This window comes from Eptesicus fuscus, chromosome 17, assembly GCF_027574615.1.
Source record: "Eptesicus fuscus isolate TK198812 chromosome 17, DD_ASM_mEF_20220401, whole genome shotgun sequence".
NCBI classification, from domain to species: domain Eukaryota; kingdom Metazoa; phylum Chordata; class Mammalia; order Chiroptera; family Vespertilionidae; genus Eptesicus; species Eptesicus fuscus.
Window position 1 is genome coordinate 35097739 of NC_072489.1, and position 72089 is coordinate 35169827.

Consider the following 72089-nt stretch of genomic DNA (forward strand, 5'->3'; position numbering starts at 1 on the left):
GACTGTCAGGACTGCATGTCATCACATTCTGTTCCCAGCCTCAGCCCAGTTCATTTTCCCTGTACAATCCTGTCCCCTGCACCTTGCTGTAAGGCAGTTTGGGGATGCTTATAAGCCCCTTGTCTTCTTGGTTGTCTTCTCAATAAACGCCTTATATGATTCAACCCTGCCTTCGTTATTGGACATTGCGACAGGCAGCCCGAGCCAACGGGGCGGGGTGGGGGGCGGGGGGGTGTTTCCGGTAACAAACTGGCTTGCACAGTCTATGTCTGGAAGTGCGACAGCATTAGAGTCCTGAAGATAAGGACACAAACAAGACTGTGTTAGGATCCCTGCCATCTGCACAATCAACCTTGGATTTCAACCTGGGAAATGTGGGTTCCAACTGGAGACCATAAGCTCCTGTCTCCTCCCGCCCTGCCTCTGCCATTTCCCCATCATTTGCTTTGGGGAAAAGGCAGTAAGTTTGTGATAGGCAGTTAGACAGACAGGAGTAGAGCAAGGACGATGGGCCAGGTACAGAAGGTCCCCAGGGTGGAAAGCCCTGGGTGCCTAGCAAAGGACAATCGTAGGGTGGGACTTTATCCCCAGGGTGACCTTTCCTCCCTTAGCATATCGCTGGTCCTGCGGTTTGAACCCCCTGACCTTTCCTCATCTAGGCCTCAGTCATATTTCAGCTCCAGGCCCAGATAAGCAACAAAACCAGTCACAGCTGACCTCGGGACCAGCTGCATTGAATAATGACCCCCGGCCCTGGTGCCAGCCAACCAATCAGTGGAGAGAGACCACACCCCTGAAAGGACACACCTGGAAAGCTGCTAAATATTCTATTAAGATCTTTCCCTGGGACCTCCCCTAAAATCTCCACCCTTAAAACCCTTAGGAAGGAGGACTCAGCGCCCTCTCCCTTCTGGGAGCTGCCAGGAGGCTCTGCCTTGCCTTTTTCCCTCCCCCCAAGTCCCCCTCTTCCTAGGCGCGTTACCATTATCTCCCTCACTCCCAAGCTCCTGGGGCCCTTCCTTTGCCTCCATAACTCACTTCCTCAGCACACCTCGTCTATGAATTACTCCTTCCATCTCTGGAATTTCTAAATAAATGTTCTCTTATAGTTGGAGTCTTGGCTCTGAATTCTGTCCTAGCCAGAACTCAGGTTCAGAGGTTGCTGACCCTCGGTCCAGCCTGACCCCACGGGTCTAACACTCAGTGCCATTCCCACTGCCTACAACAACTTGGTTAAATGAATTAGAAATTTTCTTTATGATTGACAGTGCTACTGTGTTATTGCTGGTAATCTATACCTTATGGGGAGGCTGCAGGGCAGAGGGGATCATTAATGGCTAAAATCCTTCATGTAAAACGGTGCGGCAACTTTGGAAAAGAGTTTGGCACTTCCTCGAACTGTTAAACAATGCATCACCATATGACCCAGCTGCCGGAAACCGAACATTGAGACATTGGAACTTAAATATGAAAAGGGAATCTGAATGCTTTGGTCAACCTTAAGGAATGCTTTGGTCAACCTTAATAGCTCTGAATGGTCTGAGCCATTCACTCATAGTTTAGTTGAGACATTGGTAGTTAAAGAATCTCTCACCTGTTAATCATGTAAATTTTTGCTGATTGTCTTTTGTTGTAATGGGTGTATCTCAGAACCCCAATAAAAGGGATGGCAAAGGCCAGAGCAGTAGAGCAGTCCTCCCACTAGAGGTGGACTCCCGCCTGGCCCCCATTTTCCCAAATTGATTCTTTTCTAGCTTCTCTTCATTTTGATTGCGGCCTTCTCCAGAAACCGGACCTGAACGGGAACCCTGAAACACGCGGGACGTGACAAGGGATTCCCACACCCAGCAATTCCATCCCTAGTTATGTACCCAAGAGAAATGAAAACATATATTCACATAAACCTGTACCTGAATGCTCATAGTAGCATTATTCATAATAGCCAAGAAGTAGATCCATCAACTAAGAAACTGATAGATTAAAAAGGTATATCCTTACAGGGGAATGGTATTTGGCAATAAAAATAAATTAAATACTTACTGATACATGCTACAACATAGATGGACCTTGAAAACATTATGCTAAGTGAAAGAAGCCAGTCACAAAAGGTCACACACTGTATTCTTTTTATTTTTATTTTATTTATTTATTTTTAATCCTCACTCAAGGATATTTTTCCATTGATTTTCAGAGAGAGTGGAAGAGAGCGGGAAAGGCAGAGAGAAACATCTATGTGAGAGAAACACAGTGATTGGTTGCCTCCTGCATGGGCCCTGACCAGGACTTGGGCCAGAGAGGAGTCTGCAATTGAGGTACATGCCCTTGACTGGAACCGAACCCGGGACCCCTTGGTCCACAGGTCCTCTATCCACTGAGCCAAATCGGCTAGGACTGTATAATTCTTTTTTTTTTTTTTTAATATATTTTAATGATTTCAGAGAGGAAGGGAGAGAGAGATAGAAACATCAATGATGAAAAGAAACTCATTGATTGGCTGCCTCCTGCATGCTCCCTACTGGGGATTGAGCCCGGAACCCAGGCATGTGCCCTTTTAGACCACAGGCTGACACTCTATCCACTGAACCAAACTAGCTAGGGCTGTATGAGTCTTTTTATATGAAATGTCCATAGTAAGCAAATAGAGAACCAGGAGGTAGATTAGTGGTTGCTGAGGACTGAGAGAGAGAGTAGGATTGGAGGTAACAACAAATGGGGTGTGGAGTTTCTTTGGGGTTAATGAAAATATTCTAAAACTGACTGTGCCTGGCTGGGTAGCCCAGTTGGTCTGAATGTTGTCTCCATGCGCCAAGGTTTCTCATTCAATCCCAGGTCAGGTCAATAAAAAATCAACCAATGAGTGTATAAGTGGAACAGCAAATCAATGTTTCTCTCTCTGTCTCAAATCAATAAGAAATTTAAAATAATAAAAATTTTAAATGTATTGTGATGATGGTTGCACAGCACTGTGAAATGCTAAAACTATTGAATTCTATACTTTAAATGGATGAGTTGAATAGTACGTGGATTACATGTTAATCAAACTTAAAAACGAGTACTCATTACAAATGTGTATAAAGAAAGCAATCTTTCCTTCAATCACCTTCTATTTTTAAGCTCTGGGTTTGCTTGCACTGTCTTGTTTCTATCTAAATTCTTTTAGGGCAGTGATGGGCAACCTTTTGAGCTTGGTGTGTCAAACTTCGCCAAAAAACTGAGCATAACTCGGGTAGTGTGTCACTTTGAGGAAAAAACATTATTTCGCAAATGTTTCATCCTCAGGAGCAGCAAATGTTTCATCCTCGGCATGCAGCCGCCTCAGCGGCTACGTGTCATCAGAAATGGCTACGTGTGTCAGTGCTGACACGCGTGTCATAGGTTCGCCATCACTGTTTTAGGGAGTTAAGGGAGAGGTCAAAGCTTTTCTTGAGTTTGCTGGGTCTTCATTGTCTTCAGCTTAAAACAGTCCACAGGCCAAAGTGGCACATTTTGGGGAGGTTCATTCTGAACCCCTTCAGAAATTTTATAAAAATAAAAAATATATGTGTCTTAAGGTAGTATTCCTCCTTCAGAGCTCAAAGAATAAATACAGGCATGTAAATTTATCAGCTAACTAGCCAGCCACTACACAATATCATGTGTTACTACTTCCCATTTCACAGCTGGGAAAACTAAACTATTATCTTAGACTACTCAGAGATTTAAACTGCCAAGGTTCTCTCCAGGGCTTGGCTTTTTACATTTAGGCAGAGGCAAAACAGAAGATTAGGGCGCGGTGATGTGATTCATGGCTAACCCAAGTGCTGGTCAACTGAACAAACAGAACTAAATCCAGGTCCCCAAGCGCTAATTGTCTCCCACAGATAAAGTGGATGAAACTACTTTTTAGAAAATATTTCTGGAACAATTTTTCACATCATGTGGTCCCAGAACCCCCTGGAGTCTGAATCTCCTACAGACTATTAAAAATGCAGTTTCCTGGGACCCACCCCAGGGAGTGTGAGTGGAATTTAAACAATGTACTTTGACTGAGTCATAGCAGAACTCATTTTCCTCCTGGTGATGTGAAATCACTTTCACTTTCCAGTTCCTCTTCCCTCTCATAAAGGCAATCTCTTAGAAACGGGGAGCAAGCAATTGCTCAAGCCTTCCCCCCACCCCCACTTCCCCTTTAAATAGCCCATTCAGCATTTATTTGCCACAGATAGGGAAGATTACCCAAGAGCCAGTCAGCTTGGACCCACCTTTTGAGACCTGCAGGGAAGCGGTTTGCAGTCAGTGAGATAACAATGCATAGATACCATTGATCTTGAATGAGAAACAGCATTTCTGGGGTTCAGGCAAAGTCCTGAGTTGTCCTGTTACTTAGGAACTAAACGTACCTTCATCAGCATCGCAGTTTTTATTTTCGGGGCTTTTTCTGGAGTAGGAACTCGGCTCTCTAAACTTCTAGAACTGTTCCCTGGAACAGCTGGTGGAGCTGGGAGCTGGGTGAGGGTGGTTTGGCAGGAGTGGTTAGATCCACTGAGGCACAAAGTTTGCTGATTCAGTGTCAGAGCTAAGGAATTCCTCTTTATAGGGTTTTGTTGTTGTTCTCCTTTGAAGGACCGAAGGCCTTCTTCTTGTCATTTTCTTTTCAGCAGACATTATTAAAGATGGAATTGGTAGTCCAAACCCAACTCACGTTGAGAGGAATTTCGCCCTGAAAGTTTAATCACTTCAAGGTGGGAATTCTTACAGATGGGCATTTTTTTTTTTCCATTTCTTATATGAAAACAAACCAAATGCTTAGAGTTGATTTTTATTGCTGTGAGGAGAGCTGAAAATCATTTCTCTTCAAAACATAATGGCCTAAACCAGTGGTCAGCAAACTGCGGCTCGAGAGCCACACGCAGCTCTTTGGCCTCTTGAGTTTTTAGCAAAGGCCAGCTTAGGAGTAGCCTAATTAAGTTAATAACAATGTACCTACCTATATAGTTTAAGTTTAAAGAATTTGGCTCTCTACTAGCAGTTAACAGCTGTGCGTCACTACAGGTTGCCCAGGACCAAACCAGAGAGGGTCAGACCTGCATTACCACCATTTGTCCACCATCCAGAACTGTAATGTCATGGCTGACATGTACACATAAGGAAGTGTTTGACATTGAAATTGGGTCTCAAAAGAACTGTTGGCCCAGAAAGAAACTCACTATAGACTGATTCATTTGCCTGTCAGCATAACCATTATTGCTTGTCTCATTTTCGGTTCTTATAAGTGTATTTCTAATAGCACATGATCTCACTCATCTAGGGGAAATGATGAACAACATAGACTGATGAACAAGAACAGACCCAGAAACAAGGAAGCATGAATCAGACTGTCGGGCCTCAGAGGGAGGGAAAGGGAGGGTGGGGGTAAAGGGGAGAGATCAACCGAAGGACTTGTGAGCAAGCATATGAGCCTAACCAGCGGTTAAGGACAACAGGGGGGTGGGGCATGTGTGTGTGTTGGGGGGTGGGATGGGAATGGGGGGAATAAGGACAAATATGTGATACCTTAATCAATAAAGAAATTTTAAAAAATTAAATTAAATTTTAAAAAAAAAGAATTTGGCTCTCAAAAGAAATGTCAATCGTTGTACTGTTGATATTTGGCTCTGTTGACTAATGAGTTTGCCGACCACTGGCCTAACCTCTTGTCTAATACTGATCTAATTGCTAGTGGTAGAAAGCAGAGACATGGTTGCCAGGGCGTGGAGGCGGGTGGGGCTGGAATCCACTAGGAAGGCACACGGGAAACTGAAGACCATGCAGATAGTCTACAAGGAGTTACTGCTGGTGGTTACTTGGGTATATACATTGGGCAAAACACATCGAACTGTCCACTTAAAATGGGTGCATTTTATTGTAGGTAAACTATATATAACCTTAGCACACGATTTCAAAAAGTCATACAGACCAGTTGGAGCTCTGCCATCGCACAGAACCTCAGAAGAGAGAGGGCAGAGAAAAAGGAGCCTTTCCCATCAAACAGCTCTGGGAGGGATTGGTTGTCTGGGGAGGAGGGATCCAAGGGACCACTCAGGCAGTGAGGAAAGGAAGACCCAAGGGCTCCCAAATCCTCTGCAGCGGGAGAGGAGGAAGAGGAATTCACTGCCAAGTGCCTCGGGTCACCTTTTCCTATAGAATGGGCTCCTGGCCATGAGTAATATTAACTGTACCTGTGTGAGTAAGGGTGACCAGAAAACCTGGTGCTGCCCAGAGCCTCGGTCTGTCCAAGAGGTTTAGCAGCGACCTGTGCTTGGGGGTGTCCAGAGCACTGACCTGAGGAAGTCTGAGAGGGGCATGCTGGAGTATGCTGGACTAAAGCCTCTGGGAACGTGTCCTGTTCCCTCTGGGCCACCGGAGTTAGGTGCTCCTCCCCAGCAGCGCTACACATTGTCCAAGGGAGAGCCACATGGGGAAACTCCCAGCACCTGTTAGCTGGTTCATGGGTGCCCTCCTCTGTCCCATCCACTGAGAAACTCTGTGGCCCCCTTCACCCCCTCAAAATCCACTTAAAATTGTAGCACTAATTTACCAGTAATCATAGTTGTACCAGTTTCTACATGATCAGTAGTAGGTAATGTCCTGTTAAGTGCTTTATATGCATTATCTCCTATCATCTTTCCCACAGCTCTAGGCAGGAAGAACTGGTTTTTTTTTTTTTTTTTTAGCCTCATTTCCTAGGTGAGTAAGACGGGGTTCAGAGGGCAAATTACTCACCCAAGAGTTTACATACAGTTAGGTCATTAATCCAGTGCCAAGCATTTCCCAGTTCTGGGCACAAAATCCAGTGCCAAGCATTTCCGAGCTCCGGGCACAAAGGCCAACAGGGTGAAATGTCTTAATGCTTTCAGTTATGCTCACGTTAGAGAGAGGGGCAGGGACTGGGAGGACTAGGCCCTCAGGGTTTTTATTTGGAGGGTGAGAACCACCCTTTGATGGCGACTCACTCCTTAGGGCCACACCTTAGATGAAGGTAAGAATGGATCTCCCCATGGCCTAGTTTTCTATAATTTGGATGGAAGGAAAAAGTCAATTCATTCTAGGCCATTTTAAAAAGTAAAGAAATGAGGCTCAAGAAATATCCCAGAGCTGATCCAAGAGATAGCCTAAATCCAGGTGTCCCGTGTTTATTTTCCTCTATTCTGGATTGTCTGATTCACTTACATTATCTCTTGCAAGTAAATAGGAAACTGCTTTTCCAAACCCCTCTAGGACAGTGTTTCTCCATATGTGGTACAGGGACTCCTGCAACAGAACAGAGTCCAATAGCACGGCGCTCGCAGAGCCAAACACCGGACGCCGAGAACTCCAGGGGAGAAATACTGGCTATTTTATGACGAATGGTGCCACCCAGGAGAACAGGAAGCTTTTGAGCAAAAGCCCTACCTCCCAGATGGTGTGTAGGTTACAGATTATACAGGGCAAAAATCACGAGACACTACGGGTTAGGGAGCTCCTCGGTCCGAGGTGAGGTAAGGATAATGAGTCCTTTCTTCAGGCCTTGAGGACAGCTCTGAGGTTCTTGCTGGCATCCCTCTGTCTGGTCTTCTGGGAAAGGAGCCAGAGGGCCATTCCATCTGAGGGCTCAGGAGCTGAAACAGAACTAAGGTCAAGATGCCCGAGGCCCCCACACTGTGATCATTCGTCAGATTTGGGCTCCTGTCTTCTGCTACGTCGGGGGGATTACCTGGGGGACAGGCTCATTTCTGAGGGGTGTATCTATAAAGGGAGAGATGATTTCTAGAATTAGGATTTCAAGTTAAACTTAATCAAAGTCGTAAGTGAAATATGGTAGCAACTATACTTAGGTAAAAACTGCTGTTTAAATTTTAACCCTGCTCTTCTGGCTTCTGCACTCACTTACTTGCTTAAACAATAGGGTAGTTACCTCAGCTCCAGATTGAGACCTGGAAACTCACCAAGGTCATTTTCCTGTGCCTGTGGACCAGGACCAGAGGAGACTGATTCCCACGGACTCAGTGGCTCCAGGAGTTGACTAACCTTTAGCGATTATTAACCCTGCTCAGTCCTGCTTTTGTACAATCTGCTTTCGCAAGATAGATCCACTTTCCAATGTATTTAGAATTTAGAACAAAGGGAAATTCTTGTGGTTTGGACCTTTCAAAGGACTGCCTACACCTAGGACGGCGCGGTCGTGAGGGTGGCCACCTGCGTGTGATGCCCTCGCCTCCGGGGGTCTTATTTTTGACTCCAGGGTTCGACCCCACAACACTAAGGACCCTGGGTTTCACTCCTGCAACAGTAAATCCAGGGGGGCGTGTAAAAATGCAGATTCCCGAGCCCCAGCCCACCCCCAGGTTGGATCAGGTCTCTGGGAGTAGGGCACGGAACCTGCAAGCCAACTCTAGTGCCTTTTCCAATCGCTCACACACAGTTTCAGAACCCGAGTGGAACCATATTCCCGGTCCGCGCTCAGACCTTAGTTTCATTTCTCCTCACCAGGAATCCTGAGGGCATCGCCTCAGTTTCAGTTTCCATTTCCTCTGCATAAAAGCACAGACCGCAGGGCCAGCGCCAGGGCTTGCAAACCTCATCAGCCCTTGCTTGCGATCCACAGGCAGGACGTAACATCAGCCTGGACCCCCCGCACCTCGGAATTCCAGGGACATCGCCATCATGAGGTAAGGATGCCTGGCTTCTCTGCTCGCAAGCGGAGCATTTCTCACGAATCCTGTTCTGGCGTGCACCTCCCAGAACCCTCCTGCTTCGGTGTGTGCTTATAGATGGGAGATGCGTTGCTCTTAACTGGATCGTGGACCTCTCTGACCAGTTAGTCCATGCCTTTTTATTTCTGTGGCTCTGTTTACTGAGTCAGGCAGTCTGAGGACACGGAGGGAGGTGCCCGCAGGAGCGCTGGCGGCTGGCAGCAGGGCGAGGACTGGAGTTTCTTGAGGGAGCCCCGAGGGATAACCTGCTCCGCTCCTTCCAGGCAAAATCTGGGCAATGGGGAGGGGCAACGGAGGTCCTGGTTCCTCTTTCGTGTCTTAGGTTTTGTCAGACCAAACCGGCGGTTTGTGAGCTCCGTGGTGGTGGTGGTGGTGGTGACTTTTAAAGTATGCTTGCTTCTCAGCAAATGTGCTAATGACTAACTCAGCACAGCAAAACTACGATCTAGAATGAGGTCGCTTCTGCCTTCCAATTGGCTCTCTCAGAATTGAGGAATGTGTCTTCTTAGAGACCTGCCAGACCCCCCCCCCCCCCCCCCCCGTGGGCAGGGAGAGAGTGTTGCCGTTTCAAGCTGTGTTGCAGCTGGCGGGTATAATAAAGCAGAGCGCTCTCTTAGGATGCAAATCACGGGGCCCTGCATTCTGAATTCCTAAGCAGACTTAAAGCCTGGGGAGGGAGAGGAGGGATAGAATACCTATTTCAAGAGGACCACAGCAACCTCCCAGACACACTCAATGCTCCCTGCCGAGTACGTGCGTAAACGGGAGTGGAGGGTGTTGCGATAAAGCAAGGGTTTTTTTGTTTGTTTTAAATATATTTTATTGATTTTTTACAGAGAGGGATAGAGAGTTAGAAACATCGATCAGCTGCCTCTTGCACACCCCCTGCTGGGGATGTGCCCGCAACCAAGGTACATGCCCTTGACCGGAATCGAACCTGGGACCCTTGAGTCTGCAGGCCGACGCTCTACCCACTGAGCCAAACCGGTCTCGGCAAGGCTTGCCTGTTTTAAGGGCTCTATTAGGGATGAGAAACCGGTGATTGGAAATCACTTCCAAAAAGTGATTGGGCCCTTGCTACTCACCGTGTGGTCTGAATCCAACACCCCCTGAGAGGTGGTTATAAAGGCAGCATCCGGGACTTGCTGAACTGAGAAGTGCATTTCAGCCAGGTCCTCGGTTGATGTGGCCCATGAGCACGTGAAGGTGTGAGACGCCCTGCTATGGAGAGTTCCTTGGCTCACTTTTTGAAGAGATGGGCTCCTTGGGTTGTGCCTGTTCTGACCAAATAACTGGCCACGAGTTCTGTCTGTCCCTTCTCAGCATCCGTCCCTGTACAAGCTGCCTCGGAGGTTTCTCTGGAAACTCTTACCATTTAAACGGGGCCTCTTTCGGGAAATTTCAAGAGTCTAGCCTAGTAATGGCTTTCACCAGGCCCTGGAAGGAGATAAGGCGTCCTTGCTGGGGTCTGTGGGCAGCTCCCACAGGCCGTCTGTCACCATCCAGATAGGGGTCCAGGAGAAGGAGAAAAGACTGTGACTGTAAATGGGCTGATTCTGGGTGTTTCCCAGTCACTTTTTGGAAGTGATTCCCAATCATCAGTTTCTCATCCCTAAAAGAGCCCTTAGACAGGAAAGGAGTTGCAGTGCTGCTTTTATCCGCTTTGGTCAGCACAACCTCAAGGCTGCCGTTGGAGGCCATGAGAAATCTCTTCCTGGAGAGGGACTCCCCCCTCCCCAATGTTTTCTACTAGATACATAGTCTCCAGGGAGGAAGGGCATTCACCTCCCCATATTTCACCTGAATGGAGACATTCTTTTTGTCAAGTTACTGCAGCCATCATTCCACCTGCTTGCTTGTCCTCCCTTCAAATGTCTGATTTAATTATTGCCCAGTAACTTACTGAATTTTATACGTATACATATAAAGAGTATTTAGAGCAACTTTCAAACACATACGATAGAAATTAATAAGTGAGGAAAGCTTGGCAGATGGAGCATTGGTTTTTAGAAAGGCAATAGTATTTTAATTAAATTAGAATTATCTTCAAATGTTTTATTTGTATCTACTCAGTTAAATATGTTAATGGTATCCTAAATGAGAATTACATAGGAACATGTAAACATGCCAATTAACAAATAACAAATATATAATGAAAATTTGAAGGTGAAAAAAAGCAGAGTATTTCATGTACTTAAGTTCATTCTCTCTGGGATCTGGGCTGTTGGGGAGACTGCTTCAATCAGGCTGAAACCCAGCTGTCGTGGGTCCTGTGTGCCTGGAGGGAAGTGGAGGAGAAGAAGAAGGGAAAAGACTACATCACACAGAATGGTGGCAAACATTCCCTGTGTTTTCATGGCTCCATCTAACCTGACTGTGAGCTCCTAGGGGCAGAGACAGCCGAGATAGAACCTTTATTTTTCTTAGTATTCCCCAAAGCTCACAAAGTGACACAAAAGGTAGCCCTGCAGAAGGTCATTGGATAGCTAAATAAAACTCACCCCTCAGAGTGAGGACTGAGCCCTGACTTGGTGACTGAGCAGCACAAGAGAGAGCCCAGTTCCTCTCACCATAGGTTTCTCGTCTCATCCACCTTAGCCCACCTCCTGCATATCTATTCACGTAGTAGAAGGGATATGCTTTGTGGATTTTCACACAGACCATAGCTACAGAAAGGTGAGTCCAGGAAGCAAGAGGAAAGTACCTGCTCTTCTGTCTGGGAATACTTAGGGGTGTGTAGAGTCAGAGTTCTCCAGAAACACGGAACCCATAAGAGACACATAGATATGCGGCAGGTTGATGTCAAGCCCAACCCACAAAAGCTGGGAAGAGGAAGCAAGTATTTGCTAAAGGTTGTGCCAGGCTCTTCCGTGTTTTGCTGGCCAAGAAGTAAAGTATTTTGAGCACTGCAATAGAGGACGTTCAGTCAGGCAGAACCCAGACTTCACTGAAGGCTTGTCTTTCTACGGCTTGCACTTGAAGGTGAATGGCGGACGGAGAACTCTCGGCTGTTGTACCATCAGCTCTGCCTTGCACTGTGGTCATCAACTTTCCTTAGATCAAAAGCAGGCAGATACAAGTAATGGGCTCGCAGCGTTTGACCTCAAGTTATTTCTAAGTTATTTTGTACACTTTCAGCTGAGAAACCAAACTGGAGCTTCATCTTGATGCCCATTTCTCACAAGGGAAGAGGCTTTATACAATTGGATGTTTAGCTTTTCCTCTTTGAGAATTTTAACCCTCCTTTGTATTCTACCTAATTTGTAAACATTCGTTTTTTTTAATCTGCCTTTTAAAGTACGGCTCTTATTATTTTTTTTTAATAAAGATTCTCACCTATGCTCGTATACATACATACGTATGCATGTATACATACATACGTATGTATATATACATATGTGTGTATACAGAGTGGGGCAAAAGTAGGTTGACAGTGAGTATGCGAAACATGGTTTCTTCTTATATTATTATTTACCAGTTATTGTATTATTTTCCACAGGAACAACTATAAACCTACTTTTGCCCCACCCTGTACATATATATGTAAATAAGCTAGAGATAGAGAGATTCATTAGGAGGAATTGGTTCACGTGATTATGGAGGCTGAGACAGGCCGTGACTCACTGTCTGCAACCTGCAGACACAGAAAAGCCAGTGGGATAAGTCCCAGCCTGAGGGGATGTTCCAGCTCAACCAGAGAGAGAAAATTCACCCTTCCTCTGCCCCACCCCCCAGGCCCACAATAGATTGTATATTGTGGAGGGTAATTTACTGTACTCAGTCCACTGATGCAAATTCTAGGCTCTTCTGGGAACACAGATATGCCCAGAACTGATGTTTAACCAAAAGTCTGGGCATCCATGGCCCAGTCAAGATGACACACACAGTTAACCTGCGATTGCCTCACCCGGCACGATGCTTGGCAGGTGCACCTCAGAGTGACCATGTTTATTTTCTCCACAGTGAGGTCAACAAGAACTCTCTGGAGAAAATCCTCCCACAGCTGAAATGCCATTTCACGTGGAAATTATTCAAGGAAGAACGTGTCTTCTATGACCTAGAAGACAGAGTGTGTAACCAGATTGAATTTTTAAACACGGAGTTCAAAGCTACAATGTACAACTTCTTGGCCTACATAAAACACCTAGGTGGTCAGAACGAGGAGGCGCTGGAATGCTTGCGGCAAGCGGAAGAGTTAATCCAGCAGCAGCACCCTGACCAAGCGGAAATCCGAAGCCTGGTCACCTGGGGCAACTACGCCTGGGTCTACTATCATATGGACAGACTCTCCGAAGCTCAGGTCTACGTGGACAAGGTGAAACAAGTGTGTGAGAAGTTTTCAAATCCTTACAGCATTGAGTGTCCTGAGCTTGACTCTGAGGAAGGGTGGACCCTGCTACAGTGCGGAGCAAAGCGAAATGAAAGGGTGAAGGCGAATTTTGAGAAGGCTCTGGAAGAGAAACCCAACAACCCAGAATTCTCCACCGGGCTGGCAATCGCGATGTACTGCCTGGATGATAAACCACCGAAGCAGTGCTGTGTCAGTGCTCTGAAGCAGGCCATTGAGCTCAACCCCGACAATCAGTATGTCAAAGTTCTCTTGGGCCTGAAATTGCAAAAGATGTATCAAGAAGCTGAAGGGGAGCCGTTGATAGAAGAGGCCCTGGAGAGAGCACCTGGTCAAACAGATGTCCTCCGCAATGCAGCCACATTTTACCAAAGAAAAGGTGATCTAGACAAAGCAATTGAACTGCTTCAAAAGGCGTTGGAATCCTTGCCCAACAGTTCCAACATCTGTCGCCAGATCGCATGCTGCTATCGGGCAAAAGAGAAACAAATTCAGAGCACAGAGGACTCTGAAGCTGGTGGGAATAGAGAGAAGATGGAAGAACTACGGAAATCTGCTATGGACTATGCGAATAAAGCTATTGAGAAGGGACTGGATCCTCTGTATGTATACTCTGATCTCACTGAGCTGGACTCAGAAGAATGTTATCAGACAGCTTTCAATAAGGCGGAGAGAAAGCCACTGCATCAGGGCTATTCCAACTTTCAGGAGCAAAATGGAAAATCGGAAGACACTCCTGTCCAGCATCATTTAAGCACAAAATCTACTGCGAACGGAGCTGAAAGGCAGCTTCCACGGAATTCTTGGCATCTCCAAGGATTAACTCACAAGCTGAATGGAGATCTGCCTCGAGCAGCGGAATGTTTTGAGAAGGAACTGGGCCACCTCCTGAAAAACAGCCCTTCCGGCATAAGCAGCTTTTTCCTGCCAGCTGAGGAGCTTGCAGAAGGCAGAGAAGAAGCGGGCCAGGGCGCAGGCAGCTCCCCTCTCAGCAAGCTCTCGGATCCCTTAGCTGACACAGAGGAGTGAACAGAACTGAGAGGAGGAAGCCAGGAATGGTGGCTGTGAGGGGGAGAAGGGTCGGAAGGCAGGAGTTCCCTAATCTGAGCTTGATGAGCGAGGTGGTCTTGTTTATGGCTTTCAGGTACATTGTTAGAGAGTTGTTTTCTCATGTCTGTCTCCCTTGTTCCATACCAGCCACACCCAGTTGTCTGGCAACGGATGACTCCCAGGAACAGTGCTTCAGCCCTGGGAGATGTGATTATCCCAGTTTGCACTCAGTTCACCAGAAATCCCCTATTTCTGCCCTTCTTGCCAAGGGTCCTAACTGGTAGACTGCCTACCAACAGAATCTCACCTCCTCACCCCATTACTGTTTAACCTTCTGGGCCCCCTAGAAGACTAGCTTTTGACTAACCCTGCAATATTCCTTCCATGTTGCGCGTGACCTTAGCCATGTGTATGTATGTATTTTTGATAGCGATAACTATAGTAAATATGTATTGTTGCTAGTAATGCTACAATAAATGTCAAAATTTCTACTCAGGAAAGAACTGTGTGGTTTGCATGTGTGACTAAGAGTAATATTATTTCTCCGTTTCTCTTGTTAGGGATGGTGGGTACTTACTACAGCTGTGCCACCCTATTCTCAACTTGTCCATTTTAGCTCCTCCATGGAACTCTCACCCCATAGCCGGCCCATCCTAGGCTTCCCCGTCACACTTAGGGGAAGGGGGGAGAGAGAAGGGGGTCCCTGGACCAGGCCCGGGACCATGCTGTGCACACACGAATACCTTGGCAATTGCTTCCCTGCTAAATACCAGTTCACAGTCTCTCCCCCCCCCCCCGCCCCTACCATACACACACACACACACACACACACACACACACACACACACACACACACCATGGTTATGGAGAAACACTGACTCCAATTTGAGATACTAAACAGAAGAACTTTGATGTCCCTGCTCCTTTCCCCCTGCTAAATTATGTGGAAACTTAACCTGCAACTGGGATCCACCAGGAGATAGACTCTTATCCCAGGTATGCCTAAGTATTGATGCTGTGTCCCTAGCCCGTGTTCCCATGGTTTGGGAACCTAAGAGCATGCCATTTGTGAAAGGAGAGTCTTACAGGGGGAATCCTCACAAGAAACTGGGTGGGTTAGAGAGAGATCCACACTTGGCCAGTCTTTGCCTGTCTTTCCTTTGCTCCACCTAATCACTGCAGCATTGTTTTTCCAACAAGAAGTCTGAGAAGTCAGCAACAGAAATCCCCAAGACAGTTCATGGGTCTGGCGGTTTTCACTAGAAGGATTCATAGACCTCCACACAGAGTCATATTCACGGCTAAGATTTATGACAACAAAAAGATACAGAGCAAAACCAGCACAGGGAAAAGGCGCATGGGTCTAAGAATTATGAAAATGAGGCACACGTTTCCCGGAGTCTCTCCCAGTAGGATCATACAGCACCTGCTTGATTGCTCCAACATCAAATTATGACAACTCTTGTGAGCTCGTTAAAGACTCCCTGGCTAATGGTTTCATTGGAGACTAGTTACATAAGGACCCTCTACTTAGCACTAACAAAGCCCAGACTCCCAGAAGCAAAGCAGATGTCAGCGTTAACCACATCATTCGCACAAACAATAACCATGCTTCTCGGTTAGGGAATGGTGAGAACACTCCAGAAATCCAAGTTCCCAGATGCCAGCTAAGGGCCAACCTTGCAAGCAGGTCTTTCTAAGGTCATGGTCTCTGGCTTAATGCTTATCTGCATAGTCCATCCCCTTGGTCCTTAGCCAAGGTGTCTTTGCCCTCCAAGTGTTATCAGTAGGATCCCACAGGACGGGGGAGACCTTACAGTATTGGCCTCAGGATGCCCTTTAGGGATCCTGAATTTAGTCATCCTACTCATTAATAAGGTCTGTTTTTTGTCAGGTCACTTCCTTCTTGAGTTTCTTTTCTATCCCTTTTACCTGGTGGCACAGCACAACCCTGACCAATACACTAACGTGGCTGCCTTCCATGATCATCAGATACACACCTAAGAAGTACAATCTCAGAAGACACACGTGGTGCCCCTGGAAACAGCATCTACAGTTGTTTAGCTATCCCAAGCAGGACATGCCTCAGTCAGGCAGTCCAGGTTACTAGGCTCCCCAGGCGTGGCCTTCCACTGTAGGGCTGCCCGTCCTGGGGTTTCAGTCTAGTCTAAAGATCAGTCGAGCCCTTGGTTTTATTTTATTTATTTATTTAAAATATATTTTATTGATTTCTCACAGAGAGGAATGGAGAGGGAGAGGGATAGAGAGTTAGAGACATCAATGAGAGAGAAACATCGATCAGCTGCCTCCTACACACTTGCAACTGAGAATGTGCCCGCAACCAAGATACATGCCCCTGACCGGATTCGAACCCGGGACCCTTCAGTCCGCAGGCCAATGCTCTATCCACTGAGCCAAACCGGTTAGGGCTCGAGTCCTTGGTTTTAGAGGGACGGCCTGACAGTTCCAAACATTTGCTCATCCCTGATACCAGTTCATTTGCCCCATGAGTAAAGATGACATCTAAGGTTTTCTGGGTGGGATGTTCTAGGAGCTGGCCCCCAGCCGGCCACCCCATTGCTGTCCTCCATGTTCATCGGCTCAGCAGTCTGATTTCAAGCACTAGCATACTAGTAAGTTGGAAAGGTCAGATTTCCTTCAGAAAGCAAGGAAAGCTTCCAGGAATAATTCTGAAAAACAAAGATCATTAATGCCCCTCCCTACCCCAGTCCCTCCCTAAATGCTGAATTTTTATTTTTCTTCATTGTTACAAATCAAAGGGCCTCATTCAACAATCATCACTTTTTTTCAATTATCCCCCACTCTCTTTCACCCAGACCTTTCAACTTTGACGGGCTGTTTGCAAGAGGGACAAAAGTGTTTTCACAGGAAAACATTTTATGCAACTTAACCAGAAAGAGGCATTGTATTTACAAATGAGTCAAAGTCCTGAATTAGAAAAAAAAATTCAAAACGGGTTTACATCACTCCTCACCTCTCCATCCTGATCGTGTATGTGGTGAGCCTACAAAAGAGGGACTGTTATCTGGAGTCACTTGCATTTACAATCAGACTATGCACCTTACGAAGGTGTGCATACTAGGACAAAGGTGAGGGCCATGGAGTCGGGCTATCAATCCATCCTCCCAGACCTCAACTATTGGGAAAAGTTGAAAAGAGCAAGTCAACAACATTGAGAGAGCCTGGAGAGGGGTCAAGAGTTCAATCTGTCAGGAGTGGGAGGAGATGCTTGTTTAGGAGGACACATGACGCTCCCTATCATGTGTCCTCTCCCAACTTGCAGCCTTCAGCAAGAATCACTGGTCAGGCCCTAGCTGGTTTGGCTCAATGGATAGAGCGTCAGCCTGAAAGGTCCCAGGTTCGATTCCGGCCAAGGGCACATGCCTGGGTTGTGGGCTTGATCCCCAGTAGGGGGTGTGCAAGAGGCAGCCGATCAATGATTCTCTCTCATTATTGATGTTTCTATCTCTCTCTACCTCTCCCTTCTCTCTGAAATCAATAAAAATATTTTAAAAAAAGAAAAGAAAGAATCACTGGTCAGCAATGCAACTAAGCTCTGTATCCTGAAGCCTATTTGAAAAAGCAGACACAGGATGAGCTCCCTGCCCATCCCTCAGCCTGAAAGCAGAAGACACATTGCCCATGTAAACATCCCCTGGCACCCCGACCCCGAAATCTGGCTCACCCCTCAGATGAAACACCCACTGGAATGCCAAACAGTCCCTCTCAAAATCTCACTGAGGTCAAGGGAAAATATTTCCTGCTCAGCTGTTGGATCTGGCCAACCATGAGCCTCCATGACCCTCCTTGCCCACACCCAGCTCTTTCTAGCCTTGCTTACTCCACAGAAAACAAAAGCCCTTTTCTGACTAATCCTTGAGACATTTGCAGACCTTATGATCAGAACCATCCTCTTATTGCTCGTCCCCTGTTGCAGTAGTCACCCAACTTTATTGCAACAGTCATTTTTTCCCACATAATAAACCATCTTTAGAGCACCTTTAGGCTTATAAAAAATGCACAGAAAGTACAGTTCTAATATACAACCTGCTCTACACCCTCACCCACTGTACAGTTCCCCCTAAGATAAACATCTTGCATTCTGGTTTTGTAGTTCCTACTGATGAACCAGTATTAATACACTATTACTAAAATCCATTGTTCACACTGGGGTTCATTATTTTGGTGTTTTTGTTTTTTTTTTGTATTGTACAAAATAAAGCCGCTCCAAACATTCTTGTGCCTGTTTTGTGTGAACCTGTTTTCACCCCATTTGGGTAAATACCTGGGGACACGGTTGCTGGATTGATAAGGGGATGTTTGTTTAGTTTTGTAACAAACTGCCACACTGTCTTCCAAAGTGGCTGGACAATTCTGTATTCCCACCTGCATGAATCAAGAGCTCCTGTTGCTCCACATCCTCATTGGTACTTGGTGGTGTCAGTGTTATGGATTTTAGCTATTCTAATAGGTGTGCACTGATATCTCACTGCTGTTTTAATTTGCAACACCCCAAGAACATGTAAAGGACATGCACCTTTTCATATGTTTATTTGCCATTTGTATATCTTTTTTGGTGCAGTGTCAATTAGGATCTTGTGCCCATTTTTAAATTGTTTTTATTTTGTTTTCTTGTTTAGTTTAAACAATTATTTGTGTATTCCGGATACAAGTCCTTTATCAGATATTTGTTGTGCATATATTTTCTCCCACCCTGTGGCTTGTGTTTTTATTCTCTTAACAGTGTCTTTCACAAAGCAGAAGTTTAACTTTAAATAGAATCTAACTCATCAATAACGAAGTCCAACTTATCACCAGCTTTCATCAATGGTGCTTTTGGGTATTGTATCTAAAATCTTACAGCTAAACCCAAGGTCACTTTGATTCTATCCTATGATATCTCCTTTGCGTTTCTATGTAGGTCTATGATCCATTTTGAGTTAATTTTTGTGAAGAGTATAAGGGCTGTGTCTAGATTCTTGTTTTGTTTTTGTAGATAGGTATTTAGTTGTTCCAGCACCAAAGATTATCCTTTCTTCATTGAATTATTTTTGTCCCTTTGTCAAAAAATCAGTTGTCTATATTTGTGTGGGCCTATTTCTGGTCTCTCTATTCTGTTCTCTCGATCCATTTGTTTCTTCTTTGGCCAGTATCACACTGTCTTGATTATTGTAGCTCAATAGTAAGTCTTGAAGTGGGGTAGTGTCAGATCTCCGACTTCGTTCTTCTTTAACATTGTGTTGGCTATTCTAGGTCTTTTACCTTTCAGTAAAAACTTTAGAATCAGTTTCTTGATATCCACACAATAATTTGCTGAGATTTTGATTGGGATTTTTAAAATAATGTAAATCATTTTGGGGAAAACTGGCATCTTAACCATACTGACTCTTCCATTCGATTAATATGGAAATAGCCCTTCTTTGATTTCTTCCATCAGAGTGCCGTACTTTTTCTCATATAAATCTTTTACATATGTTATTAGATTTATCCCTAAGTGGTTCTTGTTTTTTTTTTTTTTTTTTTTTGGGGGGGGGGAGGGGTTTGATGCTACTATAAGTGGTTTTTGTTTTGAATTTCAAATACTAATTGTTCATTGCTGGTATAAACTATAGTCAATGGAGGCAGCCGATCAATGATTTTCTCTTGTCATTGATGTGCCTCTCTCTCTCTCTCTCCATTCCTCTCTGAAATCAGTAAAGAAATATATTTTTAAAAAAGTATAATTGTGACTAAATCTGATGCTAGCTATAGGCTTTTTGTAGGTGTTCTTTATCAAGCTGAGAAAGTTCCAACCCTCTGATCCTAGTTTTCTGAGAGTTTCTATCATGAGTGGGTGTTGGATTTTGCTTTTCTTAAATCACTTGATATGACCTCAGAAGCACAAACTTACATAGCCAAGGCAGAAAGTATTTCAATAAGTTTGCAAGTCTGAGAACCCAGCATGTAGAGATTGCTTGTGAGAAAGCACTGGCAGAATAATAATATGGAGGAAAGTACAATGAAAGGGTTAAGATGTGTTTCAAAAAAGTTCTGGAAGAGAAGCCCAGCAACCCAGGTTGTTGGCATTCCAATGAACTATTGCCCAACCCTAAGAACTGGGCCATGGAGCTGAGTCCTAAAAACTGGTATGCTAAAGTTATCTCTGTCAAGAAACTTCAAAATGTTTATGAAAAAGCTGAAGGAGGGAGGTTCAAGAAGCCATAGGGAATACTATGGACAACAGATCATGTTTTTTCTTAAAATCTATCTTTATTGTTGAAAGTATTACAGATGTTAAAATCTGTCTTTATTGTTGAAAGTATTACAGATGTCCCATTACACACACACACACACACACACACACACACACACACACACCCTCGCCCCATTGACCCCCTCCACTCTGCTCCAGTCCCTTTCCCAGGCCTTCCCCGTACTATTGTCTGTGCTTGGGCTATGCATATATGCATATAAGTTCATTGGTTAATCTCCCCACCAACCCCCGCCCTGAAATACGCCAGTCTATTACAGATCATGCTTTTTAATAAATGGGCTGCCTGCACTCTCTACTGCCATCATCTGTTACTTCTAAGCAAGTTCTACCTGGAGTAATATGAAGTCTTGAGACACAAGAACACAGATCTTTTAAGTGGTTTTTATTGGAAGAAATGGCAGAGAGAATAGCATTACTAGTCTCCGGTTGAGCAGGGATACATATGTGTATTTCCCCATATACAGCCAAAGATCACAGTGCCCAGAAAATGTGGGCAGTTGCTTAATGAACTGCATAGGATGTAAAAGCTGCACTCTCAAGAAATTGATGTCTAAGTCATCTGCTGTTTCCATCAAGGTGGGTGGAGCAAGCCAAGCACCTCACAGTGCAGGCCTTTATCTAAAGCTATGCTGTTCATTCCTAGTGCCACTACATAGGTATTTAAATTAATTAAAATGAAATCTAGAAATGAATTCTTCAGATCCACAGTTTCATTACAGGTACTCAGTAGTAGCCTGGGCTGGTGGCTACCACATTGGACAGCACAGGTTTAGAACATTTCCATCACTGCAGAAAGTTCTTTCAGAACAAATGAGTGTGTCTCGGTCTTGGCACTATTGCCATTTGGGGCCAGATAATTCTTGGTAGTGGGGGCTGTCCTGTGCATTGGCGGATGTTCAGCAGCAGGCCTGGCCTCTGCCCACTAGAATTCCTTAGCATCCCCATCTCCACCTGTGACCATCAAAAATGCCTCCAGACATTGCTAAAGGGTCTCTTGGGGGCAAAAAACACCTCCTGTCGAGAATCACTCTTCTAGAGCAATCACCAGCCCTGACAGAGATTGGCCACTCCCCACCCCCGACCCCCAGGAGATACTCTAGACCCCAATACAGAGAGCCTGGCTGAGCTGGAGGCTAAGGGTGCCAGTGAAAGACCAATCCCTCCTACATGTTACTCCACGGCCAATCAGGATTTCAACACGGCCTCAGCCTATGGTCTGTTACAGATAAGGGATCTTATCTGTAATCATGAAAATTCAGTTAGAACTGGAATACATGGGAGTCAGTTGGAAATGTAAATCACGGCGAGCCAAAGATAGCCACCAAGACCCCTGAGATGGTATGAAAATTACTGGTACTTTCAGAGCACAGTAGCTCTTGGTGGCTGAGCATTTTCTCTAAGGATGATTGGCACATGTTTGCAAGCATGAGTAATTTCAAAAAACAAACACCAGACACTCTGTGTAGAGGTCAAAACACTTTGACTTACATTCCTTTATCATATCGTGTGAATTATTCAGGTGCACACAGAGACACCAGGCACAGAGAAATTAAGTTACTGATTCAGAGCCTCAGAGAAAGATAAGTACGTACAGAATGAGTCCCTGTCCACCCTCCATGGCATTTAAACCTGAAAAGGGCCTAGGAATCATCTAAGAAAGTACCTCTCAAACTTTAATATACCAACAAATCACCTGAACATGGTGAACACTCTAATTTAGTAGGTGCATGGAGGGGCCTGAGATTCTGCATTTCTAATAAGCTTCAGTTGATGCTATTGCTGCTGGTGGATAGACCACACTCTGAGCAGCAGAAATCTAGCTCAGTGACTTTAAGCCATGGCTACACAATAAAATTACCTTGAGGGCTGCTGTTTTTTTGTTTTTGTTTTTTTAATTCCTGATAATTCTGATGCCTGGGCCTCACACCCAGAGACTCTGATTCATTGAACTAGAAGATAGCTCAGGCATATAGAGGGTGTCCCCCCAAAAATGTATACACATTTATTTTTTTTTTTTTTCTGATAGCTCAATTGATGTTTCTTTCTTTTCAGGTTTAAACCATTGGCATTGTGTATACATTTTTTGGAGACACGCTGTATATATTTAAAGATGCACACGGAATTTTCTAGTTTGCAACCGGGATTGCAAACTATTGTCCAAGGTCAACCTATCTACTTAAATGATAAGGCAACTAATAGAGTTTCAATTAAATCAAATTCATCCAGCTTTTCAGCCAAACACAGAGCTGGTCCTTAAATCCTGATATTGAACTCATAGTTTAGTGCTTAAGTTTCATTGCTTCAGGTAGGAACCTTGTCTATTAGGAATTATTTTTCCCTCTCTAGTTTCCATTGCTCTTTTCTATTTGTAAACACACACAGAGACACTTTTACACACTTGTTGGCTGTTTTCTCTCTTCTTAATGCTACTCTGTCCTGTGTGGTTCATGGGTCTGTTTATGCCAGAGACACACTGTGCAGCATAGAATCAACTGATCAGCTGAGCCAGAGTCCCACAGAATCCAGACTGCTGCCAAATCCACACAGGCACACACATGCTTCACTGGGAGATATTTCTTGACCACAGGTAGGTGGTGAAAAGGAAGGTCACTGAATGTCCTCACTTGAGTGGTCAACCACTCAGGTATGACTTCAAGAAAGAACAAACTCCGATCAGGACATCACCTCTGAGGCCTGGGGAAGGTGGCTTGGCAGTATGGGGAGTTTTGAAGTCAAGACTTGGGGAGAAATGAGAGAGTCATACTGAGCTGCCAGCTGTATTTGCAAAGGCAGTAGTATGCCTGAGAATCCTCTGCTCACCTGGATTTATGGCTTTTCTCTCTTCCGTTGTTTTAAAAAGGGAATGTTACATAGTCTGTTTGTGATTAGATTACAGTTATATATTGTGAGTCAGGATGGTAATATTTATATAAAAATTGCTATCCATTGAGATAAAAAAAATTCATAAGGGTTCCCTCTGGGATCTTTCCTTGAGACTAATGGGTTGAAGATACGTTGAGTATGGAATATAAGGTAATTGGTTGAAGACACAGATGTAATATAACTACATAGGATGTGAGGATGACCTTTTCAAGTATTAGAGAGATTTATTTCTCTCCTCGCATGTTCTTGTAAGGGAAATAGAATGTCAGTCTACTTCAGAGGAGGATTGAATGGAAAGAAAACTTCTTGTCCTACTGATTCATTATTATTCTCTCTTTCCCATGGGTAGCTAAACGCACTGTAATTGTTGATATTTTGAGTTCCTGGTAATAACTATGCTGCAAGGTTACCTGAAAGCAGGCTCACTGAATTCCAAAAGTGGAACTTACTACTTCCTTGCATAGGCACATCTGTTCACTCATCCCCCTACTTCTGACCTGTGCATGTGCAGTAAGTTCATCATTGAGAGATGGTTCCACCAATTTTTCAATCTCTCAGGAATTGGTTGAGTAAGTTCACTCAAGCATAGATGTCAGGGTAGTACCACAATTCTTCACCCCAGTTTAAGTATTCATGAAACCATATTTGGTTCTCATACCGTATTTTGCTCAGGACCCTTCCTGGGAAGACAGAAAACCAAGCTATGTTTATATGTAGGGAATATGGAAAAGATGAGTATGGAATCTACCCTTCTGTGAACCCTCTGTCCGCATTTCTTCAGACAGCCTTAGTGATGCACTACAATGTTGAGAAAGGCCAGGAGAGAAGGGCTTTGCAGTATTGAGGGTGGTGCTGAAATTATTCGACATGAGAAGAACTAATCTCTTTGATTGCTTTCTCATAATCTTCATGGCGGAAGCATGACGTGATTAGCATTTTCCCAAGGTTTTTAAGTCAACCTGCTCTCTGTCCTGGTGACACCATCATGGAGCCCTGGGAGGTGCTCTACGATAATGAATCAGGAACACGTGGGGATAACATTTCACTACTCAGAGTTCTGGCTTCATTTCCAAATGCTCCTGAAAAACTACATATAATTACTGTCTCTTTTTACAGTGATGAATTAAATGACAATCTCATTGAGGACAAACTTGTTCAACTGAGATGTCACTTTACCTGGAAGCTGCACATTGAAGACACTGAACTGCAAGATTTAGAAAACAGGGTCTTGGATCAGATTGAGTTCCTAGACCACAACTTCAATGTGGGCATACACAACCTACTGGCCTATGTGAAACACCTGAATGGCCAGAATCAGGAAGCCCTGGAGAGCTTGAAGGAAGCTGAAGACTTAATGCAGGCAGGGCACATCCGCCAGTCAGACGCGATAAAGCTGGTTACCTGGGGCAACTATGCCTGGCTGTATTACCACATGGACAGGCTGGCGGACGCCCAGATTTACCTGGACAAGGTGGAGAGCACTTGCAAAAAGTTTGCCAGCCCCTCCTGCTACACAATGGAGTGCCCTGAGATGGACTGTAAGGAAGGATGGGCCTTGCTGAAATGTGGAGGAAAGAATTACGAACGGGCTAAAGCCTGCTTTGAGAAGGCTCTGGAAGTGGACCCTGAAAACCCTGAATTCAGCACTGGGTATGCAATTGTTGTCTATCGTCTGGATGGCTTTAACAAAACACCACGCTCTCGTAAGACATTTTGTGTGCAGCCCCTAAAACGGGCCATCAGGCTAAATCCAGGAGATGCGTATATTAAGTGTCTCCTCGCCATGAAACTTCAGAATATAGGACAACAAGCTGAGGGAGAAAAGTACATTGAAGAAGCACTGGCCAACATGTCTTCGCAGGCCTATGTCTTTCGATATGCGGCCATGTTTTACCGGAAAAAAGGCTCTTTAGGTAAAGCTCTTCAGCTCTTAAAAATGGCTTTGCAGGCAACACCTTCCTCTGCCCTCGTGCATCACCAGATAGGGCTTTGCTATAGAGCACAAGTCCATAAAATAAACAAAGCTACAAGCTGGCAGCCTAGAGGACCGGATAGAGAAAATATCGACAGAATAACAAAATTAGCCATATCTCATTTTGAATTTGCTGTGGAACAAAAGCCAACATTTGAAGTTGCTTATACACACCTAGCAGATATGTATTCATTTGCAGGCAATAGCAGAAAAGCTGAAGAGACTTATCAAAAAGTGTTCTGCATGAAATCAACTGAAGAAGAAAAAATGCAAGAGATATATTTCCAGCAAGGTCGATTTCAGGAATTTAAAAGGAAATCTGAAGTCGATGCAATTATCTATTATTTAAAAGCAATCAAAATAGAAAAGCCATCATCTGTAAGAGACAGAAGTATCAGTTCTCTGGAGAGAGTGGTTTTAAGGAAACTTCAAAGAAACCCAGTAGACATAGAAAGCTTGAGCATCCTTGGGTTCACCTACAAATTGAAAGGAGAAATGAATAAAGCCCTGGAGTACTATGAGCGGGCCCTGAGGCTGGCTGCTGACTTTGAGAACCCTGTGGGACACGCTCCTTAGGCGCTGAAATATGGACCACTTGGACATTTCATTTCATTTTACGTTTAGGTGTACTAATCATCTTTTCTGCTTGCTGCTTTCAGAAACATGTAACTGTTGAACAATCACTCAAGCCTGATAAAATACTACTTGTATTCCAAAAAGAGTGAAGTAGAATATATATGTCTCTCTGTGTGTAAGAAAGGAAGAGAGACATAAACCATGTCTCTGTGAATGTTATGTAACAGAAATAACAGTTGGTTCAGTAAATTTGTAGCAAATAAAACACTGCACTTACATAAAGTAAAATGACTCATTCATTTGATCAACAAATAGTTTCCAGTGCTAGATACCAAACATACTATGGTGATGTAAGGAAAATTCTTTTCCTCGACCCATCTTAGGGTTCTTGACTGGGGCCCCATAATTTAGACTAAGAAGAATAAGAAGAGAAAAACAAACAAAACTTTATAAACATGTGCATCTTACATACACATGGGAGTGTCCAGTGAGGAGTAACTCAAAGAGGTGGTTAGATCTTGGGCTTGTGTAGCATCTTAACAAAAGAACAATACATTTTCAGAGAAGTGACAAGACAAAGGAAAAGAACTGAGTTTTTAGGGTGTCACATTGTAGGAAGGTAAATATAAGGGGCTAAACTACTGGAAGACAGCTGCTAGCTAGAAAGGTTTGTTATCTAGGCTCGTTTGGTCGTGAGTCTGGGCTGAGAAGATAGTGAGTCTGGACTGAGAAGGACCTGGAGTTGTTTCAGGCGGTCCCTCCTCTCTGGATAGAGGAGGCGGGGGAACAACTTTAGGAAATGATGTCCTGTTTTTTAGGCAGATAGGGAGATGGCGGAAGTGTTCCCTGCCCTCATGGAAGAGTAAAGCATTTATTTCCATGAACTCTTTCATAAGCCAAAAGAGCATAAAGCGAAGAAGCAATCCCCTTGGGAGGCATTTTGCTAATGGATTCGGGATAGAGCACAGATGCTCACAGGCAGCTCAGAGCCACTGCTGAGACGGGGAGATGCTGGGATGCTGAGTGTACCTCCCGGGAAGGAGGTTCGAGGCTGGGGTAGTGCACTGCCTCTATAAAGGCTCCGTGCCAAAGAAACGAAGTACACTATTTTGTTGTTGTTGCCTCTTTTCATAAAAGCGAAAACCCTTTTTGAAACTTTCAATTAGAAAAAAACAGGTGCTAATGTCTGTCTGTCATGAAAGCCGAGTGGCATGAAGTGAACTTTCGAAAAGCAGGACTATCTGTATCTGTGTCTCCTCAGTTGCCTTCTGCTCAAAATAATCCCCATGCCAGCGTGGCATACTTTGGAGTGGCATATGCTGCTTCTCTTCAATGAACAAAGCAGACATTTTCTCCAAACCTCGTGCAACTAACAATCTAGTGAGAGAGATAGACAGTAAGGCAAGTCAGTCATACGCTGCTTAACAGCGGGATAGTTCTGAGAAATAAATGCCTGGTTGAGCGGGTTTCATCACTGAGCAAACATTAGAGTGCACTTACACAAACCTAGCTGGTATAGCCTACCACACCCCTACGCTATATGGTATAGCAATGGATCCTATGGTACAGCATGATTCTGTACTGAATACTGTAGAAGCTGTAACTCAATGGTAAGTATTTGGGTATCAAAACATATCTAAACATGAAAGGGATGCAGTAAAAATACAGGAAAAAAGATTAAAATAATTGTACATCTGTAAAAGGCCCTTGCCATGAATGGAAGTTGTCTGGGTGCATCAGACAGTGAGTAGTGAACAAGTGTAAAGGCTTAGGACATTACTGTATTCTACTGTCGACTTTATAAACACCATACACTTAGAAGGCTCTATTTGAAAAAAAAATTTTTTTTCAATAATAAATTAACTTCGCTTACTGCCACCTTTTTTATTTAACTGTATAAACTTCTACTTTTTTTTAAAACTTTTTAACTCTCGTAATAAGATTTTGCTTAAAACTCAAACACTATACAAAAATATTCATTCTTTATATCCTAATTCTGTCAGCTTTTGCTATTATTATTATTATTACTTTTTAAACTTTATGTTAAAAACTAAGACACACATTCGCTTAGGACAGTGGTCGGCAAACTGTGGCTCGCGAGCCACATGCGGCTCTTTGGCCCCTTGAGTTTTTAGCAAAGGCCAGCTTAGCAGTACCCTAATTAAGTTAATAACAATGTACCTACCTATATAGTTTAAGTTTAAAAAAGTTGGCTCTCAAAAGAAATTTCAATCGTTGTACTGGTGATATTTGGCTCTGTTGACCAATGAGTTTGCCGACCACTGGCCTAGGACTACACAGAGTCATGATCGTGAATATCACTGTCTTCCTCCTCCACGTCTTGTCCCACTGGAAGGTCTTCAGGGACAAGAGCAAGCAAGTAGCTGTCATCTCGTATGACAACAATGCTTTCTTCTGGAAACCTCACCCAAAATACTGCCTGAAGCTCTTCCTGAGGAGATGGCATTCTTTTCAGAAATATGTTCTCATGGAGGTTTGCTTAGTTTGTTTCTTTCCTTTTCACCACAGATTTGCTTGTAAGCTGATAATGCACCATGAACATTCCTCTGTACAATAAAAACCTTTTAGTTTGGGGGGGGGGGTCTATGTTTTCAAACTCTTTTAGGAACTTGTTGAAGTTTGCAAAAGCTTCTGCTCAACCCTCCACTGTAAATTTTTTTTGGGGGGGTTCTTCTTCTCTTTTCCTGCACTTTCCTTTACTCTTGCTTCTTCTTCAGCTCTGTGTTCCTCTTCCAGTTCCAACAACTCCATTGTTCAGGAACCACCTCAATGTCCTTCTCATCCAAGTTGTTTTCCATCTCAACCACAGCCTTGTTGATTTTTGCAAGTTCTTCATTGTAGGCAAATCCATTGAAGTAATAGATGAACTTTTTGAGTATCTTCTTCAGATGGCAATCATACTCCTTGGTGACCTCATCCCAAGCCCAAGCAGAACTCTTGAAGTGGGCATAGGTGTCTTAATTTTTCCAGAATTGTATCAATGTCTTCCTCTGTGGCAGCAATAGCTTGAGCAAAGCTCCTCCTGAAGTAGTGGGCCTTAAAAACTGCTCTAATTCCTTAATTCATTGGTTGGCTCAAAGAAATGGTGTTTGAAGACAGAAATACCACTTTGATACTGGATGTAGGTCACCAGCAAAGGGGGATGTCTAAGAGCATTATCAACAACAAGCAAAATCTCGAAAGGCCTGTTATTCTCCAAACAGTACTTCATACTTAGCCGGCAGAGCAATTCAGGAGGGCATCTTGGAAGAGGAGCTGGGTCATCCATGACTTCTTATTGCTCCTGTAGAACACTGGCAGGTGTGCCGATTGATACCCTGAAGGCCCTGGAGTTCTCAATGTGTCAAATCACAAAGGGTGTCAATATATAACCTGCAACATTGGCCCCCAGCAAGACCATTATCCTGTCCTTAAAAGCCTTGAAAGCTAGCATGGACTTGGCATTGGCTTGACATCCCCAACTTCTCTTTATCTTTATTCAACTTTTCCTCTCCTCCCTGAATTCCATTTGTTATCTCATACTGGCTGTGCTGTGAAAACTAATTTAAAAAAAAAAGGTATATATAGGGTGCCCCCCAAAATGTAAACACTCTTTAATAGTTGATAACCCACTTAATTTTCACTCCTTTTCAGGTTTAACTGATTTGAAGTAATGAGTGAAGCTAGACAAAGCTTTGAACAAAGAAAATTTATCCTAAAGTGCCACTAGATGTTTTTTATGGGGATACATAAAAGATAAAGTTTATGGTACAAAACTGGTAACTGCTGACAAATTGAAGGCCCCCAAATTCCAAATGAATGATTCTTCATGCATAAGATTCCCTTGCTTCATGCAGTATCAGCAGTGCCTGGACCAGAACAGTTATCAGTTTGAAAACAGACACTAACAAAAAAAAATTTCATTTCTGTAGATCCTTTTAAATTTTGAAAATGAACTGTATGTTAATAAACACTGACTTTATAATCATTCAAAGTGTGTATACATTTTGTTGGGATACCCTGTATATGAGAGTATTATTTGTAGCAGTGATTTTTAACTAGGGTCGAGGAGGTAAGAAGGAAGAGGAGGATTCTGCCCCTCAGGGCAAAAACAAGTTGCATTTGGCAACATCTAAAGACACTTTTTAAAAATATATATATATATTTTTTGCCGAAACCGGTTTGGCTCAGTGGATGGAGCATTGGCCTGTGGACTGAAAGGTCCCAGGTTCAATTCCAGTCAAGGGCATGTACCTTGGTTGCGGGCACATCCCCAGTAGGGGGTGTGCAGGAGGCAGCTGATCGATGTTTCTCTCTCATCGATGTTTCTAACTCTCTATCCCTCTCCCTTCCTCTCTGTAAAAAAATCAATTATATATATATATATATTTATAATATATATATATATATTTTAAATTGGTTTCAGAGTTTGAGGAAGGGAAAGAGAAACATCAATGATGAGAAAGAATCATTGATTGATTGCCTCTTGCATGCCCCCTCCTGGGGATCGAGCCCACAACCCAGGCATGTGCGCTGACTAGGAATTGAAACCTGACCTCCTAGTTTATAAGTCAATGCTCAACCACTGAGCCACACTGGCCATTATTTTTTTACTTTTTTCAATATATTTTTATTGATTTCAGAACAGAAGAGAGGGAGAAAGAAAGAAACATCAATGATGAGAGTGAGTCATTGATCGGCTTCCTTCTACACGCCTCTTATTGGGTATTGAGCCTGCAACCCGGGCATGTGCCCTGACCAGGAATGGAACCATGACCTCCTGGTTCATAGGTTGACACTCAACCACTGAGCCATGCTGGCCAGGCCTAAAGACACTTTTGACTGTCATAACTATAGGGTGCTGTTGACATCAAGTGGATATACACAATAATGCTGGTTAAATATTCTACAATACATGGGATAGCTTCCTACAACAGAATTATCCAACCCAAATGCCAATGGTACCAAGGGCAAGGAACTCTGATTTACATCCATCTCCTGGAAGTGTCATTGAAAATAAGTGTTTATTCTGAAACTTGAGGAGTCATACCGATTACTTAAGTTTCAGTTTCCCATGCAGATTTTAATCAGTTGTCATATTTCACTTTTAATTTCCCTTTTTCTCATGTTGACAGGAAGAAATTAAAAAACATCCACTAATGATTTTCCCAAGGATCCAACAGTCTGTAACCAACAGTCTGTAAAAAAAAGTTTGATATTCAAATTTCATCTAGTAATTTCAGCATGTTCAGCACCCACTCAACTGCCAGGTCTTTCTTCTCAATCCTGAAAATGTATTTTCCTTTAAAATTTTTGATGGGGTTTTTGTCTCTTTGAATTTGAATTTCTAAACAATATAAATAGATAGCCAGGAGGGTTTTTTCTTCTAATTTTATCATCGATTGCTTACTTGTTATCCATTTAAACTTTAATAAGCAAAAACTATCTCTTGTACCAGATACAGATGAGAGAAAGGAAGGGAAAGAAGTAGAAACAAGGAAGAAAAAACATAATAAAGGCACTAGAAATTTTTTCAAACATTGGAGCTCTATTAAATTTTTCTACATCCTTGGCGAGGAGAAAATCTGGATTTATTTTTTTCACCTCAAATAAACTGTTCAGTACCTTTCCTAAAATTTCAGGGAATTTCAATCACACAATAGACACCAGGGATCATCACAGCCCTAGTTCCAGCCCTCATGAACTTCAAAATCACCTGAGGATTTATCTTTAATATTGAAGTTGGGGGCCCCTTCCCAGAATCAATTGGTCTGGGATGAGGCCAAGTTAGCATTACTCTTTTTTTAAATATATATATATATATTATTATATATATATATATTATTGATTTCAGAGAGGAAAGGAGAGGGGAGAGAGAGAGATGGAAACATCAATGAGGAGAAAGAATCATTGATTGGCTGCCTCCTGCATATCCCCCATTGGCGATCCAGCCTGCAACCCCAGCATGTACCCCTGACCGGAATCGAACCTGAAACCCTTCAGTCTGCAGGCTGAAGCTCTATCCACTGAGCCAAACCAGCTAGGGCTAGCATTACTCTTAACCCTTTGCACTCGCTTGCTTTTTTCTCGATTCCTTTATTCTACTCGGGATTTAATTTTTTAAATACCCCAGATTTTACAAAGCGCGGCAGTAGAATAAAAAACTGGAGTTTCTTTTCATACAAACTTATTTGGATTTTTTTATATTTCAAATTATTGATACATTCAAAGAGTAATTTTAATCTCGACATCCTAGTGCAAAAGGTTAAAACTTCCCTAGATAATTCTGTGCAGTAGGGGTTTGGGATCCAATAAGCTATTCCAAATCAGTTATTTATCAGATGTGGAAAGTGAGGCTCATAGAGGTGAACTGGCTTATCATTACTGGTCATTACTGGTGAGTCATTCAGGGAGCAGATCCTAGCTAGACTGCTGGAAATGGAATCAGCCCAATGCTGAAATTTCATTTTCTAAAAGTTTCCTTTTCTCCAGTTCTTGTTTTCTTTTCTAACTGTTCACAACACACACACACACACACACACACACACACACACACACACACACACATTCTTCCTTGTCTTTTTCTCTCTTTAATACTTGTCTGTCTTGCATCATTCATGGGTGTGTTTATGCCAGGGAGGCACGATTCTGAATACCTAACCAGCCTGAGCCAGAACCCCATGGAACCAAGACCACCGCCAGTTCATAGCAAAGACAAAAGAAGCATTTTGTCTGCCTCTTTGCCTTCTATCTAATTACAAACCCAACTGCTTTTCTCCCCAAGAATTCCAAATACACCTTGTTCCCCAAAAGGAGATAGTTTCTAATTCATTTATTTATTACTTTCTTATAGCCTGAACCTTTAATCAGAATACATGGAGAAACCTGTCTTATTTATTCAGAAATTTTTATTTGTGCACATCTTTCTGACTAGTTCAGGATGTGGTAAGCAGAATTGAGGTAAAAGGGTTGCTGAGTTGTGAAAGTAACCATCTTTGTTGAGCAGTCTTGCAGAATTAGGCTGTGCCCTGAAAGGCTGATCACAAGACTGCACCTGTGCTAGAATGAGCCAGCCTCTACCTGTAATGGCCTGTCCCCTTTTTGATGAATAGGCGTAACTAATCCCAGAAAAGGTAATTCCCCTGTCCATTCGGGGAGACTCTGCTGTGGGAGATGTCCCCAGTGCTCTCCTTGCTTGTTGCGAGTAATACTCCTTTTGCTCATGTACCGTCTTGGTTGAGGTTCACTGGGCTATGCTCACCAAGAAATGAACCCTTTTCGTCCAGTCACAACATCCCAGTGGAAGCTTTTAGATTTGGAGAGTGCTGAGATGAGAAATGAACTAGGCAGGAGGGATTGAGCAGAAACTTTTTAGATCTGGCAGTGTGTCCAATTAATTATTTCTAAGAGGAAAATATTCTTGCAGCTGTCCCTCTTCTGTTTATTATTTTAAGCGACAAAGTATGAGTAGCTTTAGAAGAAGAAGAAGAAGAAGAAGAAGAAGAAGAAGAAGAAGAAGAAGAAGAAGAAGAAGAAAGCATTACCTTAACTTGATGACTTAAAATCACCATCATCATCATCATCTCTTATTTGGATGCTTCTATGTGCCAGGTAGATGCGAATGTTTAAACTCAAGTGCTATGAATTATAGTTAAGTTTAGAATTTGACCCAGAATGTGGGTATTCAGGCTGGAGCAATAGAGGGCTCTATGCCAAACCACAGTACTTTGCTTTTACTGCCTGCCCAAGTGACCCGAGATTAAGAGATTCTCTTGGTATTTGGCTTATTGCCTTCATTCCTGAACCAGGTGGATTGCTTATTTCTTTCAAGCTGAAACTCAAAGTAATAGTATCCTGGGCACTTAATTAGGAATGAATCTATATTATATTATATATTTGTATTATAGTAGATTCCTTAAATATATAGGAGGCTAATTAAAAAATGGAGTTGCCTCCCTCAATTCTTCCTTTACTATGCAGTCATCCAGAAACCAGCCAGCAACCTCCATGATGAGCAACAATGGGCTTAAGTTCTCCTTTAGAGTATGAGGCTGATCTGGTTCCATCCCTGTCCAGTTACTGGGTTTTTGCAGTTCCATCAGTTTCGCCCAGGTCCAGTCATTGGTAATCAAGTTTCATACAACTCAGAACTCACCTAGAAACCTCATAAGTCGCAGCATATGGTCTTAATGGTGAAGCTGTGGATGAGAGATACCTCAGAACTTTCCATCTCTTATCTCAAATTCTCTACTTTCGTTGACTCAATCACCTGAAATTCTTCTCTGTGACTAAGTTTGATTTGCTTTTATTATTTTCAGCCCACAGAGAAAAACATGGCTGACAATGGTACCCAAATATATACACTGAGTAGCCAGATTATTATGATCCCTGGATGCATAACAATATGGCCACTCAGTGTATATCCTATATAATAAAAGGCTGATATGCAAATTGTCCCCTCGCCCAGGAGTTCAACCAGCAGGCAGGCCGGCTAACTGCCCATGTCCCCTTCCCCTGGCCAGGCTGGCCGGACCCCACCCATGCACGAATTCATGCACCGGGCCTCTAATATATACACTGAGTGGCCAGATTATTATTCGTTCAGAGATCATAATAATCTGACCACTCAGTGTATATGTTATAGGTCCAACACTTCCCAGTGTCAGCTTTCCAGGGAAGCCAGTCTAATTGTCTCCTCTCAGTAAACACTCCCCCCATGGTTAAATTAACTGTGGTTAGAGATAAATTTGCTTTGCAAATCTGCCAGGGAATCACCACTTTTCTCCAGGTATCAGGAGAGTAGAGAAATTTCCAAAGGAAAATCGGGAGAAACAGGAGCTTGGCAGACACCAGTAATAGGAGACTAATCTGTACCCAGGATCCCAGGCTCCCTATTTTCCTCCACCTCTTTCCACACACAGCACAAGTACAGAAGATGACATGGGCCAGGTGGGGTGGACCAAGCCTGAATGCCATGGGCTCCAGGGACTGGACAATGCTCTTGCATAGGTGTGACTATCATGTCTGGTGAATAAGAACACATTAGGTAATTACCATAGAGAGCATTTAAAATAAGAAAATCCTGTCATTCAGCATTAACAATATTTTTGTTGTTGCTAATCCTCACTGAAGGATATTTTTCCCATTGATTTTTTTGAAAGAAAGGGAGGGAGGAGGAGGAGGAGAAGGAGAAGAGAGAGCAAGAGTGAGAGAGCAAAAGAGAGAGAGAGAGAGAGAGAGAGAGAGAGAGAGAGAGAGAGAGAGAGAGAGAGGCACTGATATGAGGGTGACAGCTTGATTGGTTGCCTCCTACACCCTACGGAGCAGGGAATCAAACTTGCAACCCAGGTACATGTAGTTAACTGGGAATTGAACCCATGATACTTCAGTCTACAGGCTGACACTCTAACCACTGAGCAAAACAGGCCAGGTCAGCATTAACTTGTCTTGTTTAAAGTCTCAAGATCATAGTGATACCAAATTTTTGGACTGGACCCGGGATTCTTTGTCCGCCGGAATCGAAGAATGAATCCATGGACAGGAAGTGGTATAGCAAAGATGGAGATTTATTGAAGAACAAGTACAGACTCCCACATGGGGAGGGGAAAGAGTCCCACAGAACAGACTCCCAAGTAGGGAGGGGGAAAGAGTCCCACTGGGTTCTTTTTCCCCATGGCTTAAAAGACTGCAGGTCCTGGTGCCTTGATATCCCCTCTGATTGGTCACTATTTCCTTAGACTGGTAACCGTATTTTTTGGCATATAAGATGACTTTTTAACCCAGGAAAATCTTCTCAAAAGTCGGGGGTCTTCTTATACGCCAGGCGTCGTCTTATAGGGCGGGTGCTGAAACTTCCAAGCCGGACTGGAGAATCTGCTGTTGCCGCATACGGTGGGAGGAGCTCAAAAATGGCCGCACTCCATTCATTTCAATGGAGCCGGACGGAGACCGCAAGTGTCTCCCCTCAACTCCTTTTTGTGCCTCTTACAGTCTCCGTCCAGCTCCATTGATATGAGTGGAGTGTGGCCAGGTGCTCGCTGCTAAGTACCTGCATGTCATGAGCATTTGAATTAAAATCACCATATTGAAATAAATCTGATGTTTTTTTAATTTTTATTTGGTGTGCATTGGAAGAGGGGTAGTCTTATACGGTGAGTATATCCCAAACTCTATATTTTAACTGGAAAAGTTGGGGGTCATCTTATACATCCAGTCGTCTTATACAACGGAAAATACGGTATAATACCTGCCCTACCCTGAGTCTTCTCAGCCATATTTCCTCTCAGCCTCTTGTTAACTAGCCCAGATTTTTGGTTTTCCAATTTGTAATTTTTTAATGGCCCTACTTTGATGGCCCAATTTATCTCTTTAAACACAGGCCACACAAGTTATAGGACATTGGCTGCTTGACAGATGCACACAGTCAACTGCCTACCACTCCTTACCTATGGCCAGGAACCCTAATTCATATAGAAGGGCTTATGTTCTATTAATATTACTAATAATAACTAATATTTATATAACTCTTAAATGTTAGACATGTCTGTAAATACTTTATATGCATTAATATCTATTCAAAACAACCCTAAGAAGTAGATTCTGTTATTACCACCATCATTTTACTGTTAGAGGAACTAAATCAGAGTGACTGCCTAAATTTTATAGCTATTCCTAAGCATAGTCAGGGTTTAATCTCAGGCCGTCAGCTCCAGAGTCTCTGTGCCCTTGCCTGTCTGTCTACCCTGCCCTGGTGCATATTCCCTTAGAAGTGGGGGCTGGGACAGAGGTAAACAGGCAATAATTGGTACATCTCATTCCCCCAAGGCACCATGCATATTGCAAAGCACCTCTGTGGCAGTGGCTTGGGTATTAGGCCCCTTGTCTTCCTGCCAGTCCCCTTTGTGGCAGAGCAGCAACCAGGCCTCTCCCAAGGGAGTTCACTGGAAGGGGATCTCAGTCCCTCCTCTTCCAGCAGCAACAGGTACTGAACCCTTTCAGTACATTTGTAAACAGGGAGCTTTCACTAGCTCTATCTGCCGCTTTTACAGATCCAGGCCACTACAGGCAGCTCAGGCATCCAGCCCTCCCTCACCCCCTTCTTTCATCTGGCTCTTGGGGCCTGAGTCTGCCTAGCAACGAGTTTTAAATCACCAGGGCAGCTAGAAGTTCTGATAAGACACCTACGCCAGCAGAGCGGTCTGCAGCCAGTAAAAATAAACAAAAACCTATCTCTCCCAGCTTCATAATTAACTGCTGACACCCCTCTCCCCTTCTCTGCATTAACCATTTACTCTGTCCTTAGCAGGGGAAATAAGGCAAGCAGTCTGAGATCCTGTGTAACCAGGCTTTTTACATTTAAGGATACTTTTTTTCTCATTCAAATCTGTAACCGTTGTTTTCCCTCATAGATTTTTACTCTAAGCCCCTAGACTCCTAGAGGATCTTAAATCCTCCTCCTTTACCACTCGATTTCTCTGACCACCCCCTCCCCACCCGTCCCGTCCCCCAGTCCAGATGCTTGTCTCCCTTCCTGATTGTTAGTCAGAGGAAGACAATTCCTACAGTGGGAGAAATAGAAACAGTGGGAGTTTCAGAGAAAACTACAGACTATCGCTGTACCAGTCCTCCCTTTCGAAGGCTGAGTTTCCACCTGTGGAAAAATGACTATTAGTCAGCCACTATACCACGTTCTGTCCATGGATTCATTCATAGAAAAGATAGCGGGTGAGGATAAGGGTGTGTAGGCAGATTTCTTGCGAACTGAAAGGCTGGATGGCCTCCTGAAAGAAAATATCTTTAATCCAGTTACAGATGCTATTAGAATCAGGATGAGAGAGGAAGGGAAAGACCAGGTTATGTCCTCTATGAGGATCCTAATAAATAACTGAAAATAAGTCAAACAAAACATATAACCACGAAGACAAAAGTCTGCACAAGACACATAACTAGAGTTAACTTGGTCCATAGATAGTTAATAATAACTTCAGCCTTAGTTCCACGTTGGATTATGATGTCACAGGCAGGGACAGGGCCTGTAAATCTCTCTGCCCCGCGGAGCTGTAAGCCCTGTCCCTGGAAGTCTCCGACCACCAAAAGAAATAAGAAAGCCATAAATAAAAGTTCTTTGCTCTTTGAAATGTCACAAATTTATACCTTTAAATTAACCTTAGGACTTTAAAATTTCAATTTAATACAGCAAATTCACAAATCAGAGCAAACTTGAAACCCTTACTTATACAAACATACAAACAGAGAGAGAAATTTTTATTAGCTAAATGGGCTAATTCCCTCCCACTCTAATAGAGAGCAAACATCTCTGAGAAACATAACTCAGCAGCGCTGCTTAAGACCCATCACCGAAAGTCAGCCCTATTTTTAAACAATTTAAACAACAGAAAGGGATAACATATACTCTCATGTGTACAGCCAGAAGGCACAAAGTAGCTTTCACTTCACACAGATCAGTTAATGAGCAGATAATTATGCCAAGACAGACAAACATCCATACTCACACTCTCTCAGTAGACTAGCCCAAACTGGAGCTGAGCAGATAAATGAAACAATGCCCAACTCCCCAGACAGGCTTGGGGGCACTCCAGGCACCCACGCCCCAGAACAGAATTCTCGACCAATGTATTGGTGAGAAACTATCAGAGGAGTTAAGACTGCGTCCAGTCACCCCTTCTCGGTAGCAAATTGCCTATTTCCACACAAACAAACAGCAGAGTGAACTCATAATTCCTTCATTCACCTCCAGAGTCTCACATTTATATACTAGCTAGTCCAAGTTTTTGACTTCTACCAGATATTTACCCAGAGTTTAAACAGTCACCTGATTCCTGACTCCTGATTAATTTGCCTGAGGAAGCTCTATGGCCTCCGGGGAGGTGATCAAGCACTGCCTTCCACTCACTTGGAGTGGGCTGAACCGATGGGGCCCTACCTTACAGATTCTGTCGACAGGTCCAGAAGTGTCCGTCCACTCTCTCCAGATGCCAGCTGGGTTCTGGGCTGAGGTCCAGGCGGGCCCGGAGTCCCCAGGTTCAATTCTACTAAATCAGCAGAGCGGTACCTCCTGGAGGCCTATCTGGCTCCCCCGGGCCCCAAACCTGGCCCATTCACTGGAGGCCAAAAGGCCAAGCTAGTTATTCCTCGGTTCAGGGAACCAAAATGTTACAGAAAACCGAAGAAGAACAAAGCAATACTTAGAGAGATGGAGTTACATTTATTACGCGCGGGTCCAGAGGAAAACCTATCTTAATTTCTGGGCCCCAACATGCAGGAATTCTCCCTATTTATATGATTTTACCTTCTTTGTCTCCCAAATATGGAGTGTTCCCAGCCCCTTTTGCAAGTTCTTAAAGAGCCTGTATGTGCTGGGCCTTGAAACCTCAACCAGAGGCCTAGCCTGGCGCCAGCACTGATAAACATGTCGGGGAAAATTTAATGGCCTCGCTGAAGTGGGAGTAGTCTTAGCAAGCAAGATTTTACAGAAGCCAATTAGCAGGGTTAAAATTTCAAACAGCAGTTCTCATATAAGATGGATGCTTCAAAACCATTCTAAGTGGGTGACCATCTATATTGTATTAACTACTGGAAAATTCTTTATGAATATTTTAATACTATGTTTTAGATAATAACAATGAAGAAACATTAAAAAGACAAACTGAGCAGGTGATTAGGTAAAATGGGAGATACAACTATAGGGATACAATGTTTAATTGCACTTCTCAGATATTGCATGTTTTTCAAATTAAAGGCAAGACCATCCACCAGCAAACAGATTACAACTTGCTCTATTGCAATACTAGCTTTACTGCAGTGGTCTGGAACTGAACTCACAATTTCTCCAAAATATGCCTGTATAATGAAATAAAATTTATTCCAACAATTTTTCCTAAAATATTTTAATTCAGTGGTTTTTAATATAATCACATGTTGTACATCCATCATTACCATCTCATTTCGGAACAATTTATCAACCCCAAAGGAAATTTTGTACAAATTAGTAATCACTCTTCATTTTGTGGAATGTCTTTTCACTTCCTTTTTTTTAAGGGGGATTTTATTTTGGCAAATGTTTGTTTTATTTTTTAATCCTCACCTGAGGACATGTAGAGAGAGAACAAGAGAAAGGAAGAGAGGGGGTGGGTGGAGGGAGGGAGAGAGACAGAGAGACATTATTCAGTTGCCTTCTATACATGTACCAACTAGGAATCAAACCCTCAATCCAGATATGTGCCCTGACTAGAAATCAAGCTTGCAACCTTTTCATGCACGGGACAATGCTCAACAAACTTTTAAGCTCAAGAGTTTTTAATTTTCATGAAGTCCAAATTATCTATGTTTTACTCTTATTGTTTGTGCTTTTGGTGTCATATTTAAGAAATCATTGCTTGTAATCTCTAACTGTAACTTGTAAATATCTATCTAGAATTGATGAAATGTCCCCCATTTGAGTCCCAATCAGCTCAGCAGCAAAGATTATCATGTTTAGGAGCTGAGTATCACAGCAGTAAGGTAAAAATGAACAAACGAAAGTGTTTTAGAGGGAGAAACTCACAGGCTAATCCCTCTAAAGATTCACTTTACACAAAGCTGAGACATTAGGAAGTGTTAAAGGAAAATGATTACTAGAATAACATACATGTGATTAAAACACTCAATGTACTGAAAGTAGGAATTTTTCTTAGAAGATTAGTTTGAAATAGAATATGCCAGAGGTGATAGGATACAAGGGCGGGCCAGAGGGGTGAAAGAGGCGTGTTTTTCTGGGCACAGCTCTATCTCTTTTTTCCATACCCCTGGCATCCCAGATGCCTGCAGCTTGCTCCGCCCTTCACTTACACCTTCCTGGTGAGGCGCCCCCTCATTTTGTCATCGGGACCGCGTTAGGTTACTTCTTTCCACGAATCCTGGTGAGTGGATTTTCTTCTATCATACTTGTACAGCGCTGCCCTTGCTGCTTTCATAAGATCGTCACATATGGTGGGGGTGAGCTCAAAAACAACCATGACCGCATCCCGCATCACCCAGTATGCAGCAAGCACCTGGCCGCACTCCAATCATTTCAATGCAGCTGGACAGAGACCATATGTGGCACAAAAGGGAGCCAACTTGAGACACTTGCGGAGTCCGGCCGTTTTTGAGCTCCCCCCACCGTGTGCGGTGACTGCATATCCTCCAGTCCGGCTCAGAAGTTTCAGCACCCGCCCTATAAGACGACACCCGGTGTATAAGACGACCCCCGACTTTTGAGAAGATTTTCCTGGGTTTAAAAAGTCGTCTTATATGCCGGAAAATATGGTAATTATTTATGTTTGGAGTCCGTCAGAAATGGGAGTTTTTGGTAAATAGTTGTTATAATCCTGGAGTGAGGTCATCCTATGATTCCTCTGATTCTTGGAAAAGATACTTAAAATTGACTAAAGAACTATTAAAATTCTTGGAAAATACAAATAATTGAAATTGACTAAACCCAATGGAGTAATACATAAGGAACAAACTCAAAATGCTGTCAAAGAATTGTTTTTTGAAAGAGATTTTAAGCCCAGGGTTTTATTCTAAGTAACTTTTTCAAAGTTTTAATAAAAATTCCCATTGTATATAAACTGTTGTAAAACAAAGGAAGAAAACCATTGCGATTGTTTTTCAAGGCCAGCCTATTCCTGATACCAAAATGTAACAAAAATGATATTGGGAAAAAAACAACCACACCCTACAAATCAATCTCACTCATAGTGAGAAGTAATAATTCTAAATAAAATCTATTAAGTCATTATATCTAGTGGTGTATTAAAGAGTGATGCACCATGAACAAATAGTTTATTAAACCAATTAAAAATGTTTTACCCCAGGAAATCTAATAATATATGTAAAAGAAGAAAAAATATGAGAATTTCTACAGATTTTCAAAAGCTAAAAGTGAATATTCATTAATAATTCTTGAAATCATAGATTCCAAAAGAAGGAGTTTCCCTTAATTTGATATGTAAAAACCTAACTCAAACCAAGAGACAATGCTATTTGTGAAGGTAAAATGAGAAGGACATTCTTATTAAAGTTAGGAATAAGGGAGAAGATTTACTAACACCACGGATATTTAATATTGTTCTGGAAATTCTGACAAATGAAATTGCTATAAGGAATAAGGAACATAAGTAGTATCATTATATGCACATTACAGAAATGTTCATCAAGAACAAATAAGTTCAAAATGTACATTAAACAAAATTGTACTTATAATAGAAATATACTTAGAATCTACACAGCAAAAAAGAAGAGATTCACAATAATAATAAAATATAAACTACCTAAAGGTAAATATGCAAAGTAATATCAATCTATTTGAAGGAAAAAAAACCTATAAAATTTCACTGAGTGCTATAAAATAAATGAGGATAAATGGAATGGTATTAATATACCCATGTATTTGCTGATGTAATATTACAAAATTTCAATTTCCTTAAATTAACTTTTAAGGTTAATGTAATTACAAAAGAGTACAGATTATAATGCTCATATTTTACTTTGGAGGCAAGTTTTAACAAAAATGAACCCAAAATTTATCTGTAATAGTAAATGGATAAAAACCACAAGAAATTTTGAAAAACAGAAAGTAAAGGAGGGGAGCATTTGTGTTGTGCAATATTATAATATTTTAATTTTACAATAACAAATGGCTTTATACCTATGTGCAGATTGACAAACAGATCTCTGTAAGAAATAAAGAGCCCAAAAAGTATATTTTAAAAAGGTGGAAATTCAAATCAGTAGGGAAAGGAAATTTTTTTTTTTTCATAAAAGGGTTCTCAGAGAGTTAACAATTTGAAAAAAAATACTACAAAATATTGAATCTAAATGATACGGAATTTTTGGACTGGAACACAGATTCTTTGTCCACCAGAATCGAAGAATGAATCCACAGACAGAAAGTGGTATAATAAAGGTGGACATTTATTGAAGAACAAGTACAGACTCCCACATGGGGAGCGGGAAACAGTCCCACAGAATGGACTCCCACGCAGGGAGGGGGAAAAGGGTCCCACTGGGTTCCTTTCCCTATGGCTTATGAAGGCTGCCCATCCTGGTGCCTTGATATCCTCTCTGATTGGTCACTATTCCCTTAGACTGGTTACTATAGTAACTCCTGTGCTCAAAGGTTGAACCTCACTTGTGAGGTCCTCTCCCCCCCACCCCTCCTTCCCTATTGTTTTCCTATTCCCTTTGGGCTTTCTTCTCCTGAATGAAGGGCTTCCTTCCCTTTATTTTGTAAATATACACCTTTTGCTGTTCCCAGTCTCCTCAGTCTATGGAATATACTTGTTGCAGCTTTCCAGCTCCCCTATTCTATGGAAATATACCTTCTGCTGCTCAGCAGCCATGCTTTCCTCCATAGTCCTCTTAATTTCCTTCTAATATTTCCTAAACCTGTGCTATTTTACCCCCAAAATTCATGTTTCATAAATATGACATTACAAGACAGCTAGAGAAAGGTAAACATATGAATCTGAGATAGAAAATAATTTTTGTCTATTATATTGGAAAAGATTGATAGTATTGACTCTAAAAATTTAATAGCTTCTGTATGTAAAAAGATGGTCAAAATTACTTTTTTCAAAACTCCATGCAGGTCCATATTAGCCATACGAACCTGACAAAACTAGCTTAGTGTGTATAGCCCTTGTCCTGGGACATTTGTAGAAAGTTATCAGCAGCACTTGTTTAAAACTGCAACTTCCTGGGACAGCAATAACAATTGGGAAATATAATTTTAAAAATTAAAGCTAAAAAACTTAGCCTGGCTGGGGTGGCTCAGTGGTTGAATGACTGGGAATCTAGATGGTCACATGCATGTGTGCTACTCAGGAAAGTCCAGAGCCGGTCCTAATCTTTCACCTCTGGCTGCCCTTGTAGCTCTGCAGCAGCAGTACTAGTAAGTAAAGGCTAAAAAATAAAGAGTTGTTAAGTGCCTGAGGGTTGAAGATGTGCCTCAACAGGCACACAAAGCCTCTCCACAATAGCCTGTGGACTTACTACTTCCAGGCATTTGAGCAATCTTTATCCAGTCACTAGTTGACCACTTAGCTAACCAAGCTGAGGATCCAGTGACCACACACAAGGAATACAGGCTTTACAGAATTTGTTCATAAAATTCACTGAACAAATAGCAACAAAAAAACTAGCAGTGACAATACACTGTGAGTGATGAAATCTGATTTTCAGAGTTGCTATATTGTATTATTTAAAATGTTCAGTTTCCACAAAAAAATATGAGAGCTAAATGTAAGAGCTAAAACTATTGTTAAAAAATATAGGCTTAAATATAGGATTAAGCAATGATTTTTTATTTTTTTTTGAGGGGGGGGGGAGGAGAAGCAAATGCTTTAATAGGAAGCCCCACAACATGGGAGCCAAGGAGCAGGGGAGGAAAGGGACCAGGAAAAAGTCCAGTCTCTGAGGCTTCAGTCAGGTGGGGGCTGGGGGGTTGACCCACAGCGAGGGCAGCCCCTCCTCTTGACCTCCAGGGGGCGCCACGCAGTCTTCCCAGCTCAGCAGGCATTTTGGGCAAGTTGCTTCCGAAGACCACGGTGCTGCTGGATACAATAAATATTTATTAAATTAAAAGAAAAGAAAAGAAAACAGAGCAACTAGCAAGATAATATGAATAACATAAATCTGTTATAATAAAAATAATTTTAAAAATGATGTTTGCAGAGCATTGAAAGAAATGTTTGAACATGTGGGCACTAAACTGTTATCAGTGGTTGCTTCTAGAGAATGGAATTACCCCAGTACACATTGTTTTGGTAACTAATAACACTTGATATAAAATTAAAACAAACCCTCCTGGTGTGAGTCCCGAGCAGAGGACGCCTCCCCCCTCGGCTGGACCAAGTCCTCTCACCTGCACACGCAGCGGGTGTGTCTGGCACCGCTCCCGACCTCTGGGTCGTCTCCAGCACCACGCGCCCGGCCTGCCTGGAGCTCCGCACCTTCGAGTTGACTGTGGCCCTTGCCTTGATCCACCATTTTAAAAACTATTGTGGATGGACTTTCTTCTTTTTAAAACGAATCTTGATTTTGGGTAACGGACAGCATGTGAATCTTAAGAAGGCTCGGAAGGCCCTTCTAGCCAGCCCGGGCCGGCCCTGCCTGTTGGCAGAGGGAGGGGCTGGGGTGGCACCCTCAGGCTGCCCAGCTCGGAGGCGGCTTTCACGGGCGGCTCCCTCTGGGGCTCCACCCCTGATGGTGATGCTGCTGCTGCTGCTGCTGCTGCTGCTGCTGCTGCTGCGGGTGGTGGGGGAGCCCCCAGGGCCGAGCTGCAGGTCTGGGCTGGGGGTACCTGTCCTGAACTCGATGGATTCCAATGGGGGAGGGGTGGTCATGGATTCCAGGCTGGGTGGGGGCCCGGTCACGTTCAACCACAGGTGGTATGGGGGCATGGAAGGTTCTTCAGTCCCCCCATCAGATGGCTGAGACACCTCTTCAGTCCCCCCATCAGATGGCTGAGAACCCTCTTCAGCCCCCCCATCAGATGGCTGAGACACCTCTTCAGTCCCCCCATCAGATGGCTGAGACACCTCTTCAGCCCCCCCATCAGATGGCTGAGACACCTCTTCAGCCCCCCCATCAGATGGCTGAGACGTGTCTTCAGCCCCCCCATCAGATGGCTGAGACGTGTCTTCAGTCCCCCCATCAGATGGCTGAGACACCTCTTCAGCCCCCCCATCAGATGGCTGAGACACGTCTTCAGTCCCCCCATCAGATGGCTGAGACGCGTCTTCAGCCCCCCCATCAGATGGCTGAGCCGCCTCGTAGCTTGAGGGAATGTCACTGCTGTCAGGGGAGCGGTAGGGCCTTACCTTCACCCTGTGGCCAGGCATCCTGGTTTCCATCTGCTTCAGGATGCGGTAGGTGCCCATGACCCGGTCAAATCTTCGCTCCCTCGCAGACCGCTCTATCTGGTCCGGCTCGAACCCGAGGCTCTGCATCATTTCCAGGACCTGGGGGTCCAGGTCCCCCCCGGGCGGCTCGCTGTAGGGCCGCAGCTCCTCCTGGCCCACGGTGAGCCAGGGGTGCTGCATGACCTCTTCCAGGGTGGGTCTCTGGCTGGGGTCGACAGTCAGTAACATTCTAAGAAAGTGTTTACCTTTCCTCGTCAGGAAGGGGGGGACCTCGAACTGCCCGGCCAGCACCTGGTCCCTCATCTTGGCGAAGCTGTCCGCGTGGAAGGGCACCGTCCCGGTCAGGGTCCTGTACAGGGTCACCCCCAGGCTCCAGACGTCCGCTCTCCGGCCGTCGTACGGCTCCCGCTGCAGCAGCTCCGGGGCCATGTAGTGGAAGGTGCCGCAGAAGGTGCTCAGTTTGCAGTCGTCACTCACCCTCCGACTGAACCCGAAGTCGGCCAGCTTCAAGGTGCCGTCCTCATCCAGCAGGATGTTGTCCGGCTTCAGGTCCCGGTGGGCGATGCCCCGCTGGTGGCAGTACTGGAGCGCCGACACCACCTGCCGGAACGCGGCGCGGGCTTGGCGCTCGCTCAGGGGGCCGTGGTTCTCCAAATGTTCACGCAGGTCCCCTCCCCTCACGTGCTCCATAACCAGATATAGTTTGTCTGGGGTGGTAATCACCTCAAATAGTTCAGTGATATTTGGGTGATTGAGGTTCTGAAGAGAATAGAGTTCTCGGTGGTATCTAGGGAAGCCCTTCAGACTAATGGCTTTCACAACCACCTCCGTCCCAGTGAGCTCGTGCCAGGCCAAGTACACCTTGGCACAGGCTCCCTGGCCAATGCTGTCCTGGAGAGCATAGTCTCCAACACAGCGGCCCTGGATGGCAGAGGGGGCTGCAAAGTCGTTAGTCATCGCGAAACCAAAATAACCAAACACAAATGAGAAAAAAAAAGGCAAAAACCAACTAGGGAGTCCTAGTCCACAGGTCACCACAATCAGCTTCCTGGGCTATAACGGACAAAATCCTCAGCCCAGTCAGGGCCTTTTTATAGGAGTGGTTTGCATTTCCACCACAATGGGCCTTATGAGGTCAGAGCAAGAAATGGACCAATCCCAGCTGGGGCGTGGTTTGCAATTCCATCACAATGGCACCTTATGAGGTCAGAGCAAGAAATGGACCAATCCCGGCTGGGGCGTGGTTTGCAATTCCATCACAATGGCACCTTATGAGGTCAGAGCAAGAAATGGACCAATCCTAGCAGGGGATAAACCATAGTGGTCTCTTGACCCTTATACTCTGGGAAAAAGAAAAAGACACACACTTTTGTTTATTTGGGATATTATATTGATATTTATTTTATTAGAAATAAAAATCTATAAGATGTGTGTGTGTGTGTGTGTGTGTGTGCGCGCGCGCGCATACACACACACACACACACACACACACACACACACAGAAAAGTCTGACTTGTTCTCATACTCCAGTTCTCAGTTCAAATATCACCTGCTTAATTCTAAGTTCAGATATCCCTGATCCATCCATCCCTACCTACCTCACTCAGGCCATCACGTTTGTCATCTTCATAGCACCGACCACAGTGGGGCTGATTCTTGTTTACTGTCTGTCTTTCCCAGGAAGGAAGGGGCAAGACTCTAGTATTCCCTGAGTCTAGCACAGTGAGTGGCAACAAAATAAGTGTTTAATAAATGTTTGTTCACTGGATTAACAGAAGAGTTTGTGGTAACAAAATATGACCAACTATTAATCAAAGTGATTTTAAAAAACAGTCATGTTCTGTCCTCACTCAGCTTTTGGGGCAGATAAGATAGGACCAAGGAGTGCTCAAGTCTGGGTTTCCAGGTCTGTGGTTGCTCAGTGAGACTGAGGAAAAGCCAGCTGGCAGGAGCCTCGCTGTAAAGATTCAAGAAGATGATTCGTCCTTCCACTGGTACTTGCTAAGGACGAAATAAATTTGGACCTGCAAGGTATGTTTACATTTTGAATATCCATTTCCAGATTACACAAAAGACTTCTCTGGATGAAAAAATGTCTACAGAGGTACAAAGGGTGGGGTAATATGTTGGGGCAAATTCCACCCTTTATGGAGGCAGAGAGGGAGCAGGCAGCCTTGAGGACACTTTGGGGGAGCCTCTGGCATATTCTATTTCAAACTAATCTTCTAAGAAAAATTCCTACTTTCAGTACATTGAGTGTTTTAATCACATGTATGTTATTCTAGTAATCATTTTCCTTTAACACTTCCTAATGTCTCAGCTTTGTGTAAAGTGAATCTTTAGAGGGATTAGCCTCTGAGCTTCTCCCTCTAAAACACTTTTGTTTGTTCATTTTTACCTTACTGCTGTGATACTCAGCTCCTAAACATGATAATCTTTGCTGCTGAGCTGATTGGGACCCAAATGGGGGACATTTCATCAATTCTAGACAGATGTTTACAAGTGACAGTCAGAGATTACAAGCAATGAGTTCTTAAATACGACACCAAAAGCACAAACAGTAAGAGTAAAACACAGATAATTTGGACTTCATCAAAATTAAAAACTTTTGAGCTTAAAGGACACCTCAGTTTGTTGAGCACTGTCCTGTGCATGAAAAGGTTGCAAGCTTGATTTCTTGTCAGGGCACATATATGGATTGAGGGTTTGATTCCTGGTTGGTACATGTATAGAAGGCAACTGAATAATGTCTGTCTGTCTCTCTCCCTCCCTCTCCCTCCCCCCCATCTCTCTCTTCCTTTCTCTTGCTCTCTCTCTAAGCATGTCCTCAGGTGAGGATTAAAAAGTAAAACAAACATTTGCCAAAATAAAATCCCCCTTTAAAAAAAGGAAGTGAAAAGACATTCCACAAAATGAAGAGAGATTACTAATTTGTACAAAATTTCCTTTGGGGTTGATAAATTGTTCCGAAATGAGATGGTAATGATGGATGTACAACATGTGATTATATTAAAAACCACTGAATTAAAATATTTTAGGAAAAATTGTTGGAATAAATTTTATTTCATTATAAAGGCATATTTTTGAGAAATTGTGAGTTCAGTTCCAGACCACTGCAGTAAAGCTAGTATTGCAATAGAGCAAGTTGTAATCTGTTTGCTGGTGGATGGTCTTGCCTTTGATTTGTAAAACATGCAACATCTGAGAAGTGTAATAACGTGAAGTGCAATAAAACATTGTATCCCTATAGTTGTATCTCCCATTTTACCTAATCACCCGCTCAGTTTGACTTTTTAATGTTTCTTCATTGTTACTATCTAAAACATAGTATAAAAATATTCAAAAAGAATTTTCCAGTAGTTAATACAATATAGATGGTCACCCACTTAGAATGGTTTTGAAGCATCCATCTTATATGAAAACTACTGTTTGAAACTTTAACCCTGCTAATTGGCTTCTGTAAAATCTTGCTTGCTAAGACTACTCCTACTTCAGCGAGGCCATTAAATTTTCCCCAGACAAGTTTATCAGTGCTGGCGCCAGGCTAGGCCTCTGGTTGAGGTCTCAAGGCCCAGCACATACAGGCTCTTTAAGAACTTGCAAAAGGGGCTGGGAACACTCCATATTTGGGAGACAAAGAAAGTAAAATCATATAAATAGGGAGAATTCCTTCATGTTGGGGCCCAGAAATTGAGATACATTTTCCTCTGGACCCGTGTGTAATAAATGTAACTCCATCTCTCTAAGTATTGCTTTGTTCTTCTTCAATTTTCTGTAATATTTTTGGTTCCCTGAACCGAGGAATAACTAGCTTGGCCTTTTGGCCTCCAGTGAATGGGCCAGGTTTGGGGCCCGGGGGAGCCGGATGGGCCTCCGGGAGGTACCGCTCTGCTGATTTAGTAGAATTGAACCTGGGGACTCCGGGCCCTCCTGGACCTCAGCCCACGACCCGCCGGCATCTGGAGAGAGTGGACAGACACTTCTGGACCTGTCGACAGAATCTGTAAGGTAGGGGCCCCGTCGGTTCAGCCCACTCCAAGTGAGTGGAAGGCGGTGCTTGATCACCTCCCCGGAGGCCATAGAGCTTCCTCAGGCAAATTAATCAGGAGTCAGAAATCAGGTGACTGTTTAAACTCTGGGTAAATATCTGGTAGAAGTAAAAAACTCGGACTAGCTACTATATAAATGTGAGACTCTGGAGGTGAATGAAGGAATTATGAGTTCACTCTGTGTTTGTTTGTGTGGAAATAGCCAATTTGCTACCAAGAAGCGGGGACTGGATGCAGTCTTAACTCCTCTGATAGTTTCTCACCAATACATTGGTCGAGAATTCTGTTCTGGGGCGTGGGTGCCTGGAGTGCCCCCAAGCCTGTCTGGGGAGTTGGGCATTGTTTCATTTATCTGCTCAGCTCCAGTTTGGGCTAGTCTACTGAGAGAGTGTGAGTATGGATGTTTGTCTGTCTTGGCATAATTATCTGCTCATTAACTGATCTGTGTGAAGTGAAAGCTACTTTGTGCCTTCTGGCTGTACACATGAGAGTATATGTTATCTCTTTCTGTTGTTTAAATTGTTTAAAAATAGGGCTGACTTGCGGTGATGGGTCTTAAGCAGCGCTGCTGAGTTATTTTTCTCAAGAGATGTTTGCTCTCTATCACAGTGGGAGGGAATCAGCCCATTTATCTAATAAAAATTTCTCTGTTTGTATGTTTGTATAAGTAAGGGTTTCAGTTTGCTCTGATTTGTGAATTTGCTGTATTAAATTGAAATTTTAAAGTCCTAAGGTTAATTTAAAGGTATAAATTTGTGACATTTCAAAGAACAAAGAACTTTTATTTATGGCTTTCTTATCTCTTTTGGTGGTCGGAGACTTCCAGGGACAGGGCTTACAGCTCCGCGGGGCGGAGAGATTTACAGGCCCTGTCCCTGCCTGTGACATCATAGTCCAACGTGGAACTAAGGCTGAAGTTATTATTAACTATCTATGGACCAAGTTAACTCTAGTTATGTGTCTTGTGTAGTCTTTTGTCTTCATGGTTATATGTTTTCTTTGACTTATTTTCACCTATTTATTAGGATCCTCATAGAGGACATAACCTGGTCCTTCCCTTCCTCTCTCATCCTGATTATAATAGCATCTGTAACTGGATTAAAGATATTTTCTTTCAGGAGGCCATCCAGCCTTTCAGTTCGCAAGAAATCTGCCTACACACCCTTATCCTCATCCGCTATCTTTTCGGGCTGACTAATAGTCATTTTTCAACAGGTCAAAACTCAGCCTTCGAAAGGGAGGACTGCTACAGCGGTAGTCTGTAGTTTTCTCTGAAACTCCCACTGTTTCTATTTCTCCCACTGTAGAAATTGTCTTCCTCTGACTCACAATCAGGAAGGGAGACAAGCAACTGGACTGGGGGACGGGACGGGGTGGGGAGGGGGTGGTCAGAGAAATCAAGAGTGGTAAAGGAGGAGGATTTAAGATCCTCTAGGAGTCTAGGGGCTTAGAGTAAAAATCTATGAGGGAAAACAACAGTTACAGATTTGAATGAGGAAAAAGTATCCTTAAATGTAAAAAGCCTGGTTACACAGGATCTCAGACTGCTTGCCTTATTTCCCCTGCTAAGGACAGAGTAAATGGTTAATGCAGAGAAGGGGAGGGGGGTGTCAGCAGTTAATTATGAAGCTGGGAGAGATAGGTTTTTGTTTATTTTTACTGGTGATTTAAAACTCGTTGCTAGATAGACTCAACCCCCAAGAGCCAGATGAAAGAAGTGGGTGAGGGGGGCTGGATGCCTGAGCTGCCTGTAGTGGCCTGGATCTGTAAAAGCGGCAGATAGAGCTAGTGAAAGCTCCCTGTTTACAAATGTACTGAAAGGGTTCAGTACCTGTTGCTGCTGGAAGAGGAGGGGCTGAGATCCCCTTCCAGTGAACTCCCTTGGGAGAGGCCTGGTCGCTGCTCTGCCACAAAGGGGACTGGCAGGAAGACAAGGGGCCTAATACCCAAGCCACTGCCACAGAAGCACTTTGCAATATGCAAAGCTGTTTCTAACTACAACTCTAGCTGTTTTAGACTGGCAGCTTAAAGTCAAAGAGCAAAGAAAAGGCACTTTCCCTGGACCGGGGAGACTTCAGGACTTTGAGATTCTCCAAGAGAGGAGGAGTCTGACTGAGGGATGGCAGAGACCCTGTTGGGTTGGAAGAACCTAAGGCCACATGTTAAAACTTATAAATTACGGCTTTCTAGGTAGATGTCCAAGCCCAGATATGTAGGGGTTAAGCTGCCTGTTTACAGCAAAACAACTTTCTCCCTTGCCAGAATAAATTTTAGGGAAATTAGACAGGCTGTGTTTATGGCTACAAAGAAGAACTGGCTACCATGCACAGCCCTGACAGTGGCCTGCAGAAAACTGTATAATAGACTTGGATGATGCTGTGACTTCATGGACACGACTCCAGAAAGACAAGGGCAGGTGCCCAAATAGGCAAGGAAAATACCCATCTGGTTTTGGTCTCTATTAAAAGGCAGTTGGGAGCCTGTATACTGTCTTGCAGGCCTGTGTGGCCATACCTATGTCAGGTGTGGCACAAACCTCAACTTTAGAAAACTTGGGAAGGCCTGTTTGGAACAGAGGGAAGTAGTGAGTACCAGCCCTTTGTTACAGGAATTAGAGACCCCGTGAGGTCCTGTGACATGTGAGACCTTGTAAAGCAATAAAGCTCCCTTAGTCCTTTCTCAGAGGGCATGTCACCCCTCCCAGAGACCACATAAAATTGAAGGACAAGTTAAGTAAGGGAAACCCTACTACAAGGACAGCTATAATTGTCTACTTGAATATAGACACATTTTGAATTTCTCCTTGTCATTTGAAGACAGTTATATTACTCTGAAGAATCCATAGAAAGGACTGACAAGGAAAATCAGAAGATCTTAAAGCAGGTCAGTATATTTTTCTCCTTATATAATTCCTCTGAAATTTGGCAATGCTTAATAAATCATGGCAATATGTTTCTCTGCATAAATTCAATAAGACCGGTTTCTAATAGTGGTTTTATTGACCAAACACTTTGACTAGAGTGGCATGTTTTAAAGAGCCCTGTCTGAACTCTAAAGACTTGAAGCCAATAAACGTGCCAAGGAAAAGCTTGGTATCCTGCTTGGGAGCCCTGAAAATGGCTGGCGCTGGAGCATCAGACCCATGCCCTACCATCATTGGCGGTTGGTCAGAGTAGAAGGGGAGCAATAAGGACGACTCTGCGTCCCTGCGGAAACCCACACCCTCTAGGCCGCGATGCGTAGGAGGGCTACTGAGATGGGCCTTAAAACCTAGGGTGTGGGCCCAGGTGGAGTTGTTGCAGGTGAGGGATTCACCTAACTCAGCAGATGCTACAGGCAGGCCTGACGGCAGCTGGATGGTTTGGCTTCCTAGCCCTATGGGACACAATAAGATTCAATCGTGAAATTCCGGCAAAGGTAGTCAGTTACCGTTCTTGTTGTGTTTATGCAAACAATCAGGCCAATTAAATACCATAGGTAAATTAGTCTTTATCTGGCTCTTTTGTTAAACATAGAGGTAATTTTGAGAAGAAAAATTATATTTCAATAGAGGTAATTAAAACTGAAATGTTTTCTTTCCCTTCCACCAGATCATTTGTTACAGTTTGTCTCTGCCAGGTCACAAGCCCACATCCTTCTGTGCCCAAGCCTCATCGTCCCTGTGACAGAAAACAAGGATCTCTTGGCTCTGAGAGAAAACTTCGTCCCTCCTCAGCATGAAGCAGCTACAGAAGTAATTCCATGTCCATTTTATCTAAAAGAATTCAGAGCCAGGATCCTTGAGGTAATATATTAGGCAGTTCGACAGACATGAGCAGAGCAAGGACGATGGGCCAACTTGCGATACCAGATGTAACGAAGTATTTAAGACAAGGGGCATAGCCAAAGAGGTATTCATCCAAAGTCTCACCCTCAGAAAACGTCAGTAGCTTATTTGTCCAAAAGACTTGACCCCTTTGCATTTGGGTGACATGCTTGCCTCCAGGCAGTAGCAGCCACAGCTATGCTTATCAAAAAAGCAAATTAGTTAACACTAGGGCAGTAACTAATCCTAACTGCCCCACATGAGGTCCAGGTTTTACTCCCGAACACAGTAGAGCACTGGATGTCAAACACTTGAGCCACCCAGTTTCAGGCTCTCTAGTAGACAAAAGAAAAATCAGTAACAATTTATACTGATAGCAGGTACACATTTACAACAAGGTAAGGGTTCTCCACAGAAGCAAGAGGGAACCGGGCCACAGATGAAGCTGCCCGGGGGGCTGCTCTAAAACCAGTGGGGCCTCTACAGATTCTAGTGACTCTTCCAGATCCTGACCTACCCAATCTAGAAAAGCTAAAATCCATAACCAGTCTTTATTCAAGTTCTTACAGGCTTTACAGTCTACCCAGGAAGCAATCCAGAAGCACATCTGAGATGCTCTGCCTGTATCAACTTCTGATCTGATTCATCCCTTCCACCCTGGTGACTCTGTTTGGGTAGAGAAATTTGCCACCCAGGGACTGACTTCTACCTGCAAGGACCACCTCCACGGCAGTCAAGGTCAACAGAATCCCAACATGGTTTCATCACACCCGGCTTAAGACAGCCCAGAAAAAGAGAGTCCAGGACTCTTAGGCTCTCTCAAGATTACTCCTGGCCCTCCTTCCGGTCCCTTGTCTAATAAGCAGGCTCACTATCATTATTAGGGAGAAAATTAAGATTATAGTCCTCAGGGGTAAATATACTACTAAGAGTCAATGATTTGACTCATGTACATAAAACCAGTAGGAAATGAAACATCCATCTTATATGAAAACTGCTGTTTGAAATTTTAATCCTGCTAATTGGCTTCTGTAAAATCTTGCTTGCTAAGACTACTCCCACTTCAGCAAGGCCATTAAATTTTCCCCAGACAAGTTTATCAGTGCTGATGCCAGGCTAGGCCTCTGGTTGAGGTCTCAAGGCCCAGCACATACAGGCTCTTTAAGAACTTGCAAAAGGGGCCGGGAACACTCCATATTTGGGAGACAAAGAAGGTAAAATCATATAAATAGGGAGAATTCCTTCATGTTGGGGCCCAGAAATTGAGATACATTTTCCTCTGGATCGTGCATAATAAATGTAACTCCATCTCTCTAAGTATTGCTTTGTTCTTCGGTTTTCTGTAACAGTTTCACTTAACGATTTTTCACTTTATAATGGGGCCAAAATGAAATTAGAGACTGTCCTTAGAATTTTGATCTTTCATGGGCTAGTGTATGGGGTATGATATTCTCTTGTGATGCTGGGCAGGGGCTATGACCTGCAGCTCCAAGTTAGCCCCACGAGCATGACAGTAAACAACTTATAGTCTATTGTGTTTTTATTATATTGTCTAATTTTGTCCAACTGTGGGCTAATGTAATTGTTCTGAGCATATTTAAGGTAAGCTCAGCTAAGCTATGCTGTTTAGCAGGTTAGGTGTATTAAATGCAGTTTTGATTTACAGTATTTTAAATGTGCAATGGGCTTATCAGGATGTAACTCCATTGTATTAGTAAGTCGAGGAGTATCTGTATACTGAGAAACCTTAAGCCAGGTCCTGATTAATGTATATATACGGAGGTATCATAATCCAAGTGGCAAGTTATCCCTAAAAGGTTTATATTCCATTTTAGTGCAGAAACACATGTAAAAGGAGATGGCTGTAACATTTGAAATGATGAAGAGAATGTCTTCTTACATAAGAGACCAAATAATGAGCAGTTGCTCTTAGATGGATGAAGAGCTCAGCATCAGTATGAGATCAGTACTTAGAAGCATCTCTTTTTCTATGTACACACTTGGGTTGGAAAGAATTGGGACAGCCTAGGACAGTGGTCGGCAAACTCATTAGTCAACAGAGCCAAATATCAACAGTACAACGATTGAAATTTCTTTTGAGAGTCGAAAACCGACTTCTGCGCATGAGCCACGAACTTTCAATCGTACTGTACATGCGTGCTCGCACGTGGTATTTTATGGAAGAGCCACACTCAAGGGGCCAAAGAGCCGCATGTGGCTCACAAGCCACAGTTTACGAACCACTGGCCTAGGACCTCTGCTTTCTATGCGTCATTAATAGCCTGATTTAGAGAGAAGGGGAGTTAATAGCAGAACTAACATGGTGTAAACTGTAGTTATAATTATATATTTGCAGTTGCAGCATATTAACTAATGATTTGTGAGTAAGTTTTATCTAGTTCATTCTATAGTGTACACTCGGCTCTTCTCAATTATTTACTTTATCTTTATGATATTCCCACTCATCTGGCTTTCTTTTCACCATACTAAACTGAGCAGTATTTTTCACTTTGTCAGCTTTTCTTTCTTTTCCTGATCACTAAATGTTGTTATTTTTTCTCATTTACACTACCTTTTTTAGTAACCTCCTTCAACTTCATTGCTTTGAATAGGTGTCTATATCTTGAAGACACTCAAATGAATATGTCCAGCTAGGTCCTCCCCCAATTGCCTCTTAAACATTCACCCTTGCTATCTAATAAATATTTAATCATTAATATATCTATATAACAATTATTAATTCCTATCCCACCAAATCTACTGCTCCTCGAGGCCCTTATCCATTTCAGTAAATGACACCACTGGGCACCCTGTTTCTCCAATTAAAGATCTAAGAGTAATCCTTTCTTTCTTTCCTTTCTCACACCGACATCAGTAAATCCTATGGACTCTGCCTCCACTTTGATCCTCGTCTCTCCATCTGCTCTGCTACAACTCTCACTTAGCCATTTCTTAGCTTGACCACTATAAAATATCAACTGGTACAGCTTCCACTAAATTCTTCTATTTATCAGCATCTACTAACGCTGAATATATCATTCCCTATGACCCAGCAGTTCTAGGCATATATATATATCCTACCTAATAATAGACAAATATGCAAATTGACTGCACCTTTGCTACACCCAAGCCAAGCCCACCAGCCATGCCATGCCCACCAGCCAATCAGGATGAGTATGCAAATTACCCAACAAAGATGGCGGCTAATTTGCATATCAAGATAGTGTAGAAAGAAGCCAAGAGCTGCAGAAGGGAGCAAAGCTGCGAAGAAGCAAGCAAGCCGGGGGGGGGGGGGAGGAAGGGAGGAGCGGAGGCGGGGCCGGGGGAGAAGGGAAAAGCAGGCGGGCTGGGGGAGAAGGTGGGGCGGGGGAGAAGGGAGGAGCGGAGGTAGGGCCAGGGGAGAAGGGAAAAGCAGGCTGGCTGGCGGAGAAGGCGGGGCGGGGACAAGGGGGGAGAGCACGCAGGGCGGGGTAGAGTGCAGCAGGAAACCCTATTGCAGGATTTTTCCTGCAACGGGAACGCTAGTGTGTGTGTGTGTGTGTGTATATATATATATACACACACACACACACACACACTAGCGTTCCCGTTGCAGGAAAAATCCTATATATATATATATATGTGTATATATATATATATATATATATATATATATATATATACAGCAGAAATACATTCACCCAAAGACATGAACTAGAATGTCATTGTTCATAATAGTCCCAAACTGGACACTATCCAAATGTCCATCTGCAGTAGAAGAGATAAATTAATTTATAGTGTAATCACAAAATTGTATACTTTACTGCAATGAAAATGAATAATTTATGACTATATACAACAATGTGGATAAATCCCATAAACATAAGATCAAGCCAAAGAAAATTGACAGGAATGAGAATACACAGCCTTTACATTTGTATAGAGTGAAAAATATGGAAAACTACCATATTAAGTTATGCTTTTAAAAGTCAAAATATCTTTGAAAAGTGTGTGTGTATATGTGGGGGAGAGGTTTGACTATAACTGAGAGGAAGAATTCTGGGGTGCTTGTGATGTTATGTTCTTTGATTTGAGTGTTAGTTACATGAGAATGTTCAGTTTGCAAAAATGTATCAACTTAACACTTGTTTGTATTTCCTGTGTAGGTATTATGTTTTAACAAAGACTTTAAAATATTTTCCTAAAATATAATTCACAAACATAAATGTAAGAAATAAAACTATAAGACTCTAAGAAAGTCATCCTCATGACTGTAAATTAGGTAATAATTTTTTAGATATGATACCAAAAACATAGACAATAAGAGAAAAATAAATAAATAGGACTGCACCAAAACTTAAAATTTTATGTTTAAAGGAATTGTAAGGTGAGAAGACATCTTCAGAATGAAAGAAAATATTTGCCAATCATATATCTGATCAGATTTATATCAAGAATATATAAAGGATTTATTCAACTCAACAGTAATAACAAATAATCCAATTGAAAATGGACAAAGGATTTGAATAGATCTTTCTTGAAAAATGTATACCCCTGGCCAATAAGCATATAAAAGATATTCAAACTTAATTAGTCATTAGGGAAATGCAAATAAAAACTACAATAAGATACCACTTCATACCCACTTGTATTGATATACAATAAAAATATAATATTGTTTACTGATAAACAATAACAAGTGTTTGCAAGGATGGATAAATTAGAACACTGCTGGTTAGAATGTAAAATGGTGTAGTCAATTTGGAAAATGGTTTGATAGTTACTAAAAAGTTAAACATAGAGTTACCATATGACCTAGCAACTCTAGACCTAAATAATATACTATATGCAGGAGAATTAAAAATATAAGCTCATAAAAAATCTTGTACAAAAATATTCACAGTAGCATATTCATAATAACCAAAAATGCAAACAACCCAAATGTCCATGTAATGATGAATGGATAAACAAATTATAGTATGTCCATACAATGAAATATTATACAGCCAGAAAAAGAAATGAAGTACTAATGCATGTAACAGCATATATGAGCCTTGAAAACATTGTGTTAAGTGAAAGATGCCAGATACAAAAGAACAAATATGGCATGATTCCATTTATAGGAAATGTGCCAAATAGGAAAATTCACAGAGATAGAAAGTAGTTTAGTAGCTGCAGGGAGTACAGAGAAAAAAGTTCTGGGGAGTGACTCTTAATGCGTATAGGATTTATTTCAGAGGGAGGTTATGAAAATGTTCTGATATCTGTGGGGATGGTTGCAAAACTCTGTAAAATATACAAAAGACTACTTAATTGTAGTTTAAAGGGTGAAATTTTTGGCATATCCATTTTATCTCACAGAGCTGTTACTTTAAAAATCTATAGTAATAAAAGTGTAATATGCTAATTAGACCAAACAGCTGAACAACTTTCTGGTTGTCATTCTGGACATCCTTCTGGATGAAGCTGTGATGGTGGGGGCTGAGGCAGAGGCGGTTAGGGGCGATCAGGCAGGCAGGCAGAGTGGTTAGGGGCGATCAGGCAGGCAGACAAAGTGGTTAGGGGCAATCAGGCAGGCAGGTGAACAGTTAGGGGTGATCAGGCAGGCAGGCAAAATGGTTAGGGGCAATCAGGCAGGCAGGCAAGCGAGTGGTTAGGGGCCAGCAGTCTCGGATTTCGAGAGGAATGTCAGACTACCAGTTTAGGCCTGATCCAGGATCGGGCCTAAACCGGCAGTTGGACATCCCCCAAGGGGTCCTGAATTGCTAGAGTGTGCAGGCTGGGCTGAGGGACCTCCCACCCCCTGGGCATGAATTTTGTACACCGGGCCTCTAGTGGTATATAATATTATATGACTGACAACATATGAATTCAGGCACATTAAGCAGAATATGCTAGTATTATTTTTAAGAATATCACAGTAGCCGAGACCGGTTTGGCTCAGTGGATAGAGCATCGGCCTTCGGACTGAAGGGTCCCGGGTTCGATTCTGGTCAAGGGCATGTACCTTGGTTGCGGGCACATCCCCAGTAGGGGGTGTGCAAGAGGCAGCTGATCGATGTTTCTCTATCATCGATGTTTCTAACTCTCTATCCCTCTCTCTTCTTCTCTGTAATAAAATCAATAAAATATATTTAAAAAATAAAATAAAAAAAAGAATATCACAGTAAAAAAACACAAAAATTTTTATTCTTGCAAATTATTTGTGGAACTCAAAGAATATCTCATGTCAATCCATAATGGTCAGCGTTACTAAGGATTGGTTTAGTAGCTGGAAAGAAGTGCTTATAATCTGTTTTATTTACACAGACATGCAAAGAATTAATGAAAATGTTTCTATATTCTAAGTACTGCTAGTTAAGCTATGTTTTGATCTTAAGGTGATTTTTTTTTTAAATTGGACAAATTCTGTATTGACTCCCTTCAGGTAATAAATACACCTAAAAATGCAAAAAATAAAAATAAATTTAAAAAAATTCTTATCAACAACAGTTTATGATATATTCAGGAGCATAGAAAATTTTCTTTGAATTCTTATAAAATGTTCTTTCAGTAAACATTTGATAAACACTTAGGAATGCCTGTACAATGGTACTTTGGTGGTATGAACAGAGAGCCTGAGTAGTAAAATGCCTGGAACACAATAGACACTTAACTCTTTATTGAAGGATTAAATGAGTGAATCAACAAATGATAACAGTGCATTAGAAAATCCCAGGGCCTGATTTTCTTGAAGCAAAAACTAGTTAGGTCTCCTCCACCTCCAAGTGATGGTAATTCAGTTTTGTTTGTTGGTTTTTGACTTACAAATAATCATCACATGCCACTGGGACTTTTATATGCAGCAGTCTACATAAGAAGCAGTAGTTGAGAGTAAAAGTTCACAAGATAAGAAAGGGCATACACATGTATTTGTTTTCCCTAGAAAACCTTAACAATGATGACTTCTCACCTCTGAACTAACTTAGCATATGTATAAATACCAATGGAACAAGTGTGTCTGAGTTAGACAGAAATGGTATGTGCTGGATGTGCCAGAGAATACAATAATCAATTTTCAAGAACTGAGTACATTTGAATTGCTGCTATTTTATTCATTCTGAATTCTCATTATAGATGCAACAAATGAGTGTTGCCCCAAACTGTTTTTACTCAATCTGAGTGACTTTATTAAAAGTTCACACTTTGATAGTCTGATTACCTCCTCATTAAAACAACAGTTAGAAAATGACTTGAGCCCTATTGGTGTGGCTTAGTGGATAAGTGTCGACTTACGAACCAGGAGGTCACTGTTTGATTCTGGGTCAGGGCACATGCCCAGGTTGGGGGCTACACCCTCAGTGTGTGGTGTGCAGATGGCAGTCGATAATGATTCTCTCTCATCACTGATGTTTCTATTTCTCTCCCCCTCTCTCTTCCTCTCTAAAATCAATAAAAATATATTTTTATAAAAAGAAAAGAAAATGACTTGGGACAGCTGGACAACTAGCTTCAAACTGTATGAATGTTGATCTTTTGCTAGACTATTGCTTTGTTCTATCACTTAAGATGCTATCACTTAATTTCCATTTTCAGGTTTAGGACTGAAGTTAAGGAGAGAAAAGAAAGGAGTCTTTTTAAATTGGTACCTAATCTAAACTTAAAAAAACAATTTTACTATTGTAACAATTTAAAAAAAAAACTATTGTTTAACTGAAATATTTAACACTCGTCACACACACACACACACACACACACACACACACACATTTTTCCTCTATTTGCCTATATTTTAATAAATATGTTCCTTATTTAATAAAATATATTTGCAGTTAATAGTCACAAAGGGGCTTCTTTTGATAACACAAAACAAGCCTGGCCAGCATGGCTTAGTAGCTGAGAGTCAACCTATGAACCAGAAGGTGTCATGGTTCAATTCCTGGTCAGGGCACTTGCTCAGATTTTGGGCTCAATTCCCAGTGGGTGTTGTGCAGGAGGCAGGAGATCACTGATTCTCTCTCATTATTGATATTTCTATTTCTCTCTCCCTCTCCTTTCCTCTCTGAAATAAATAGAAATAGATCTATATATATTTTAAAAGAAAATACAAAATAAGTACCGTATTTTCCGGCGTATAAGATGACTTTTTAACCCAGGAAAATCTTCTTAAAAGTCGGGGGTCGTCTTATACGCTGGGTGTCGTCTTATAGGGCAGGTGCTGAAACTTCCAAGCGGGACTGGAGAATCCGTGGCCGTTTTTGAGCTCCCCCTCCCCCCCGCCCAACATATGCAGCAACTGTATGAAAGCAGCAAGGGTGGCACTGTACAAGTACGGTAGAAGAAAATCCACTCACCAGGATTCATGGAAAGAAGTGACTTAACGCAAGAAGTGACTTATCGCGGTCCTGATGACAAGGTGGGGGTGGGGGGGCCTCACCGGGAAGGTGTAAGTGAAGGGCAGAGCAAGCTGCAGGCGTCCGGGATGCCCAGGGTATGGAAAAAAGAGAGCGGTGCTATGCCCAGAAAAACACGCCTCTTTCACCCGTCTGGCCTGCCCTTATATCCTATTACCATACGTTTGTTTGCACTACAGTGGGCCAAATCTAACCCAGATCACAGCAACAGATTTAAGACCACTGTATCCTGGTGTACTAGATTCAGGAAAGGCATAATATGGTACTGAGGCAAAAGATGAAAATTGCCCAAAATTACCTGCAGATCTTGATAGCAAAGTAAATAGTTTCCATCGATACGTAATACAACAGCGCACTAAACATGGCTATGTGTTAAGTAGTATTGGAAATATGGATGAAGCTTCAATGAATTTTGATATGGTTGGAAATAAAACTGTACATCAAAAAGGTGAAAAAACAATCCTACCTAATAAAAGACTAATATGCAAATTGACCGCACCTTTGCTATACCCAAGCCACGCCCACCAGCCAATCAGGGTGAGTATACAAATTAACCCAACCAAGATGGCGGTTAATTTGCATACACTGAGGGAGGGAGGAGTGAAGACCAAAGACAGCATAGAAGGAAGAGGGAGGGAAAGTGGAAAGCAAAGCGGCGGCTAGAGGGAAAGCATGGGCAGTACGTGCGGTCGCAAAGGCGGGCAGTGGCGGTGGGCGGTGGCAGGCGTGGCGGGGCGGGTGGGCCAGTTGCGCAGCTGGCGGCAGTGAAGGCAATGGCACTCATGGCAGTGGAGGCAGCAGCAGTGGTGGCCGAGGGTGCCTCAGGGTGGGTGGGTGGGGCAGGGCATGCCCCACCCGCTCTGCCCACCACAGCAGGAGAGTTGGGGGATGGGAGAGGTGGCGGTGGTGGGAGGGAAGCCCGCCTGAAGTCTTGCAGGAATCTTCCTGCAAAACGGGCCACTAGTTTTAATTAAAACAATAGGACATGAGAAGTCCAGTTTGACAGTGGTACTAGGATGCACAGCTGATGGCGCCAAACTGAGACCAATGATTATTTTTAAAAGAAAAACAATGCCGAAACTCAAGTTCCCTGTTGTTTGTTTTGTACATGTGAATGAAAAAGGCTGGATGGATGAAGAAGGGGTAAAGCTATGGCTTGATAATGTATGGAGCAGGCGACCAGGTGGACTTATTCAAAAACGTAGTCTACTGGTGTGGGATATGTTCAGGGCTCATTTAACTCCCAGCACCAAGCAAAGGCTTGCAAGACCAAACACAGATGTGGCAGTTATTCCTGCAAGATTGACATCGTTGGTACAGCCACTGGATGTGTGCCTAAACAAGCCATTTAAAGATCGCATTCGAGAACAGTGGAATGAATACATGGTTAGCGGCGAAAAGTCATTCACAAAAGAGGAAACATGCGTGCTCCACAGTTGGATGTTTTGTGCAAATTTGTCGTAAAAGCCTGGAATGATATTGATGCAGAAACAGTAATCAAGTCTTTCAAGAAGTGTGGCATATCAAATTCATTAGATGGTATGGAGGACGACTACTTGTGGCAAGATGAAGAGGAAGCCGAAGCTGAGACCACACCATCTGATACGGAATTCGATCCATACGATGACTGCCTTACAAATGTATCACAAGAGGTCATTGATGTACTTATGATATCAGGTGACGAACAGGAGGATTTTGAAGGCTTTTAAAGGGAAACTGTCACGCCAGCAAAACCTGTAAAAATAATGTATCTTGCAGTTATGATGGGCGTTGCTAATTCGCCAGGACTTGCCCTGCACTTGCTCTCTCTCTCTTGTTTGTTATCTTCCTCCTATCATCATCAGTTCCAGTTTGGTTGACAGCTTAGAAAACAAACAGCATGGCAGCTCCCATGGTTTTATTGTCTTATCCTTCCTTTCAGCTTTAGAGTGAATTAGGAAGTTTAATCCACTTGCACTGTTTATGTTTACATGTTTGATGACAAACAGCCTTATGTTTATAAGTGACAGTTTTCCTGCTAAGTACCTGCATGTCCTAAGCATTTGAATTAAAATCACCATATTGAAATCAAATCTGATGTTTTTTTAAAATTTTTATCTGGTGTGCGTTGGAAGAGGGGTAGTCTTATTCGGCGAGTATATCCCAAATGCTATATTTTAACTGGAAAAGCTGGGGGTCATCTTATACGTCCAGTCGTCTTATACTCCAGAAAATACGGTATAACACCTGCCCTACCCTGAGTCTTCTCCGCCATATTTCCTCTCAGCCTCTTGTTAACTAGCCCAGATTTTTGGTTTCCAATTTTGTAATTTTTTAATGGCCCTACTTTATGGCCCAATTTATCTCTTTAAACACAGGCCACACAAGTTATAGGACATTGGCTGCTTGACAGATGCACACAGTCAACTGCCTACCACTCCTTACCTGTGGCCAGGAACCCTAATTCATATAGAGGGGCTTATGTTCTATTATTATTAATAATAATAACTAATATTTATATAACTCTTAAATGTTAGACATGTCTATAATACTCTATATGCATTAATATCTATTCAAAACAACCCTAAGAAGTAGATTCTGTTATTACCACCATCATTTTACTGTTAGAGGAACTAAATCAGAGTGACTGCCTAAATTTTATAGCTATTCCTAAGCATAGTCAGGGTGTAATCTCAGGCCGTCAGCTCCAGAGTCTCTGTGCCCTTGCCTGTCTGTTTAACCTGCCCTGGTGCAGATTCCCTTAGAAGTGGGGGCTGGGGCAGAGGTAAACAGGCAATAATTGGTACCTCTCATTCCCCCAAGGCACCATGCTGGTTCCCACCTTTTTACCTTCACACAGGAATTCCTTTCTCTGTCTCTCAATGTATAAATATTTGGAATGAATAAACAAACACATTACTGCATAGCCTTGAGCTCATCACTTCCCCTGTCTGTGTCTCAGGTTCCTCATCTGTAAAATGAAGGGGCTGAACTGGATTCTTCAAATTCTACAATTGTGTAACTTTAAGAAAAGAATAAAGGCATCCCAGAAATCAAAGGTGACCACAGTACCAGTTTGGTATTCCTGCCATCTTACTGCAGTCAGTTTCCCTGTTGTTACAGTAAAGGAAATGTGCACGTTTAGTGAATCTGTGAATGTTTGATGATAGGGGATGCTCCTGAAGTGCAATATCTTAGCAAGTGGCAACTACTTGCTCAAATGATGGTACACTGAGTGGGTGCTGATCCCCTTCCCACAGTCAATTTCGAGTTTATCTCTACGCCGGAAGCATCTCTTTTTAACTCCATAACTTCAGAATTCTAATGAGGCCAAATAGCAACTCTATTCAATTAAGACGTGCACTTTCCCTGTGGAATCAGATCAGTCAAGGCTGCCAACCATCATGCATTGTTGTATATGGTACACCAACTTTTACAGGAGATTAAGTGAAAGTTTACAGGGGCTAAGGCCTTAACTGGAGGTTCTCTTTTGTGGCTTTTCTTTTAGTGTATTATTTGTCAGATTTTTATAAGAACATTATTGCTTTAAGAAAAAAAATTAAACCCTGAGAAATTACTCTCAGTCTAACGAGTTCTTTTCACTGACTTCAGACATCATTAGGGGAGGCTGTAGCCTAGGCTGTGCATGAACTTTTTCTTCTAACTGTACACTTTATGTAGACTTTAGCTTTCTTGCCTAAATTATTCAAGCAAATAGTGAGTGAAAATAATGGAGTTCACTGAAACATTTCAGTGTATTAAAACAGTTTATTATGTTGGCTTGAATTTTTAAGCTTTTTAATCATGGGTTTCAAATGGAATACACATGTCTGGCTTTTCTTCACTTGTCTCCTGCATCTTTTTCAGAAGGAGAGAAGAAAGGAAACTAAGTTTAGTCAATAATCTGTTGATTAATGGTGCTGATAACCGCTCAAAGTTGAAGTAACAGTATTTGGAAACAAACAGCATATTGAGTAGCCAAATATATGATTGGCACATATTTTAAAAGATAGACACATCTCTTCCCCATTTTTTATGACCAGGGCAGGGCTGAAATTGAGTGACATGTTTGGAAAGGCGAGCTAATCTGCTTAAATAGGAAATTACAGTAGCAGTATTTATACCCAAATCACCCCCAATTTATTTATTTTAAAGAACCAAACACATGTTCTAAGTAATAATTTTACATCTTTGATGTGCAGGGTCTGAAAACCTTATCTTTATCCTAGATAACCCTGGAGTACATTTGGAAATCCTTGAAAGAATATGATTTTGCTGGCTTATTTATTACAGTTCCCCAAACTGGGAATGTGGCCCAGGATTAGGAATCCAATTAGGATATTTTGGTATTCCCAGATAACATCTTTTATCGATCAGAGATCAGAAGCAGCATCTCTCTCCGAGGAATAATAGGAAATAGTTCTCATGGCACATGGACTTTGGCAACAACAAAGGCAATAATAGCAACCAGGGTTGTGGAAGGGAAGTTGTCAGTGAGCAGCAAAGAGCTGCAGATGTTGGATTCTGAATAGGCAAACGAAAGCTTGAGAATAATAGATGGGAAGGGGCAATGGCTTAAGCTCTTTGGAGGGGAAAAGAATGACCTACAATAACAGACCTATATGTCTAATTTATTGACCTGATTGAACACAGGAAATAATCATCACAAACTCAATATTTTTTTACCATATTAAGTAGTAAGTACTATGATATTAAAATCTCCTCTTACGATAATATAAAATATAGTAAATGGGGTAAATTAAGCAATGTGATCTATATTGGTCTTCATAATATGTTTGATTCTCTCCAACATGGCACTTTAAACAAACATCTGGAAAATTAATATTTAGAAATCCTATTATTTTAAACATTGAGCACAGAGTCGTGAGACCTAAGTTCAAATCTTAGCTCTACAATAAGCAAGTTGCTTTACCTCTTTGGGTACTGGATTCCTGATCTGTATTATGAGGGAGTCAGACATCTCTAAGGTCAAAATTATTTGACTATTTACCTAGAAATTTCAGTTATTGCATGTGTTTGCACAAGGCACGAGTCTCTAAGACTCCATCTTCTTCTCTAAAAAGTAAGATGACAGTACTCTCAGGGCCTAGGGTTGTTAACAGGTATGAATTAGATAAAGCCTATGAAACCCAGAGGCCTACCCCAGAGAGCCTTCACTGGATACCAGCCCCTGCTGCTTAACCCTTTTAGTGCCAGCCTCTTAGGCCTGGTATATGTGAAAAATGCCACGGCTTTTTTGACGAATTTGCACGTTTGTACTAAGAAATTTATATTAAGCTTAATACTTATTTGTTGAAGCTAGTTTTTTTTACATACACTCTTAGTACTTTCAGGTATGATAAAGAAGTTCATTTATGTTGTTATCTCTTCTATAAATTTATGAAAAAAAAGTAAATTTTAAAATTTATTATTAAAAAATTTAAACTTTTACATTCAGATTAGAAAATTTTTTAATATTTTTGACAGAATTAACTTTGTTAGCATTAGTTTCTACTACTATTTATTAGCTCACCAACAGATTTTTATGCTTTTGCCATTATTTTTTAAATAGTAACTTTCAATTTACTAAAATGTCCCCCACACAATTTAACACGCGCACTTATGTTCAGGATAGCATACACCATGAAGACCTTTTTCACATTTACCACACACTGTACGGCTTCTTCTTCGTTTCCCTCTCCCTGTTTCACACCTTTTGCTGAACACACAATAGTCCTTCTCCTTTTTTCCAGGGAATGTTTTTTTTTTCCCCCAATTTTTTTTTATTAAGGTATTATATGTGTACATATCTTACCATTGCCCCCCCACCCCACTCCCATATATGCCCTCAACCCCCAGAGTTTTGCATCCATTGGTTATGTTTATATGCATGCATACAAATCCTTTGGTTGATCTCTTATCTTCCCCACCTCTGCCTAACCTTCCTGCTGTAATTTGACAGACTGTTTGATGCTTTACTGCCTCTGTATCTATCTTTTTGTTCACGTTTATAATGTTCTTTATTATCCATAACTGAGTGAGATCATGTGGTATTTTTCTTTCATTGACTGGCTTATTTCACTCAGCATAATGTTCTCCAATTCCATCCAGGTTGAACTGAAAATGGAACTCCCATTTGACCCAATAATCCCACTCCTAGGAATATATCCTAAGAAACTGGGAACACCAATAAGAAAGGATATATGCACCCCTGTGTTCATAGCAGCACAATTTACAATAGCTAAGATCTGGAAACAGCCTAGGTGCCCATCAGCAGATGACTGGATCAGAAAACTATGGTACATCTACACAATGGAATATTATGCTGCCATAAAAAAGAAGGAATTCTTATCCAGGTCATGTTTTTAATGGCTTCTTGTCTCACATGTTCCTCCGATTTCCCACATTTATTATTTTTCTCTAGGAGCCATTCATTCCCAAGATCTTCAACAATACTAATAGTAAAATCCAAACGAGACATAGGGCTTTTCTCAGAGGGGAGGTTTTCTTTGTAAATTATGTAACTGTTGAGGATCATTCACGAAAATATGTTGAAACACATTTTTTTTCCAGTATTTCACAGTCCGTCTCTCGTCAAGATACGTGTACAACATCATATCTGATGTGTCTATTCCACCCGTGTAATCATTATACGATTGTATAATTGATGGTTTCACTCCCTCTTTATTCTGACCTCTACGTTTTCTTAGGTGTTTACTGTTTTGTGCTTTTGATTTGCTGGACAATAATATTACTGGAAAACGTTGTGACTTCTTCTCCCGCACGGCAGTAGCGAGAATAGGGCCTTGGCGGAAATACCTCTTCACTCCTACAGCAAATTTTTGTGTCAGTTGTTCGGGTAAATATTTCCTACTTCTACGAATGGTACCAGTAACATAACAACCTAGCTCATACAAGTCCTTTGCCAGTGGAACAGACATAAAAAAATTATCCATGAAAATACGATAACCTTTTCTTAGGCAATTCCCCATTTTCAATAATCTAATCACTACACTATATCCTAGGCCGTTCTTTTGGACTTCAGTTTTATCTACATCACATTTTGCTCCTCTGTATACAAAAAATGCCAAACAATAGTTAACGACAGAGTCGCACAACATCCAAAATTTTATACCCCACCGATAGTGCCGCTTATTTGGTAGATACTGCAAGACTTGTGTATGGTTCTTTGTTCCAACCAAGCTCTCATCAACACTCCACTGCATGTGTGGAGTATAATGGTGTCTGAACAAGATATTGGCATGATCTATGAGAGGTCGGATTTTGGCACATGGGTCATATCCAGGTTCACCGGGTCGAGCAAGATTTGTAGTATCGGCTAGGAGGAAAAATTCTGCTACGCAGTAAAAGCAGGTACGCTACAAAGCAGAAAATACCTTACGTTCTTCTAGCCAAAAAAACGAACATATATTTAATTTTCACAATGCAAATTAGTCAATAATGATTAGGAAGCATGACAGGTACTAAAAATATGTCTACAAAACCTATGTGACGCACAGAAAAGAAAAGGCGTGAGCGTAAAAACACCCGGCCGATAGATGGGCCCGTGCCATTCTTCGCACATACCCCATGGGCTCATAGATCAGCCTGCTGGAACTAAAAGGGTTAATACAGAAATCAGGACACCAGCTGGCCTCAGACAAATCTTTTAAGCTCTTCAAGCCAAGATCCTTCTTCAGGCAAAACCGTATGGTGTCCACGGTCAGTATGGGTGTGACTCCTTTCCCTCTATGGTCTTCACATCCCTCACCCTCTGGACTCTTCCTTCCTTCCTTTTGGAAAAAAATCAGATTACTTCCAATTTTCAACAAACACACTGATGTGTTCATTTTGGGGTGAGAGGGTCTAGCCATTTGATCACGTACGTAGAATATTATATACAACTGGGTGAGGGTAAAATATCTTTATGGTTATTGATATATATGGAAAAATACTCTCTAGATCTCTAAGAAGCAACATGTAAAAATGACTGTTTAGCACATTCTCTGTCAACACAGGCTATTCTTCTTCTTTTTTACATTTCTAATTTGATTCACCCCAAGCCATGTATCTTATAGGATATTAGAGGCCCGGTGCATGAAATTTGTGCATGGGGGAGGGGGGCGGGTGGTCCCTCAGCCCAGCCTGCATACTCTAGCAATCCGGGACCCCTTGAGGGATGTCCAACTTCTAGTTTAGGCCCGATCTTGGATTTCGAGAGGTCTGACATTCCTCTCGAAATCTGAGACTGCTGGCTCCTAACCACTTACTTGCTTTCCTGCCTAATCACCCCTAACCACTCTGCCTGCCTGCCTGATTGCCCCTAACCATTTTGCCTGCCTGCCTGATTGCCCCTAACTGCTCACCTGCCTGCCTGATTGCCCCTAACCACTCTGCATGCCTGCCTCATTGCCCCTAACTGCTCACCTACCTGCCTGATCACCCGTAACCACTCTGCCCGCCTGCCTGATCGCCCCTAACCACTCTGCCTGCCTGCCTCATTGCCCCTAACTGCTCACCTACCTGCCTGATCAACCGCCTCTGCCTCAGCCCCCACCATCACAGCTTCATTCAGAAGGATGTCCAGAATGACATCCAGAAAGTTGTTCTGCTGTTTGGTCTAATTAGCATTATTACACTTTTATTATTATAGATTTTTAAAGTAACAGCTCTTTGAGATAAAATGGATATTCCACAAATCCATTATGTTAAAACAAATCCATGTAGTTAAAAAGACCCTTTAAACTACAATTAAGTAGTCTTTTGTATATTTTTTTCTTTTTTCTTTTTTTTAATTTCTTTATTGATTAAGGTGTCACATATTTGTCCTCATCACCCCATTCCCATCCACCCCCCTCCCCACGCATGCCCCAACCCCCTGTTGAACTTAACCGTTGGATAGGCTCATATGCATGCACACAAGTCCTTTGGTTGAACTCTCCCCCTCCCCCCACCCTCCCCTATCCTCCCTCTGAGGCCCGATAGTCCGATCGATGCCTCCTTGCTTCTGGTTCTGTTCTTGTTCCTCAGTCTATGTTGTTCATCATTTCCCCTAGATGAGCGAGATCATATGTCACTAGATATATACTTATGAGAACTGAATGTGAGACGAGCAATAATAGTTATGCTGACAGGCAGATGGATCAGTCTGTAGTGAGTTTCTTTCTGGACCAACAGTTCTTTTGAGACCCAATTTCAATGTCCACCAGTTCCTTATGTGTACATGTCAGCACTGACCCCTCAGCTCTGGATGGTGGACAAATGGTGGTAACGGAGGTCCGACTCCCTCTGGTTTGGTCTCGGCGAACCCAGGGGCACGGCTTCACCCGGACTAAGGGGCACGTGGCCTCACCCGGATCTAGGGACACATGGTCTCACCCGGACCCAGGGACGCTTGGCCTCTCCCAGACCCAGGGGCACGTGGCCTCATCCGGGCCTAGGTGTACGAGGCCTCACCCGGATCCAGGGACACATGGTCTCACCCGGACCCAGGGACGCTTGGCCTCTCCCAGACCCAGGGGCACGTGGCCTCACCCGGGCCTAGGTGCACGAGGCCTCACCCGGATCCAGGGACACATGGTCTCACCCGGACCCAGGGACGCTTGGCCTCTCTCAGACCCAGGGGCACGTGGCCTCACCCGGGCCTAGGTGTACAAGGCCTCACCCGGATCCAGGGACACATGGTCTCGCCCGGACCCAGGGGTGCGTGGCCTCTCTCAGACCCAGGGGCACGTGGCCTCACCTTGACCTAGGTGCACGAGACCTCACCCAGATCCAGGGACACATGGTCTCACCCGGACCCAGGCGCGCTTGGCCTCCCCCAGACCCAGGGGCACGTGTCCTCACCCGGGCCTACGTGCATGAGGCCTCACCCGGATCCAGGGACATATGGTCTCACCCGGACCCAGAGACGCTTGGCCTCTTCTTTTGTATATTTTACAGAGTTTTGCAACCATCCCCACGGATATCAGAACATTTTCATAACCTCCCTCCAAAATAAATCCTATACCCATTAAGAGTCACTCCCCAGACCTTTTTTCTCTATACTCCCTGAAACCACTAAACTACTTTCTTTCTCTATGAATTTTCCTATTTGGCACATTTCCTATAAATGGAATCATGCCATATTTGTTCTTTTGTATCTGGCATCTTTCACTTAACAC

The 72089-nt window shown here is 42.8% G+C and overlaps 3 protein-coding genes and 1 long non-coding RNA gene across 4 annotated transcripts; 2 read left to right on the forward strand and 2 right to left on the reverse strand.

Annotated features, from left to right (window-relative positions):
• The first annotated feature begins 8569 nt into the window (after positions 1-8569).
• On the forward strand, positions 8570-14606 carry IFIT3 (interferon induced protein with tetratricopeptide repeats 3). Its single transcript, XM_008152973.3, has 2 exons — positions 8570-8666; positions 12675-14606. Exons 1-2 carry the CDS (start codon positions 8662-8664, stop codon positions 14086-14088), a joined length of 1419 nt encoding a protein of 472 aa, XP_008151195.3. The 5' UTR covers positions 8570-8661; the 3' UTR covers positions 14089-14606.
• Positions 14607-24251: 9645 nt separating this feature from the next.
• LOC103296399 (interferon-induced protein with tetratricopeptide repeats 1-like) lies at positions 24252-26078 on the forward strand. The gene has a single exon (XM_008152983.3). The coding sequence runs from the start codon at positions 24252-24254 to the stop codon at positions 25812-25814; it is 1563 nt and encodes a 520-aa protein (XP_008151205.3). The 3' UTR covers positions 25815-26078.
• Positions 26079-44145: 18067 nt separating this feature from the next.
• Positions 44146-45519, reverse strand: LOC129152028 (uncharacterized). The gene is made up of 2 exons (XR_008558743.1): positions 44722-45519; positions 44146-44410 (listed from the first exon to the last, which is right to left on the reverse strand). It is a non-coding gene; the product is annotated as an uncharacterized LOC129152028 (long non-coding RNA).
• Positions 45520-45611: 92 nt separating this feature from the next.
• LOC129152108 (serine/threonine-protein kinase MARK2-like) lies at positions 45612-46678 on the reverse strand. The gene is made up of 2 exons (XM_054729366.1): positions 45680-46678; positions 45612-45635 (listed from the first exon to the last, which is right to left on the reverse strand). Exons 1-2 carry the CDS (start codon positions 46676-46678, stop codon positions 45612-45614), a joined length of 1023 nt encoding a protein of 340 aa, XP_054585341.1.
• Between the last annotated feature and the right edge of the window lie 25411 nt (positions 46679-72089).

Excerpts from the sequence above, each read along its gene's own strand:
- LOC103296399 (XM_008152983.3), top strand. The coding sequence starts at position 24,252 with ATGGAGCCCTGGGAGGTGCTCTACGATAATGAATCAGGAACACGTGGG.
- LOC129152108 (XM_054729366.1), bottom strand. The coding sequence starts at position 46,678 with ATGACTAACGACTTTGCAGCCCCCTCTGCCATCCAGGGCCGCTGTGTT. Across the intron at positions 45,636-45,679 it reads TGCCTGGCCACAGGGTGAAG|CTACGAGGCGGCTCAGCCAT; the intron begins GTAAGGCCCTAC and ends CATTCCCTCAAG.